This window comes from Halichoerus grypus, chromosome 3 (genome assembly GCF_964656455.1).
Source record: "Halichoerus grypus chromosome 3, mHalGry1.hap1.1, whole genome shotgun sequence".
In the NCBI taxonomy this organism is placed as follows: Eukaryota; Metazoa; Chordata; class Mammalia; order Carnivora; family Phocidae; genus Halichoerus; species Halichoerus grypus.
The window spans coordinates 54,717,132-54,789,220 of NC_135714.1; the positions used below are offsets into that span (position 1 = coordinate 54,717,132).

General features: G+C 36.9%; 1 protein-coding gene across 1 annotated transcript; it reads right to left on the reverse strand.

Annotated features, from left to right (window-relative positions):
- Window positions 1-4,659: 4,659 nt before the first annotated feature.
- LOC118546340 (transmembrane protease serine 11E-like) lies at window positions 4,660-59,003 on the reverse strand. The gene is made up of 10 exons (XM_036109046.2): window positions 58,914-59,003; window positions 44,695-44,819; window positions 40,337-40,458; window positions 37,863-37,930; window positions 28,227-28,390; window positions 24,718-24,756; window positions 21,790-21,967; window positions 20,593-20,852; window positions 19,865-20,007; window positions 4,660-8,326 (listed from the first exon to the last, which is right to left on the reverse strand). Exons 1-10 carry the CDS (start codon window positions 58,919-58,921, stop codon window positions 8,165-8,167), a joined length of 1,269 nt encoding a protein of 422 aa, XP_035964939.1. The 5' UTR covers window positions 58,922-59,003; the 3' UTR covers window positions 4,660-8,164.
- Window positions 59,004-72,089: the final 13,086 nt, after the last annotated feature.

Genomic DNA, 72,089 nt, shown 5'->3' on the forward strand with positions numbered 1-72,089 from the left:
CAGTAAATCTTATTGCAGAAATAATAAAATAAGCCCAGTATTTTGAAGAACTGTGGCTGTATTGTCAATCTTAAAAATGAAATGGCCGGTTATGTTACCAGCAAAAAGAGTTTATTAGGAGTAGTAGAGAAATTGCAATTCAGGATAAGCAAACTATGGCACACGTTAGGCAAGTCTGAAGAAGTAAAGGGAAGGCTTTTCTAGGTTCGTCCCTTCCTACCATACCTAGTTCATAGTATAATGAAGCTATGGTGATAGCGCTCTATCTATCATGGTTGTCAAGGCACCTCAGCTGATCCTTCTAAATTCTTTTTAGGCAGTTGAGGGGGGGAAGTAAAGAGCTCTTCTTGAATCTGCTGGGTTTTGGTTGCTTTTTAATTCAAAATAATCTTCATGCCAAGGTGGCCCATCTTGCGACCACCTGCCCTTGGCCCTTATGAATCCAAATATATATTGATTATTATAAATCACAATAACACACCTGGATTTAGAATACATCATTAAAATTAATTTCACATGTTTCTTTTTATTTTTTTTTAAATGTGTCTACTAGAAAATTAAAATACATGTGTGGCTTACAGTATATTTCTCTTAGATAGCACTGATCTAGAGATGACAGTCACTTTTCTTATTTTGGCTTAATTTTTTTTAATTGAACCTTATAGAATGTAATGAGAACTTTGAAATTTATTCTAAGTTTGGTGGAAAGCCATTATGAGGTTTTAAAACAGAAAATGAGGTGATCAAACTTATATTTCAAAAGGCTCCAAATGGCAGCTGTGTGAAGCAAGAAACTAGATTTCAGGGCTGAGTAGGAGCAAGAGACAGAAAGTTAAAAGGCTGTTGTGGTTGTCCAGGCGAGAAAAATGGCTATTGGGACTGCTCAGAGGTAGTAAGAAATTGTTGAAGTCTGGTATATTTGAAAGTAGAGTTGGTAGGATCCACTGATGGATGGAATGGGGTGGGAAGTTTGGGGTCTGAGCAATTGGGTGCACGGTGATGTCCCTGAGATGGTAACACTCAGAAAAAATGTGGAATGGAAGTTGGAAATCAAGACCTCATTTTTAGACGTGCTCCATTAGAGAGGGCTTTTAGGTCTATGGGGAGCTGTTGAATAGGCAATTGCTTATATGAGACTGGAGTTCACTGAAAAGGTTGTAGCTGGAAATATAAATTTTGGCAGTTGAGAAAACTAGAGACCGATTATTGTCACTAAAAGCCCAGACAAGCTGATTATTCCAATTGCTGTCTAAAGAGAGTAAGCTGCAGATACAGGTTTCCAGCTACCAAACGAGTAGGTCACAGGGATGAAAGGTACAACATAGGAAACATAGTCAATGGTATTGTGATAGTGTTGTGTGGTGACAGATGGTAGCTGCATTCATGGTAGGCATAGCATGATGTATAAACCTGTCCAATCACTATGTCGTACACCTGAAACTAATGTAGCACTGAGTGGCAACTATATTTCAGTAAACAAGCAAAGTAAGCTGCAGACTGAGGTGCCTTGACAACCATGAACAGGAAGCTAATTGTAAATAGCAGAAGCTCAAATGGAATGAAAGATTTTAGGAAGCTACTGTGCTACTATAAATGTTTTCTCATTTATTTTTCCAGAATGAACTCTATTCCACAGTAGTAAGAACAGTTGAAAATGGGGCGCCTGAGTGGCTCAGTCGTTAAGCATCTGCCTTCCGCTCAGGTCATGATCCCAGGGTCCTGGGATCGAGCCCCACATCGGGCTCTCTGCTCTGCGGGAAGCCTACTTCTCCCTCTCCCACTCCCCCTGCTTGTGTTACCTCTCTCGCTGTGTCTCTCTCTGTCAAATAAATAAAAATAAAATCTTTAAAAAAAAAAAAAACAACAGTTGAAAATGATTACTGAACTAATGAAGCTAATGTCTCTGGAATTTTGGAGCTTCAGAGAATGAAATAAGTAGCAAATGAAAGTCTTTTCAAAAGGAAGCAGATGATTAATTTACAAACAATTGACAAGTGAGGTTGAGTTTAGGCAAAATTCTAGAGAATGTTATTATACTAGAAAATTTTTAGATGTGGGATATGAGAGAAAGAGAGGAGTCAAGAGCTTTAGGGCTTGAAGAACTGGAAGAATGGCATTGACTGAGGTGAGGAAGATAGTGGGTATCACATGTTTGGAGACAAGAAACATTGTATTTGAAGTGGTTACTAGATAACTTAATGGAGATACAACAGGCAATTGGACATAGGAATTTGGATTTGAGGAGAGAGGTCTAGGCTAGAGATAAAAATCTGGAAATGTCATCATGTAGATGGTATTTAAAACCATGAAACTGGGGGCGCCTGGGTGGCTCAGTCGGTTAAGCATCTGCCTTCAGCTCATGTCATGATCTCAGAGTCCTGGGATTGAGCCTTATGTCGGTCTCCCTGCTCAGCGGGGAGTCTGCTTCTCTCTCTCCGCCACTTCCCTTGCTTGTGCGCTCTCTCTCTCTCTGTCAAATAAATAAATAAAATCTTAAAAACAAAAAACAAACAAAAAAGCAAAACATGAAACTGAATGAGATCATCAAAGAAGAGTTACAAGGTCTTAGCCTTGGAGTCAGCCAACATTAGGGGTCAAGGATAAGGAGGGCAACCAGAAGATGAGACTAGTCTGTGAGTACAAAGTCTGAGAGTAGTAGGAAATCAGAAATATGCAGTGCCCTGAAAAAAAAAAAAAAAGGTTTAGGAAGGCGGAAGCAGAGATCAACTGTGCCAAATGCTATTGATGAGACATTTAAGATGAGAACTCTACCATTATATTTAGCAACATGGGGACTATTAATGTCCTTGCAAAGAGCAGTTTTGGTGAAATTTTGGAGCCAAAGTTTGATTGAAATGTGCTTAAGGAATAACGGAAGAAGAGGTATAGGAGATAGTAAATATAGACCGATTTCTTCAAAACGTTTTCCTGCAAAGTCTTGGAGCAGCGACTGGTGGAGAAAGTGGAGTCAAGACAATTTTTTGGGTGTATGTGTGCTTGTTGTTTGTTTAAGATCAAGGAAGTAACAAAAAGAAAATGACAAAGTAGGAAAGGGAGGGAAGAGTTGCTGGAACAAATTAAGTAGGTGAGAGAAGATGGGATCTAGTGTATAGGTGGAGGGATTGGCTTTCGATCAGAGCACCTGGGGGAACAGGTAGGAAGGCCAAATGTGCAGGAGCAGCTGCTGACATGAGAATAGAGGTGGTGGAGGGTTTCTTCAGAATGTTTCAATTTTCAGTGAAGGAGGTGAGAAGCGAGATCATCTGTGGAGAATGGGGATGGAGAAGGAGGTGTTAGGGGAATTGAGGAGAAGAAAAGATGTGAAACAGACATCTAAAAGAATGGGAGGGTGAACAGCGAAGGGTCATATGATGCTGGGGAAGCACTGAGTGTACTGGAGGTTTGTGATCCTGAATTTGAAGTTAGACCTGTCAGTGTGGTTTTGTATTTTTCTCCAAACACGTTCAATGGCAGGTGGAGATTTGGGTTTTATCAGGGTTGTGGTAAAAAGCAAGTGTCATAGGTTGGTGAAGCAAGAGAGAAGTACAGAAGTCAAAGGTATGTGCAGGGCAGTAATTATAGTGATTGACTGTGGTATTTAGTCAAAGAGGTATTGATTAATGGAAATGGATCCGTGCTAAGGAACATCTCCTAATTGCATGTCACAGGCCTCTGTCTTCCACTCCACCTTGAGAGTTGTACACTAAAAACTTTATCAGGACAAAAAAATGATAGTCATGGTTATTAAAATTGAGACCAACCAATATTTATGAAGTATATCCTTATACTGAAATCCATTCCACAAGTACAGCATAGAAATTGATACAGCTGTGTCAGGAAACCATAAAGACATTATGTACCAGGAAATAAACAGGCACAAGGATAGGATCATCATATAATCCATGTCTTTTCATCTGTACTTGATTGTGTACCACGTGGGAAAGTGTGGAGAGCAAGATTATTTATCAAGCAATATGAGACACTTGGAGGTACTGTGTTAAAGCCCAGAATTATAAAAATTATGGCAGAATACATTCATGAAGGCAATACTGTTATTTTTTTTAAAGATTTTATTTATTTATTTGAGAGAGTGAGAGCCAGAGAGCAGGAGCAGGGTGAAAGACAGAGGGAGAAGTAGACTCCCCACTGAGCAGGGAGCCCAATGTGGGGTTCGATCCCAGAACTCCGGCACCATGACCTGAGCCGAAGGCAGATGCTCAACTGACTGAGCCACCCAGGTGCCCCAATACTGCTGTTTTTTTTTCTACTCAAAGTAATTCCTTTTTAAAAATGTCTCATGTATTTCTATGTTTGCTTAATTTTATTACTACCTTCATTCTTTATTTAATAAATCTTTATTGAGTATACACCATAAATTATATACTTTCCTATGAACTGTGAAGGTTATAAAAATGGCTTGATTATGGTCCCTACCTCAGGGGACTAGTTGTTGAAATCAGATCTATTCATACATATCTAAAAGCCATGGGGAGAGAGTGTATGTACAGAGAGATTAAAAAAATGTTAAGAAGCCAGTTGCAAAGAATTTGGTAGTTTCTTAAAAAACTAAACATGTGCTTACCAAATGACCATTAATGCACTCTCAGCTATTAATCCCAGAGGAATGAAGGTTCACAAAAAAACCTACACACCAACACACAAATGTCATAGTAGCTTTATTCATGATAGTAAAAATTGTACACAACTCAAATGCCCTTCAGTGAGTGAATGGTTAAACAAATTGTGGTACATCCCTACCATAGAATATTACTCAGCAATAAAAGAATGAACCACTGAGACACATGACTTGGATTGATGTCAATGAAATTATGTTGAGTGAAAAAGCTAACCTCTAAAGGTTTCATACTGTATGATTCCATTTATATACCATTCTTGAATAGACAAAATTATAAAGATACGGAACAGATTAGTGGTACCAGGAGTTAGAGACTGAGGACAGGGATAGGGAGGAAACCAGGTGGCTGTGGGTAGCTTGAGAGATCCTTGAGATCAAACTATGCTGTATCTTGTCTGTGGTGGTAGTTACACAAGTCCACACATGATAAAATTACATAGAATTAAATACACATATACACATATAATTGCATGTTTTTAAAACCAGTGAAATCTGAATAAAATTGATAGAATGAAGGATTATCTCAATGTCAACTTCCTGGTTGTTATATTATACTATAACTAAGTAAGATGTTTACCATTGTGAGAAACTAGGTAAAGGATACACAGGACCTCTCTGTATTATATTTTACAACTGTATGTAAATCTATGATTTTCTGAAAAAAATTTTTTTAAGTTTGTTTTTTTTTTTTTAGATGGTAAGGAATTTCAGAAAAGAGGATGTTATATCCACTTAAGGGAGTCATGGAAGCCTTCCAGGAGGAGTCATCATTAAACAAGAAACCAGCCCATTCTGTTAGTCTAATTATCTCTTCATTTCAAAAATATTTATTCAAACTATTATGATCAAGTACCAATTGTTTAAAACAAGATCATAGTTTAATTACAATAGTTATAATAGCTACCATTTTTTGAGCACCTACTATGTTCTAAGAACTGTGCTAAGCACTTTCAAACAGTATATCATTTTAATCCCTACAATCAATCATTCGAGGTAAATATCATTATCCCTGTCTTGTGAGTATATTGAGGCTTAGAGTGTTTAATTAGCTGGCTTAAGTCACACAGTTAATATAAAATCTGGATTGCTTCTTAAAATCAATGGGTAAACAATAATAAAGCTATGTTTTCTGCAAAATAAAAAATAAAACAATTCTTACTGAAAGCCAATCACACATAAAGCACTTTACTAGATACTCTGGGAAGAGGGATAAAAGATATAGAAGGAACTCCCTATCTCTTGTACAATTAATATTATTCCTGTCATGACTTCTTAGCTTTCTCCAATGAGATAGTTAAAATAGACATGTTCAAGAATGCTGAAACTCTTTACATGTTATCTTTCAAAAGAAATAATTTAAAAGTATGATATACTGTATTATCTATTTCTCTGTGCACGTAAAGTTTGAACTGTTCCCATATTTTCACTGTGACTCAACCTCTGTTTCTCAATTTTTTTGTAAAAGAGAGTATCAAAAATATTTCTCTGAGGACTATGATGCCATTGTCAAATTAAACTTCTAAAATTTCTCCTTAATTTAAATCTCTTCAAGTTTATTTGCAGAAGAAATTACTCACATCACATGTTATAAATATTTAGTTTGGAAAATTACCTCCAGAAATCTGGAAAATATTAATCATGATGTCAATTTATATGTATTCATTTTTAAGTGACTTCAGAAAGAGGAATTGTATTCTGTTGGTTTTATAAGACCCTAATACAGAATTTCTACTACGTTTTTTATTACTTGAAGATCCGGACATCAGTTTCCCTAGATCTTCCTACAGCTTACAGGTGCCACCTAGAGGCCCAACTGCAGAATGTACTGAAACAAGGGAATCCATTTGGAATGGAACACTGAGTGATTTCGTTTGAAATGTACTTAAAACTTTGTTTAAAATTCACCACTTGCTTCAATTTTGTTTTTTTCAAAATATCTATTAAATGAAACAAAAATAATCTATGCAAAATATTTCACACTGTAAATTCATGTCAGTTTCCATTTTATTTTAGCCAAGCACCTAAATCTTACCAGTTCATATGCCAATATTATTTGGGTTAGTAAAAGTCAGATTTTTCCTACTAATGTTGGTTTTCAAAGTGGTTATGGTCCAATAGAGAACTTGGATGAGGAGGCAAGGGTAATGGAAAAATTTAGTGAAATCTCACCACGTTAACATATGTACTGGCATGAGTTATAACTAACTTCATAATGGCCTAAATCACTTGCATGCTGTGTCTCTAACTGCTCAGTAGTTATTCACCAAAACTAAAATTATGAAAGTGATTGATATTTGGCTTTTACTCTTCAGTTTTGTCTGCAAGCAGTTAGCAATTCAGTGCTACACGAGACATAGCAGGGAGGCAGCTTCCAGGATAAATTCCTATGATATCTTCCCATCTAAGCCCAAATAAGTCTAATAGGGCAGGGGTCCAAGCATGGGCCAGAAATGCAGTAGCAGGCAAAGATGTGCCCATATCTCAGAATGGAGGTCTGGCCTCCATTTGCATGACTATAAATACACAACACCTGGACCTTATTCCCTTCAAGGCTTTGTATTTGAAAAAGCTTTAAACACAAATACAGAAGCACTTGGTGATAATCCTATTTCATTCAATAGTTTGGACTAATTCTCTCTTCACTCTCTTCTATCCAACAACAACAAAAAATCTTAACACATAAGGTATCCTGGTTGTTCTCAAATGAATTTTCATGGCCTCAGATTTTAAAAGAATTTGCAATATATTGAGTAATATTATTTTCCCATCGTCCCCTTCTTCATGAACTATCATAATAGCAAGCAAATGGATGATATTTTTATTATTATATATTGATATCTTCAACAGTGCAATATTGAATAAATATTATTTGCTTTAACTTAGAACAAGTACATTATATAGAGTTTGTGTAATTATTGTAGGCCACAGGAAAACAGAATCATCCCCACACTTATCTCTGTAGTTGTTAGCTAGAAATGAAAATAAAACTATATCTTGGTTTCTGTGCATTTCCTTAATTCCCATTCTTTCTCCATCGTTAAGTATTTGGTGTTCTGAGGTCAGTTTGCTTGACCTGTCATAATGAATGTGATCATTTTCCTTATTCCATTAAGGAAAAAAAAACCTCCTAATACTCTGTACATAAAAATGTAGTTCTTTCCTTTTTACATTTCCTTTCACTCTGTCCTGCACCTTGAAAGTGGAGATTTACTAAGAAGAGAGAAACTGGGGAAATGAAAGAAGGAATCACTTCAAATTGTAGATATGCATAAGAAATTTATGTCAACAAGCCAAAATTTTGATGACAAAACTTCTAGAAAACAAATGAATGCAAAGTGGGACAGAATCTATCTGCAGAAGCAGGATGCTCAGTGTGGAGCAGAGTTAGGAAGGAAATATATGCATCAAGCAGACAGTTTAGTTAGATGGGTCAGATCCGAGGGACCTGCAAGACTTCTTCTGTGATTCTGTATCTCTGAGAATGGCCCATACACAAAAATGTGCTCCATTCTACTAGGGTTTTCTCTCTTAGACACCAGTTTTGGAACGGATCCAGTCCCGGAAAGCAGTCACTCTAGTGTAAACACCGGGCTTATTAGGTTGTGCACATTCATCTCCCCAGCTCACTATTCCAGCAAGATACCAGATATCTCTAGCATCTGGACTAACCAGTGGTCCTCCGGAGTCACCCTACAGGAGAAGGGAGAGATTAGTAATTAATAATTCAGTTCATTACAGCAGTATTCTTTATTTTTCTAACGAGTTTAATGAAAGGGGTAGTATTCAAAAGTTTTCAGTGTTCTCAAATGCAGAAGCAATTCCCCATGTCAGGAATTCACATAAGGGAGAAGGTCCACTACGTAGAGTACTGGCTTACATTTATAGGTCAGTACGCTGAAATTAAAGGCACCATGTCTTTGGATAACAATACTCTTATCTGGTATATCTGAGAAGATAATTCCTCATATTCCTTATCAGTGTGACATTGCTCCCAAAAGAATGGTGACAAGTCTATTGCTGATAAAAAGCACAGACACTAGAGTCAGACGGAGTCAGACACCTGGGCTTAAATCTCAAGTCTGGCTCTTCCAGCGGGCTAAGACCTTTAATTTACATATTTAATGCTCTTAATAATACCTACCTCCAGTGATAATTTTGAAGATTATGTAAGACAGTAAGTATAAAGTGCTTAGCATGGAGCCTGCCATAAATCAGAACTTAGTAAATACATATTTAAAATCAGAAATTCCAATTATTTAAGCCTTGTTAACTCTAAAGAGCTGTTTCTTTATACAGGCCATAAAAACAAGGTACAGGCTGATTTTTCCTCAAAATCCTGGGGTCTCTAATATTGACCACCCATTAAGTGTTCAGCACTCTATGGAGCTCTTAATTACATGTTATCTCATTAACTCGTGTAATTCTGGCAACAAAATGTGGAGTGAAGTTTCATTTTCTCCATTTTAGCAATAAGGAAACCAAAACTCACAGAAATTAAGTAATTTGCCTGATGGTACATGCTATTCAGGGGCAGAAATGAATTTGAATCCAGAGCAATCTAACTCAGAAGCCCAGATTTCTTCCCCTGCATTATATTAACTTCCTTGTGCATTTTCTTTTGTTCATGTAAAAATATTAAGTAATACTAATAGTAACTGAATTTGTAATAATGTGTCTGTAATTTTTAAATCAATTAACAATAAGTGTTTACCTATACCCTCAAAGTCGTAGGAGATGTCAGAAGATGTAAATACATGGGCCTTGCCCTCAGGTAGCATACAAATAAATCATTTTGATAATTGAAGCCCAAGGCTATATGAAAGCAGAGCGGATCAGGATGAAGAAATAGACGATTCCAGAGATCACAAAATTTAAATCTAATAGAAAGGTGCAAATGAGTCTGAAAATAACGTAATTAAGGAAAAAAGCAGTGTACTTAACAACCTTACAAGGTGCATCAGGTGATGTCCACCAACAAGTATCAAAAGATAGTCTGTCCTGCTAAAACTAGTTAGCTTACACATGATGGGTGAATGGGGGAGTTATATCAGTATAAGCTAGAAATTGTGGTGGTTTATATGTGTTTTGTCTTCGGCAGGGAAGCCAGAATAATGAGAGTAGAATTATAATCTTCAGAAGAAGAGGAAAAAGCTCTCAACTGAGCTGTTGCACAGGCAGAGGTTTTTGGGGCTCCACTTTTTTTTTTTAAGATTTTATTTACTTATTTGAGAGAGTGAGTGAGAGAGAGCACAAGCTGGGGGAGGGGCAGAGAGAGAGGGAGGAGCAGACTCCCCACTGAATAGGGAGCTTTGGGGTTCTACTTAAAGAAAGTATTTAAAAAGTGCCTGTGCCCTGGACTTCCCCTGCCAGAGAAGCACACCACAGCCTCACTCCATTCATGGATCCTGGCAGGTTGCACTTTCTCCTCTGCTCAGGGTTACCCTTTCATGTTCATTGTCTCAGCCCCAGCAAAATCTCAGCAAGCTGGTACTTCCACTCTGTCGTTCCTGTGCGTTTTTAACAAACCCTAAGCCAGCCACCAGCCACCCGCCACCCTGGGCATTCTGCCTGCCCACACTCTCCAAGTTACTTTTCAAGATACAATTTTGCTGCTGTTGTTAATTCTCTGGGTACAAAGTTGCAGAGCCTTTGAGGGCTCTGTTGGTCTGTCTCTAGCCCTATTTTTCCATAAATCCTGTTCTTTTTAGTGAGTGGTTTAGTGAGAAACAGGAAGTTTAATCAAGAATGTACATATCATAACAGAAACTTTTGAAACTAGAAGCCAAACCAGGAAGCAAATTTAGTGGTTAAGATATGAAGTAATGAAGGAATAGACTAGGGTGTTAAACAGAAAGAATGGGGACAGAGATACATTTGAAAAACATGGTAAAGGGGAAAAATATCTCCTAAGACTTAATTGATTATATGTGAAGAAGATCTAAAAGTAAAAGAAAACTTCAACAATAATGAAATCCAGTAACATAAAGGAGAAACTTGAAAATGGAAAAACAGATATAGGCATACCTCACTTTATTATGCTTTCTTTATTGCACTTTACAGATACTGTATTTTTTACAAATAGAAGGTTGTGGCAATCCTTTGTCGAGCAACTCTATTGGTGCCATTTTTCCATTTTGTGTCCCTGTGTCACAGTTCAGTAATTCTTGCAATATTTCTAACTTTTTCATCATTATTATATTTACTATGGTGATCTGTGATCAATGATCTTTGATATTACTATTGTAATTGTTTTGGGGTGCTATGAACTGTGCCCATATAAGAGGGGAAACTTAATAAATGTGTGTGTTCTGACTGCTCCACCAACCAGACATTCCCCCATCTCTCTTCCTCTCTTCAGGCCTCCCTACTCCCAAAAACACAACAATATTGAAATTAAGCCAATTAATAACTCTACAGTGGCCTCTAAATGTTCAAGTGAAAGGAAAGTTGTGTGTTTCTCACTCTAAACCAAAAGCTAAAAATAATTAAGCTTAATGAGGAAGCATGTCAAAAGCTGAGATAGGCTGAAAGCTAGGCCTCTTGAGTCAAACATCCAAGTTACTAACGCAAAGGAAAAGTTCTTGAAGGAAATTAAAATGGCCACTCCAGTGAATACATGAATGATAAGAAACCAAACAGACTTACTTTTGATATGGAGAGAGTTTTAGTGGTCTGGATAGAAGAAATAAGTCACAACATTTCCTTAAGCCAAAACCTAATCCAGAGCAAGGCTCTAACTCTCTTCAATTCTGTGAAAGCTGCAAGAGCTCGGGAAGCTGCAGAAGGAAAGGTCGAAGCTGACAGAGATTGGTTCATGAGGTTTAAGGAAAGGAGTTGTAACCATAACACCAAAGTGCAAGGTGACAAGGCAGCTGCCGATGTAGAAGTTGCACCAAGTTATCCAGAAGATGTAGCTAAGATAATTCATGAAGATGGCTTCACTAAACAACAGATTTTCTTTTTTTTTTTTTTAAAGATTTTCATTTATTTATTTGACAGAGAAAAACCCTGAGGGAGCACAGGCAGGGGGAGCAGCAGAGGGAGAAGGAAAAGGAGAAGCAGGCTCCCTGCTCCCTGCTGAGCAGAGAGCCCGATGTGGGGCTCTATCTCAGGACTCTTGGATCATGACCTGAGCCAAAGGCAGACCCTTAACCAACTGAGCCACCCAGGTACCCCACAACAGATTTTCAATGTAGATGAAACAGCTTTTTATTGGAAGAAGATCCTATCTAAGACTTTCATAGCGAAAGAGGAGAAGTCAATGCTTGGCTTCAAAGCTTCAAGAACAGGCTGACTCTCTTGTTAGGGACTTATGCAGCTGGTGACTTTAAGTTGAAGCCAATGCTCACATACCATTCTGAAAAATCCTAGGAACCTTAAGAATTATGATAGATCTACTCTTCTTGTGTTCTAGAAATAGAACAACAAGGCCCGGATGACAGCACATCTGTTTACAACATGCTTTACAAAATATTTCTAAGTCTACTGTCAAGAACAACTGCTCAGAAAAAATAATTTCTTTCAAAATATTACTGCTCATTGTCAGTACATCTGGTTCTCCAAGAGCTCTGATAGAGATGTACAGAAAGGTTAATGTTGTTTTCATGCCTGCTAACATATGGGTCAAGGAGTAATTTTGATTTTCAAGTCTTATTATTTAAGAAATACATTTTGTAAGGCTATTGCTGCATGGAGAGTGATTCCTCTGATGAATCTGGGCAAAGTAAATTGAAAATCTTCAGGAAAGAAATCACCATTCTAGATGCCTTTAAGAACATTTATGATTCATGGGAAGAGGTCAAAATCTCAACATTAAATGGAATTTGGAAGAAGTTGATTTCAACCCTTACAGATGACTTTGGTGTTTGAGACTTCAGTGGATGAAGTCACTGCAGATATGGTGCAAATAGCAAAAGTGGAGCCTGAAGATGGGACTGAATTGCTACAATCTCATGATAAAACTTGAATGGACAAGGAATTGCCTCTTATGGATGAACAAAGAAAGTGGTTTCTTGAGATGGGATCTACTCCCAGTGAAGATTTTGTGAAGATTGTTGAAATTACAAAAAAGGTTTTAGAATATTATATAAACTTAGTTGGTAAGGCAGTGGCAGAGTTTGAGATGACTGACTCCAATTTGAAATAAGTTCTATTGTGGATAAAATGCTATCAAACAGCATCGCATGCTATAGAGAAATCATTCCTGAAAGGAAAATCTATCTATGTGGCAAACTTCATTATTGTCTTATTTTGAGAAATTAACTCAGCCACCCCAACCTTGAACATCCACCACCCTGATCAGTCAGCAGCCATCAACACTGAGGCAATGTCCTCCAGAAGCAAAAAGATTACAACTCACTGAAAGTTCAGATGATGATTAGCAACTTTTAGCAATAAAGTACTTTTAAATTATGGTATGTGCATTGGTTATTTTAAACAATGTTATTGCATACTTAATAGACTATAGTCTAGTGTAAACATAACTTTTATATATACTGAGAAACCAAAAAATTCATTTGACTCGATTTATTGTGGTAGTCTGGAATGGAACCCACAATATCTTCAAAGGATGCCTATAACGTGTCATAGTGCCTGTTGAGTTTGAGATGGCACATACACAGATTTTAGTCTTATACTGAACATTAAAACTTATAAATGAAAATGGTTTTGGAGTAGGTGGAAATGTGAGACTGAATTGGGCAAGAGTTTAATTCTGATTATGTAGTTTTGGAAGTCATTAAAGAGACAGCTGAGTTCAGAGAAAAGATAGTTTCTTTCAGTGAGTATATAGAGAAGAGAGAAAAATTTCACCTAAGATCTGAGTCTTGATGGATAATGAGTCTTAGAGAGGGGGGTAGAAAAAGAAACCAAAACAAGGAACCAGAAATGAGTGATGGGAGAAAGAGGGGGGGAAATCAGCATATTTCAGGATCATAGAACCCAAAGAAGAATCATATTTTAAGAAAGAGGAAATAGCCAAATGGCACTGAGGTGAGAAAGAGTAGGAGATCCAAGGAAAGATTTTTGCATATGATGTTACTGGTGATTTTTGAGATCTTTAAAATATATGGAACTGGTCAAGTGTCAAAAATTGTGGACACTAGACATAAAATGGGAAAAAAAACTGGTACCAGAGAGAGGAAAAAAATGGTTTCCAGAGATAGGAAAGCATGGTTTTGTAATCAGAGTTAAATTTAGTTCCTTCTCTTTAATTCCCCAAATGTATAAGGAACATTCACATCTAATGCCATCATAGAAGTGGCATTGGACAGTAAGGGACACATTTGCAGATGAAATTATATGACATCTGGGATTTACTTCAAAAAAGATCTGAAAAAATAGGGTGGGGAAGGAAGAGTTGAGAGGATTGTGTTAAGATATATAAGGATAAAGTGATGAGTTGATAATTGTTGAAGCTAGGTTATGAGTACATCGGGGTTCATTATACAGCTCTCTCTACTTATGCATACAGTTGAAATTTTCTGTAATAAAAAATTTAGAATACTAAAGAGGCATATAGCTGTATGTTTAATGTGCACTCCTCTCAGACTTTTAGGAAGGAAGTTGCCATAAATAGAAGCTGAGATATTTGAATGGAGATCATAAATGATGATCACAAATGCAAAATCACAAGTTTTAGTAAAGTTAGAGGCAAATGTGATGAAGGAGATTAAGACAACAGAAGATCTAGAATATCTAAACTATGATTCTATGACTGTCAAGAAGCCAAATAAAATATAATTGATTCTTTCTATTCACAGCAGTTGTTTTTTATGAAGTTGCCACAAACCCAGAATTAGTGAATACTGAATCATTGCCTCCTGGGGGAAATAAAGGGTTTGATTTCCATGAGTCTCTGGTCATATTTTCATCAACTGATCAACACATAACCATATTTTATGTATGTTTCTGTTTAAAGACACATTATTTAAGATATATTATTAATTCATCAATGTTGAACTCATAGCCAATAGCCCTGTAACTCATGCCTGAATGATGTTTACCTAACACACATATTTTCTCAATAAGGCACATCGCTGCCTTCTTGTACTTTACTTCGGCACTACACTTGGGGACTATTTTAAACAGCAAAGCCACCAACAAAAGCACAAAAATGAGGAAAATGTGGCATTAAATAGACCAAAAAAGGGACACAAGTTTATGGTGTGAAAGCTGAAACAAGAAGGCAGTCCATCTCCTTTTCTGACCTCAGGTGGGAACATGCGCATTGGGTGACTCAAATTTTTTGCCACTCTGCATGTGTTCATGAATGATCACAAAAGTGCCTTGATGATTGATTTGGGGTTCACAAACAAATTTTAGCAAATAGGTGAATTCATAAGTACAGTATCTGCAAATAATGAAGATTATGTGTATATTTTCAAGTGACTCTTGTATTAAATTGGTTTTATTCTAATATTTTATTCACAGGATCAACTTTGAATTTTCTGTAGAATTTTGTAATGGGACCAATCTATATTCTTCCATGTCTTCCTCCAGGAATAATCAAGGCCTCAGAGGAGACAAAGAAACACAATGAGTTAAGTCTAATCTTGAGTGTTTGCCAGGAGTGTGGAGACAGGTCAACTGGGTGAAAGAGTTTAATATAGCAGATTGAACAATGCTGAATTGACTGACCCAGAGGTGAAAGTTGGGAATGGACAATGGTGAAGTTGGTCATGGATTAAGTGAAGAAAACCAATGAAAGCAAAACAACAACAACAAACAAACAAACAAACAAAAACAGGTGCAGTGTGTATGTGAGAGAGAAAAAACATGAAAAACTGAAAAAAAATTCTTAGAAATGAATGATATACCACTGTATGGACCTAGATTGGAAAACATACAGAATAACATGTAATTTCAAAACCAATTTGAAGCTTAGAGGAGTGCACATTAAACATAAGATCTGTCAAATCATGAAATTAAAATTATAGGAGTATTTACAGGTGTACCCAAGGAATCAGTATTGGCTTTGATTCTATCAGCAATGTGGATGAAGACGTAGAGGTTATAGCTGTCATAGCGGGCAAAGTCACGTTGACGGTGCTAGCCTATATACTGGAAAGCAAAAGCAGGGTTCAAAATGATGTCTATGCTCTGGACCAAGATAAAATAGAATTACTTATTTTTTTTACCCAAACTAAATTTAAAAGATAATAATTAATTAATTTTTTAAAAACCGGACTTTAGAAATAAATATAAAAAATTCTGAAAGGTAGATAGAAGAAGCCAGGAAAGCTAGGAACCTTAGGACTCAAGGAATGACACACAGTGAGCTCCCTGAATTTACTTTTTTCCTCCACTTATCCGGAACATAGAGCTTAAAAAAATGTCAATCTAGCAACCTGCCAACAGATACAGATGAAAAAGAAGCCTCAAGAAAAGCTTTCTCTCTCCAGTCAAAGAAACGAAAAGGGGGCAAACTATGGAGAACAAAAAACTTTTAGATAATATCTGCTCTACTCCAGCCAAACACAGAAAAAACTGTGGCCCCATCCCAACCCCCATCAGCAAAGGCAAAGTAGGGAGCCTAGACTTCTATCTCTACCAGGCTATAAGAAGGCCCACTCCCCAACCAGAGAAGGCTGAGTTGGAAACCAGACTTTCATTTCTGCCAGATGATAATGAAACTCTTCTCTCTCTTTCTTATGGGGACCAGCTGGGAAGCATAGATTACAACTCAGGGGAAATGAGGCCTACCTCTCTCATTCAGTTAGGGTGATGTCAGAGGAGACCTAGTGGAAAGTCAGGGCTTTCCCCACTGCCAACAGTAATGAGGCCACTACCCCATGATGTCTGTGGAGGCCACAAAGGGAACAGTAACAAGGTTCTCCCAGCCAGAGTGATATCAGAGGAAGCTTAATACAGAGCCTAAAATTCCACCTCCATCCAGCAGTAACAAAGCTCTTCTCCCCTACCTGGGTGTTAAAGGAGGATGAGTAGGAAATGAGATAGGATCTACCTACTCCATCCAGTGTTATGTCAGAGGAAGCATGCTAAAACAGAAGAATTTAAATAAGATCCAGAGTCTTATAATACTCAAAATGTTCAAGATATACCTGGAAATCACTTATCATACAAAGAACTAGGAAAATCTCAACTTGAATGAGAAAAGACAATCAACAGATACTGACACTGAGATGATACAGATATTGGTATTTTCTGAAAAAATTTTAAAGCAGCCATGACAAAAATGTCTTAATGAGCAATTACCACTATGCTTGAAACAAATTAAAAAACAAGACGTTTCAGCAAAGAAATAGCAGATATACAGAAAGATCAAATGAATATATTAGACTGAAAAATGCAATAATCAAAAAACTGATTGGATGGGCTCAATAGGACAAAGATGACAGAAAAGAGAATCAGTGATCTTGAAGATAGAATGATAGAAATTATCCAGTCTGGGGGCGCCTGAGTGGCTCAGTCGTTAAGCGTCTGTCTTCCGCTCAGGTCATGATCCCAGGGTCCTAAGATCAAGCCCTGCATCAGGCTCCCTGCTCCACGGGAAGCCAGCTTCTCCCTTCCCTACTCCCCCTGCCTGTGTTCCCTCTCTCACTGTCTCTCTCTCTCTGTCAAATAAATAAATAAATAAATCTTAAAAAAAAAAAAAAAAAGAAATTATCCAGTCTGAGCAATAGAATCAGGAAGGGGGAGAAAAATAAACAAAAGCTCAGGGACCTCTGAGTCTGTGACAAAAGAACTAACATTCCTATTATTTGACTCCCAGAAGGATACAAAAAAGAAAGTGGGGCTGGGAAAGCATTCAAAGAAATAATGGCTGAAAATTTCCCAAATTTGTCAATGGACATAAATCTGCACATCCAAAAAGCTGAGTAAAGATATTTTATTTATTGATAAAAATTTTTAAAAATTAAATAAAAAGTAAGTAAAAAAGCTGAGTAAACCCCAAACAGGATAACCCAAAGAAATCCATGCCAAGACACATAATCAAACTTCTGATAACTAAAGACAAAGAAAAATCTTGAACACAACAATACAGAAAGGGCAGCTCATCTATAGGGAAAAAACAATTCTAGTAATAGCACATTTCTCACCAGAAATCACAGAAGCCATGATCTAAATGATGAAAGAAAAGAACTGTCAATCCCAAATTCTACATCTGACAAAATTATGCTTCAGGAATGAGTAAGAAATAAAGAATTTTGCACACAGAAAATCTGAGGGAATTTGTCATCAGCAGATCTACACTAAAAAAAAAAAGGCTAAAGGAAGTTTCTAAAACAGAAAAGGAATGATAAAAAATATCTTAGAAAACCAGGAAGGAATAAAGAACAAAATTATAAATAAATAAATAAATAAATAAATAAATAAATAAATAAATAAATAAAAATTCCCTTCTACTCTTGAGTTTCTAAGTTATGTTTGGAACTTGAAGCAAAAAGGTTATCTAATGTGGTTCTCAATGTGATGTAGAGGAAATATTAAAATTTACATCAATATTATCATTATAAATGGGGGAAGGTAAAGAGGCTTAAGGGGAGGTAAGTTTTCTATTCTATGCTCCATCTGAACTAGTAAAATCTCAACACCAGTAGATTGTGATAAGTTATGTATATACAACTTAGAGGAACCACAAAAATTTTTCCACAGAGATAGCCTAGTCAAAAATACTAATAGATAAATCAAAATGGAATTCTTTAAAAAGCTACATAAGTATGATTCTATTTATATAACACTCAAAATTACAAAATTGTAGAGATGGAAAACAGATTCATGATTGGCAGGTGTTAGTAATGGAAGAGTGATACAGGGTTGACATCAGCCATAGCAACTGCTTTCTAGATATGTCTCTAGAGGCAAGGAAAACAAAAGCAAAAATAAACTATTGGGACTTCATCAATTATTCAACAATAAAAAGCTTCTGCACAACGAAGGAAACAATCAACAAAACCACAAGGCAACCTACAGAATGGAAGAAGTTTTTTGCAAATGACATATCTGATAAGGGATTAGTATCCAAAATATATAAAGAACTTATAAAACTCAAGACCCAAAAAATGAATAATCCAATTTAAAAATGTGCAGAGGACATGAATGGACATTTTCCCAAAGAAGACATACAGGCGGCCAACAGACATATGAAAAGATGCTCAACATCACTCATCATCAGGGAAACGTATGTCAAAACCACAGTGAGATATCACCTCACACCTGTCTGAATGAGTAAAATCAACAATACAAGAAACAACAGGTGCTGGCAAGGATGTGGAGAAAGGAGAACCCTCCTACTCTGTTGGTGGGAATGCAAGCTTGTGCAGCCACTCTGGAAGACGGTAGGGAGGTTCCTCAAAATGTTAAAAAATAGAACTACCCTATGATCCAGCAATTGCACTATGAGGTATTTACCCAAAGAATACAAAAATACTAATTCAAAGGGATACATGAACCCCAATGTTATAGCAGCATTATCTACAATAGCCAAATCATGGAAACAGCCCAAATGTCCACTGACTGGTGAATAGATAAAGAAGATGTAGTATATATATAATAGACTATTACTCAGCCACAAAAGAGAACAAAATCTGCCATTTGCAATGACATCGATGGAGCTAGAGAGTATTATGCTAAGTGAAATAAGTCAGTCAGAGAAAGACAAATACCATATGATTTCCTCATATGCAGAATTGAAGAAACAAAAAAAGCAAAGGGAAAAAAAAAGAAAGGGAGGCAAACCAAGAAACAGACTTTTAACTATAAAGAACAAACTGATGGTTACCAGAGGGGAGTGGGTGGGGGGATGGGTGAAATAGGTGATGGAGATTAAGGAGTACACTTGTTGTGATGAGCACCGGGTGTTGTATGGAATTGTTGAATCACTGTATTGTACACTGGCAACTAATATTACACTGTATGTTAACTAACTGGAATTTAAATAAAAACTTAAGAAAAAAAAGAAAGTGATAGAGAAGTAGGTGTTACTATGAAGGAGATCTTTGTGGTGATGGAATAGTTCTCAATTGCAGTGATGGTTACACAAATCTGCACATGTAACAAAATGCCATTGACTAGAAGCACACATTGCACCAATGTGAATTTCTTAACTTTTATATTGTACTATGGGAATGTGAGATGTAATGTTTGGGGAAAATGAGGTGAAGAATATGTGAGACTCCTCTGTAAACTTTCTATAAATCTATAATGATTTCAAAATAAAAAGTGAGCAAAAAATTCTGCAGCATACTAACAGGTCAAACCACGTACCTGGCACGCATCTCTTTTTCCTTTCAAGGAGCCAGCACATAACATTCTAGGAGTTATGGCACCATTGTAAGATTGGGGTTCGTTACAGGTTTGAGTGTCTATGAGATCCACTTGTACTTGCCAAAGATGATTTTGACTACCACCTAAAGGGAGAGAATAGTCTTTATATTTGTATATATACATATACTCTATAAACCTCAAGAAAATCATAATTATTGGATGAGATGGCAATATAGGATATGTCTTTTTTTCAGGTACAGTCATATTTTGGGGAAAAAAATTTCCTAACTACTTTAAATGAAAAGGTAGGTACCTATTAGAGAATCTCAAGTTGTTTCCGTGATTTCCATCCCACGGCAAAAGTTAGAATGTAATTTCAGTAGGGAGAATGGTGACCTTATGATTCTCGCATCTTCACAATTGAGTATATTAATGATCCCCAATCTCTTCTGTGGTTAATTCCCTAGTAAAAAGTTCAGCCATATTTACTATTTCAGACCCTTACCAAGCACCATTACTACAATAGTAGGGAGGCACTTGATAGTAAACTAAAGCAATGAAGAAATGTATGTGTCTTCTAAATGACCTAGTTCACAAATAGTGTCTGACTTGCCCAGGTCCATATGACCAACCCACCAACATATTTTGGCATAATGACATTCCATTCTTTAAATGCCTTAGAATACCAAATTGGGTTACTATGGTTTGATTTCTCTTCAGATGCTCACCATCATTTTGCAGTGCTCCAAATCCTGTCACAAACATCTCACTGCCTGGGTGGAACTCATGGGATGCATCAGGGAGACAAATCCTATGTACTGCATTTGTGTAGGGAACAGGGCTAGAAAGCTCTGCAACTGAAATATCATAGTCATGTGATGGGTACTTATATTTTTCATGGACAAATATCCTTCGAAGGCCTTGTTTCATCTTTGGAGGCTTTATTGTTACTCCAAAGGAAACGGTCCATCTGTCTGGGTCCTTATACCTGAGGAAAAAGTACGAAGAATAAATTTCACTTTACCATACTACCAATGTAATGACTTATATTAAACGATTTAGGCTGCTGGTGTCAATATAAGTTTTCTTTTTAAAAAGACAATTTCTATATAAAGAAACAAACTCTTTCTAATCTGAGAATCAGGCTCGGGAGTAACATCAGGTAAAAAAACCACAGTGGCATGTTTTTTAGGAGATACATGCCACACTGCATCTAAATTGCTCACCCCAGATCCTAGGGCTTTTTGACATTTCTAGGAATCAGTGATTCCAAGAGACATGTGGAAAGCATATTTTATACAGAATGAAAGGACTAAATGTATTCTATGCACCATGTTCCCTACCCACAAACATACACATTTCTCTGAAAACTGAAAAAGCTACACTTAAATATAACTAAACATTACTATCCTGTATACATAGTCATTTTGCATTGGGTTGAAAGGTCTCTATTCTTTGGAATACAACTAGTCAAGTTACTCAGCTGAATTTGTTACTACCAAATTTCTTCATACTTAATTCTTTCTTGCCATGTGAAATTTCCCCACTGAGATCAAACCTTCCATCCCCTATCCCCATCTCTGATAGATAGACAGCAGAGAGATATGGCTCTTTGACATCAAACTGAAAGTCAAAAAATGACTTTAAAACTTCTTTAAAACTCCTGCTTCCTTTGACAAATTATTATTTATTTATCAATGGATAATTTATCTCCATGTAGTTTGATGCCATTTCCATTTCCAGGCTATTAAACCTCTTATTAAGGTTTATGAGTGTCCCACTCTTTGTGATGTATATTTTATCTTTATATTAAACTCATCTCTTTCCAACTTCATGAGGTATTTCCTTCCTGCCAAGCCCCAATGCACTTTGCTTACAAGTCATTCACAAGCCAGTCATTCACAAGCCAGTCATTCAGGACTTACGTTCTAAAGCAGTGAGCAGCACTCACAAGCCATGTGCTATTAATTAAAGTTGCTCCACAGCGATGGATTCCATCCCACTGCAGACTAGCTTGCCACGGCCATTCACCCTCTTCTACCTGTGTCCCACCGATGATCCTGACACTCTGACTTGTAGTTTTACTCCTTCGTGTCCCACAGCCTGCCAAAGAGAAATGATGCCTTACCTAACAGTTGCTTTTAAGTATCAAATTGTGTCACTATCTCAAAGTTCCTTTGAACTTTGTGCTCCAATAGTATCAAATATTTTCTCTTGTTCTTACTTTTCCTTCAACTATAGCGGTTCACTAATTTAACAACTATTCATCTTGTAAGATTGAAGTCAATCATTACCTCCTCTAGGATGCCTTCTCTAACAATTGCTCTGCCCCCAAACTGGATTAGTTATGGCTCTTTTGATATTTCCATTATCATTGTCATCTTCACCATTATTTTTTAAATTTAATTTAATTTTATTATGTTATGTTAGTCACCATACATTACATCATTAATTTTTGATGTAGTGATCCACAATTCATCGTTTTGGTATAACACCCAGTGCTCCATGCAGTACGTGCCCTCCTTAATACCCATCACCAGGCTAACCCATCGCCCCACCCCCCTCCCCATCTACAACCCTCAGTTTGTTTCTCAGAGTCCATAGTCTTTCATGGTTTGTCTCCCCCTCCGATTCCCCCCCTTCATTTTTCCCTTCCTTCTAATGTCCTCCATGCTATTCCTTATGTTCCACAAATAAGTGAGACCATATGATAATTGACTTTCTCTGCTTGACTTATTTCACTTAGCATAATCTCCTCCAGTCCCATCCACGTTGATGTAAAAGTTGGGATGGCTGAGTAATATTCCATTGTATATATGGACCACATCTTCTTTATCCATTCATCTGTTGAAGGGCATCATGGCTCTTTCTACAGTTTGGCTATTCCGGACATTGCTGCTATGAACACTGGGGTGTATATGGCCCTTCTTTTCACTACATCTGTATCTTTGGGGTAAATACCCAGTAGTGCAATTGCTGGGTCATAGGGTAGCTCTATTTTTAATTTTCTGAGGCACCTCCACACTGTTTTCCAAAGTGGCTGTACCAACTTGCATTCCCAATTCCCACCAACAGTGTAAGAGGGTTCCCCTTTCTCTGCAACTTCTCCAACATTTGTTGTTTCTTGCCTTGTCAATTTTTGCCATTCTAACTGGTGTAAGGTGGTATCTCAATGTGGTTTTGATTTGAATTTCCCTGATGGCTAATGATGATGAACATTTTTTCATGTGTCTGTTAGCCATTTGTATGTTTTCTTTGGAGAAGTGTCTGTTCATGTCTTCTGCCCATTTTTTGACTTGATTATTTGTTTTTTGGGTGTTGAGTTTGAGAAGTTCTTTATAGATCTTGGAAATCAGCACTTTGTAGTGTCATTTGCAAGTATCTTCTCCCATTCTGTGGGTTGCCTCTTCATCTTCATCATTATCATATGTCTCTCTATATATGTGTGTATATATACATACATAGCTATATATGTCTGTCTCTATATGCATGTATATATGCTAATATAGTTACCAGTACTAATTATATATATACTAGTTATATATATTATATATACACTATTTAAATATATTATTTATATAAAAACATTGTAACAGGTTTATATATATATACACTAATATAGTGTATATATACTAATTATAATATAGCATATATATACATATATACCTTGATTTTATATATACGTATATTGCATATTTATATATATTATATATATACATACATATATATATACATATATATATATAGTTTATAACAGGGTTTCTCAACCTTGGCATTATTGACATTTTGAGATCAATAATTCTTTGTTGTAGATGACTGTGCTGTGCATCACAGGATATTTAGAAGAATCCCTGGCCTATACATATTAGATGCCAGTAGCATCCCCCCTGCAATCATGATAAGCAAAATGTCACAGTGGAGCATGACCCTGTGGGGGTCAAAATTGCCCCTGTTTGAGAACTATTGCTTTAGAATTATGTGTTCATGTATTAGTTTCATACATCTAGTCTCATTAGAGTATGAGCTGCTTTAGGCAGGGATTATATCTCAGCCATTTTATATCCCTTTTGCCTAATACACCACTAGCACACAACAGTTTCACAATAAATATTGGTGGCAAGAATATACACCATTGAGGTAACAGGATTATTCTTTGGTCTCATGTTTAATCAAGTTTGTGAATTAACCAATATTCTAAGCTGGTGAGTAGCATAATTCCTTTCATCTTTTTAAGATAAATATATTATGTACTAATTCCATAATTATCAAATGTATCCTCTAAATCATGGTGGGGTACTCTGCTGTAGAGGAAGGGAAATACTAGGCCTAGAGTCAGTACTTTTAAAATATAGGTGAAGATATTATCTGGGCCTTCAGTAATTTTATTGATATACACCCCAGCACCATAATTGCCTGAAATTTCCATAGCATGGGATTAAAAACATCATGAAGATTTTATTTAGTGTAGAGTAACACTAAGTTTCTTCCTGTAGCTGAAAAATACCAACATATAGATTACTTTTATATAATCTTTAGAAAATGTTTGTGAGAATGTATTGTAGATATCTGCAGTCAGAACGTTGAGTCTTTTCTCCCTTCTTTAACAACTATACAACTCACTTCCACTACACATCTTCTATAGGCACCTATATATCCATTCCATAGTTCTCCCAATTTTTTTTGTTATTTAGTAATAAAATGTGCCTCAAAGATAAGATAAAGCATCTTGAGCTGTGCACAGACCAATCCAATTTTATTCTGACCCTATAATATCACACAATGTAAGCCTAAGTGATCTAGTGTTAACTTTTTACACTCAGGTAATGCAATTTTAATAAATATATTACACTTACAATTGTTCAGAAAGTTGTCTGTTTCTGTCCTGTTGATTTCTGAAATACACAGAAATGGTGAATAGAACAGGGGCAGCACATCAGAATTTCATAATGCCTCTGAGTACTTCAAATAGGAAAGGCTGGTTAATTCCATTGTAAGACAGAACCTCTAGGTTGTAAAAAATAAAAAAAAAATTTTAAAAAGCAACACTGTTAGATTATCATAGAACATGTTCATTGCCTTGGAAAAAGGGAGATATGAACAGTGTTTCTTTAACGTTAGCGTGGATAATAGTCACATAAGGTGCATCTTTATACTGTCAATTTCTGTTTCTCTTCCCAGTAATTCTGACTAAGTAGTTTTGTAATGAAACCCAGGAATCTGAGTTTCATACCAGAAAATAAGATGCAGTATTTCCCCCTCTTGGGGAAATAGTATTCTAAATCATAGTATTGATTCCCTAAATGCAATGATATTTTTACTATTATTTCAGGTTTTTTCTTTCACTAAATTCATAGGAATAGTCCCATTTCTATAACAAACCTGAGTGGCAGGTCCATAAATTTGTCCCTCATTTAAAAATATTGTTATCCCTTTCTAATCTTTCCTTCTGCTGAAATTTAGAAAGACAATTTGCCCTCTATTCAACTCTAGCCCATGGCTCCTTAGCTTATTGACTTCTCAGCAGTCAGGCCCTAACCCTGTGCAAACACTAAGCCAACCAACAGATACATAAAACTCTAAGCATTTGGGCACCTGGGTAGCTCAGTCAGTTAAGCATCTGCCTTCAGCTCAGGTCATGATCCCAGGGTCCTGGGATTGAGACTGCATCGGGCTCCCTGGTCAGCGGGGAGCCTGCTTCTCCCTCTCCCTCTGCCTCTCCTCTTGCTTGTGCTCTCTCACTCTTTCTGTCAAATAATTAAACAAAATCTTTGGGGAAAAAAACAAAAAAAATTCTAAGCATTTAATGTCTTGATTCAGTAGATTTCCAAAGACCAAAACTGTTCTCTTTGAATATGGCATAATAGGAGTTCTAAATACAAAAATTTCAATGTTAATTTTTCTTTTAGTATTTAATAGTATTGATATGCTAGAAATATATATTCTGGAAATATTTCTTTTTGACCTTCTCCATTCTGGCTCTTTTTGGGGAAAATGGCTCAAATAAGGAAGTGACCATTTTTCTCAGTAAATATTAAATACCATCACCACTGATCTCTCCATTTCAAATAACCTGTTCTTCCCTATCTCAACCTCTTCCTAGAGAAAGTTCTGGTATTCCATGTTGATGCTACTAACAGGGCCAGCTTAATGGATGTATATCTACATTGGGTCCCGGACTCGGCATGACTTTCCACTTGGTTTAATGCTCACTGTCTTGAAGTTCCTGATATTTTTTTTAATTTCACAACTTGTGCTTTAAAAATGAAGTCTGATAGAATAATGGGGCATGGCATGAGCAGAGGAGATACACACAACATATGTGTCCATGGATTCTTGGCACCCCATTTGCATACATCATTTGTGATACCCTATAGGTATCTTGGAACTCAAGAATTCCAGGGGATCCACAATGTTCAGCAAACTCAAATTACAAGATAAGTGTGTGATGTCTACCACTAAGGAACTAGGGAGCACTGACAGTCCCAGGAGGCCATGCTTTCTGTTTGAAGCAGAGCCTGCTTAGAACACAGAAAGAAGGCAATAGCATTCTACCAGACATAATTATTGGATGACCTTATTATATCCTTTCTTTCTCCCATTTCTTCTTTATAGTAGCCAATAGCTTCTGCTGAAAATAATGGCACAGAAGTACTTTTCAGTTCTTCCTCGCTTAAACTGAAGGTAGAGAGCAATGGTAAAATGTGCACATATCAACAAAGGAAATAAATATTGTCAAGCTAGCTTTGTATAGTGTTTCCATTGATCTGGGAAGAGTCAAATTCATGCATATGTGAGCTATGAAATACAGTTGTATAATTTTCATAATTCCATATACTTAAATACTTTTACATTTACTTTTGAAATTAGTATTTTACAATAAGAAGATGAATAATACAACTCTTTGTAGTAATTTAAAATTTTAATTTTTTCACTTAGAATGGCATTAAGTAGCAAACAAAAATACCATGACAAGTCAAGAGAGACTATAGAAGAAAGAAAAGTCATATTTTAATACTCTTAGCAGTACATTTTTGTTGCTTTTTAAAAAGAGTCCAACATTTTGCACTAGGCGACATAAATTATGTAGCTGGTTCTAATTACTCAAGCCTCCCTTCCTAAGCAAGCAGGGTAGGTGATCAACAGGTCAGGCCTCTGGTTAGGTCTATCAGCTTTTATGTTAGTACCCTATGTTACACTTTCTACTTGTTCCATATCCAATACTGTGTCCACTAGCCACATGTGCCTAGTGAGCTCTTGAAATGTGGCTAGTCTAAAGTGAAATGTGCTATAAATATAAAATATACACTAGATTTCAAAGCCTTAGTACAAAAAAGAAAGAATATAAAATATCAGGAATAATTTTTCTATTGACTACTTGTTGAAATAATAATATTTTGATATATTGGGCTAAATACCAAATTATTTAAATGAATTTCACATGTTTACTTTTACTTTTTTAATGTGGCTACTAGAAAATTTAAGATTATATGATTGGCCTACATGATATTTCTATAGCATTGTTCTATAGCACACAACTTGACTCTTAACCAAACTTTTACTTCCACTGAGGATCTCCTACATTTCTTTTTTTTTTTCTTTTATCTCCTATGTTTCTTACTTTCTAGTAATGAGGACCTATCCCTGCTTATTTCGTTCCCCTACACCCAACAACAAAAAAAACTCAAGACTTTTTAAATTAGTTGTAAAATAAGTATAAATAAAACAAGTCTAAATAAATTATAAATTTTTCATTGGCAAATGGGCTAAGGGAAGAAGTTATAACAAGGTATATCAATGAAACTTGAAAGCAAATATGTGGATGGCATGAATCTTTTCACACGTCATACTATCTGAACATAAAATGGAAGCAAAAAGAAGAATATACAAAGCCACTTTCTCCATTTATAATTGGCTCCTATAGCTGAAGTGTAAAGCCCAATAAAGGAAAAGAAACCAGGCCTGGAGGTAATGACAGACTTGCATAGGAGGCCTAAGTTCAGGGTAGTATTAAAAATAAAATACTTCATTACAACCAATTTATCCCAAAGAAATCCTCCGTTGGTGGCAAGATTCCATAATTAAAGGACATCCAAAACAATTTTTAAAAATCAGTGCCTGGGGGCACCTGGGTGGCTCAGTCATTTGAGCTTCTGACTCTTGATTTCAGCTCAGGTCATGATCTCGGGTCATGAGATCAAGCCCCGCATATGGCTCCATGCTGGGTGTGGAACCTGCTTGAGATTCTCTCTCTCGCTCTGTCCCTCCCCACCTTGCCCCACAAAAAAATCAGTGCCTAAGACCAAAATTAACATGGAGCTGTTCTATGTAAGAGAATTAAACTAAATAAGAGAAATAAACTTACTTTTAATTTCAACTGATTCAGGATCTAATTTAGGGGGTCCTACAGCATCTTGCAGCTTTTCAGGTAGAACATGTTGAATAATTTTGTCACTGGTTTCAGGATCCTCAGTAGAGCGAAATCTAAAAATCAGCAGCATATGAGCCAACACTCCATGTTCCTCTTGACTGTGGACCAAAAAGATAAAAAGAAAAATATGGCTTTAAAAGATATAGTTTGGAATTAGATTTATGGTAATACCACAATCTATTTTTTCTTGATCATCCATTTGAAACTCATACATAAAACAAATCCATAATGTAATTTAAAAGATCCAGAGGGGTTGAAAGATGGCGGAGGAGTAGGGGACCCTATTTCAACTGGTCCCCAGAATTGAGCTGGATACCTACCAGACCACTCCGAGCACCCACGAAACCAGCCTGAGATGTAAGAAGATCTGGATCTCTACAAACAGAATATCGCAGGTGGTTGGTTTTGAGGTATGAAGCAGGGAGCCCTGATTCCGCAGGCAGATATTGGAGGATAAACGGCAGCAGGAGGGAGCCTGGCCGTGGAGATCCTATACCGCCAGTGAGCGATAGCCTTGCTCGCTGGGGACAGGGCAGAGACTCGCAGACCAGTAGGGGTGGGGAAAGGACTTTAGGGCAGCCCCTGGGGTGGAAACCCGGAGCAGCGGGGTCGCGCAAGCAAACTGGAAGCAGCTGGCAGTTTTAGAAGCACAAGGGGCAGAGACGTGCCCCGACATGGAGGCAGGACTGGGAGCTCTGCGGAGGGGCGCACAACCCAGGATGCTGCAGTTTATAGCAGCACGGACAGAAACGGAGCCGGTGTGGCCTGGAGAGCTCACTGAAAAACAGACTGCAGTCTCTCTGCTCTGAGGCAGAGGGTTGGAAATGGTCTCTTCTGCTTTGACTCGCGGAAAGCTGCCAGGGAAAGCCACCAGAGAACAAAACCCCCAAAACTGATTCCCCCTGAGCCTATCCCCCGCCACAGAGGGGAGGGCAACTCCGCCCAAACAGGGTTGCCTGAGTAGCAGCATGGCAGGCCCCTCCTCCAGAAGACAGGCTGGGAAAACAAGAGGCCAGCAACCCCAAGGTCCCTGGAAAACAGGTGCATCTTGCTTGGGTTCTGGTCAATAATTTGGACTCTATACATTCCCTCAAACACCCATCAACAGAATGACTAGGAGGAGGAACCCCTAAAATAGAAAAGACTCAGAGATTATGACTTATGTTGCAGATTTACAAATGGATGAAGTTATAACCAAGATGTTGGAGATGGAATTCAGGCTAGCAAAGGTGAAGACAATGGCTAGAATGGAGAAATCAATTAATGGCAACATAGAGTCTCTAAGGGCAGAAATGAGAGGAATTGGCAGAACTTAAAAATGCTATCAATGAGATCCAATCCAATCTAGATAATCTAACAGCTAGGGTAAGTGAGGCAGAAGAACGAATAAGCGACCTGGAAGACAATATAATAGATAAAAAGGGAAAAGAGGAGCCCAGGGAAAAACAACTCAGAATCCATGAAAATAGAATCAGAGAAATAAGTGACACCATGAAGCGTTCTAATGTCAGAATAATTGGAATCCTGGAGGGAGTGGAGAGAGAGAGAGGACTAGAAGATGTATTTGAGCAAATCGTAGCTGAGAACTTCCCTAATCTGGGGAATGAAACAAACATTCGCGTCCTAGAGGCAGAGAGGACCCCTCCCAAGATCAAGGAAAACAGGCCAACACCCCAGCATGTAATAGTAAAACTTGCAAATCTTAGAACCAAGGAAACCATCTTAAGGGCAGTTAAGGGGAAGAGATTCCTTATGTACAGAGGGAGGAACATCAGAATAACGTCAGACCTATCCACAGAGACCTGGCAAGCCAGAAAGGCCTGGCAAGACATATTCAGGGTACTAAATGAGAAGAACATGCAGCCAAGAATACTTTATCTGGCAAGGCTTTCGTTTAGAATGGATGGAGAAATGCAGAGCTTCCATGACCCGCAGAAACTGAAAGAATATGTGACCACTAAGCCGGCCCTGCAAGAAATATTAAGGGGGGTTCTATAAAAGGAGAAAGACCCCAAGAGTGATATACAACAGAAATCTACAGGGACAATCTATAAAAACAACGTCTTCACAGGCAACATGATGACAATTAATTCATATCTTTCAATAATCACTCTCAACGTGAATGGCCTAAATGCTCCCATAAAATGGCACAGGGTTGCAGATTGGATAAAAAGACAGGACCCATCCATATGCTGCCTACAAGAGACTCATTTTGAACCTAAAGATACATCCAGACTGAAAGTGAAGGGATGGAGATTCATCTTCCATGCCAGCAGACCTCAAAAGAAAGCTGGGGTAGCAACTCTTATATCAGACAAATTAGATTTTAAACTAAAGTCTGTAATAAGAGACACAGAAGGACACTATATCATTCTTAAAGGGTCTATCCAACAAGAAGATCTAACAATTGTAAATATCTATGCCCCCAACATGGGAGCAGCCATCTACATAAGGCAACTGTTAACCAAAATAAAGAGTCACATTGATAACAATACGTTAATTGTAGGAGACCTCAATACTCCACTCTCAGCAATGGACAGATCATCTAAGCAGAAAATCAATAAGGAAACAAGAGCTTTGAATGATACACCAGACCAGATGGACCTCATAGATATTTATAGAACATTCCACCCTAAAACAACACAATACTCATTCTTCTCGAGCACACATGGAACTTTCTCCAGAATAGACAACATACTGGGTCACAAATCAGGTCTCAAACAATACCAAAAGATTGAGATTATTCCTTGCATATTCTCAGACTACAATGCTTTAAAACTAGAACTCAAGGGCACCTGGGTGGCTCAGATGGTTGGGCATCTGCCTTCGGCTCAGGTCATGATCCCAGGGTCCTGGGATCGAGTCCCACATTGGGCTCCCTGTTCAGCGGGGATCCTGTTTCCCCCTCTGCCTGCTGCTCTCCCTGCTTGTGCTTTCTCACTCTAATGAATAAATAAAATCTTTAAAAAATAAAAATAAAAAAAATAAAACTAGAACTCAATCACAAGAAAAAATTTGGAAGAAATTCAAACACTTGGAAGCTAAAGACCACTCTGCTCAAGAATGTTTGGGTCAACCAGGAAATCAAAGAAGAACTTAAACAATTCATGGAAACCAGTGAGAATGAAAACACATCGGTCCAAAACCTATGGGATACTGCAAAGGCGGTCCTAAGGGGGAAATACATAGCCATCCAAGCCTCACTCAAAAAAATAGAAAAATCCCGAATTCACCAACTAACTCTACACCTTAAAGAACTAGAGAAAAAGCAACAAACGATACCTAAGCCACGTATTAGAAGAGAAATAATTAAAATTAGATCAGAAATCAATGAATTAGAAACCAGAAACACAGTAGATCAGATCAACAAAACTAGAAGTTGGTTCTTCGAAAGAATTAATAAGATCGGTAAACCACTGGCCAGACTTAACCAAAAGAAAAGAGAAAGGACCCAAATTAATAAAATTATGAATGAAAGGGGAGAGATCACGACTAACACCAAGGAAATAGAAACAATTATTAGAAATTATTATCAACAACTATATGCCAAGAAGCTGAGCAACCTGGATGAAATGGAGGCCTTCCTGGAAACCTATAAGCTGCCAAGACTGAAACAGGAAGAAATTGACAACCTGAATAGGCCAATAACCAGTAACGAGATTGAAGCAGTGATCAAAAACCTCCCAAAAAACAAGAGTCCAGGGCCTGATGGATTCCCTGGGGAATTCTACCAAACATTCAAAGAAGAAATAATACCTATTCTACTGAAGCTGTTTCAAAAAATAGAAACAGAAGGAAAACTTCCAAACTCATTCTATGAGGCCAGCATTATCTTAATCCCCAAACCAGGCAAAGACCCCATCAAAAAGGAGAATTTCAGACTGATATCCCTGATGAATATGGATTCCAAAATCCTCAACAAAATCCTGGCTAATAGGATCCAACAATACATTAAAAGGATCATCCACCACGACCAAGTGGGATTTATCCCCGGGATGCAAGGGTGGTTCAACATTCACAAATCAATCAATGTGATAGAACACATTAATAAGAGGAGGGAGAAGAACCATATTGTCCTCTCAATGGATGCAGAAAAGGCATTTGACAAAATACAACATCCTTTCCTGATTAAAACTCTTCAGAGTATAGGGATAGAGGAAACATTCCTCAAGTTCATAAAATCCATCTATGAGAAACCCACAGCGAATATCATCCTCAATGGGGAAAAGCTGAGAGCCTTTCCCTTAAGATCAGGAACACGTCAAGGGTGCCCACTCTCACCACTGTTGTTCAACATAGTACTAGAAGTCCTAGCAACAGCAATCAGACAACAAAAAGAAATAAAACATATTCAAATTGGCAAAGAAGAAGTCAAACTCTCTCTTTTAGCAGATGACATGACACTTTATGTGGAAAACCCAAAAGACTCCACCCCCAAATTACTAGAACTCATACAGCAATTCAGTAATGTGGCAGGATACAAAATCAATGCACAGAAATCAGTTGTTTTCTTATACACTAACAACGCAACTGTAGAAAGAGAAATTAGAGAAACGATTCCATTTACAATAGCACCAAAAACCATAAGATACCTCGGAATAAACCTAACCAAAGAGGTAAAGGATCTATACTCTAGGAACTACAGAACACTCATGAAAGAAATTGAAGAAGACACAAAAAGATGGAAAAATATTCCATGCTCATGGATCGGAAGAATAAACATTGTTAAAATGTCTATGCTACCCAGAGCAATCTATACCTTCAACGCCATCCCGATCAAAATTCCAATGACATTTTTCAAAGTGCTGGAACAAACAGTCCTAAAATTTGTATGGAATCAGAAAAGACCCCGAATCGCCAAGGAAATGTTGAAAAAGAAAAACAAAGCTGGGGGCATCACGTTGCCCGATTTCAAGCTTTATTACAAAGCTGTGATCACCAATACAGCATGGTACTGGCACAAAAACAGACATACAGACCAATGGAACAGAGTAGAGAAGCCAGATATGGACCCTCAATTCTATGGTCAAATAATCTTGGACAAAGCAGGAAAAAACATGCAATGGAAAAAAGACAGTCTCTTCAATAAATGGTGCTGGGAAAATTGGACAGCTACATGCAGAAGAATGAAACTTGACCATTCTCTAACACCATTCACAAAGATAAACTCAAAGTGGATGAAAGGCCTCAATGTGAGACAGGAATCCATCAAAATCCTAGAGGAGAACATAGGCAGTAACCTCTTTGACATCAGCCACAGCAACTTCTTTCAAGATACATCTCCAAAAGCTAGTGAAACAAAAGCAAAAATGAACTTTTGGGACTTCATCAAGATAAAAAGCTTCTGCACAGCAAAGGAAACAGTCAACAAAACAAAGAAGCAACCCAAGAATGGGAGAAGATATTTGCAAATGACACTAGTTAAAGGGCTGGTATCCAAGATCTATAAAGAACTTCTCAAACTCAAGACCCAAAAAACAAATAATCAAGTCAAAAAGTGGGCAGAAGATATGAAAAGACACTTCTCTGAAGAAGACATACAAATGGCTAACAGACACATGAAAAAATGTTCATTATTATTAGCCATCAGGGAAATCCAAATCAAAACCACATTGAGATACCACCTTACACCAGTTAGAATGGCAAAAATGGACAGGGAAAGAAACAACAAATGTTGGAGAGGTTGTGGAGAAAGGGGAATCCTCCTACACTGTTGGTGGGAATGCAAGTTGGTATACCCACTTTAGAAAACAGTGTGGAGGTGCCTCAAAAATTTAAAAATAGAGCTACCCTATGACCCAGAAATTGCACTACTGGGTATTTACCCCAAAGACACAGATGTAGTGAAAAGAAGGGCCATATGCACCCCAATGTTCATAGCAGCAATGTCTGCAATAGCCAAACTGTGGAAAGAGCCGAGATGCCTTCAACAGATGAATGGATAAAGAAGATGTGGTCCATATATACAATGGAATATTACTCAGCCATCAGAAAGGATGAATACCCAACTTTTACATCAACATGGATGGGACTGGAGGAGATTATGCTACGTGAAATAAGCAGAGAAAGTCAATTATCATATGGTTTCACTTATTTGTGGAACATAAGGAATAGCATGGAGGACATTAGGAGAAGGAAGGTAAAAATGCAGGGAGGGAATTGGAGGGAAAGATGAACCATGAGACACTATGGATTTCAGAAACAAACAGGGTTTTAGAGGGGAGGGGGGAGGGGGGATTGGTTAGCCCGGTGATGGGTATTAAGGAGGGCACGTACTGCATGGAGCACTGGGTGTTATACGAAAACAATGGATCGTGGATCACCACATCAAAAACTAATGATATATTGTATGGTGACTAACATAACATAATAAAACTAAATAAATAAATAAATAAATAAAGTCAGAATTTTAGAATTGCCAAAAAATAAAAAATAAAATAAAATAAAATAAGATCTAATTTGGGGCACCTGTGTGGCTCAGTCGGTTAAGCATCTGCAGTCGGCTCAGGTCATGATCCCAGAGTCCTGGGATTGAGCCCCGCATGGGGCTTCCTGCTCAGTGGGAAGCCTGCTTCTCCCTCTCCCTCTGCCTGGTGCTCTGCCTGCTTGTTCTCTCTCTCTCTCTCTCTCAAATAAATAATAAATAAATATTTTTTAAAAGATGTAAAATTATTTTAAAAAATCAAAATAAAAGATCCAGTTTATTTTCTTCTATATTTCTATTGTTTACCACATATAAAACTTCCAACTCAGCCTCCCTGCTAGTAAGCTAGTACAATCATGGTCTCCTTTAACATCAAAATATCTAGTTATTAATATAAAAAGACACTCTATTGTCAACCATTTAATACTATCAAATATAACGTGTGGTCAATATGAAGTCAACTCTGGCTTTGGTTTTTCAGGCTAAATTCCCAGTGACTTAAATCCAGTGATATCTCTTAAGCAACGTCATGCTCTCCTAAACAACTTCGAATCCTAAGGATATTAGAAAGCTTGACCAAATCGTCTTGACTTCATGTGATTATATTTTCAAGATAGAGCATTAATCAGCCTTAATGTTGTTAGAATGAATTACTTCTTGGCATCATCCTTGACTTCTCTTTCTCATTCTCGGTCAGCTACTCTATCCCCTTTTCTTCTCATACAATCAGTTCTCAGAGAATCTTACTCCTCACTATACAATGTATTGACTCCTTATATAAACTGTAAAAGGGAATATAAATTAGAACCTTATTTTTAGAGGTCAGTTTTGTTTATCAGTTATACATTTGATGATCCATTCTCTCTGATACAGCACTCTCTTCAAATATACTCTTGTGTGTGCAAAGAGATTTATACATATGTTTATCATAATCTTGTTTTTAAATCAGAAAAAATATGTAACAACACAAGTGTCCATCAAAAGGGCATTGGCTAAAACAACCCTGACACATACTTGTAGTGAAATACTATACAAAGAATTGTTGAGAAGATGTGTTATTTGTGGGAGTGGAATTACTGGAGAGGGAGTTTTGTTTTCTATTTTATGGAATAGTATGTTATTTGAATTTTATATAATTTTGTATTACTTTTGTAATCTGAAAAAACAAACAGACTTTAATGAGATTATTGTTATATATCTCACCCCCTTTCACTCACTCAGCAACCCTGTAGAACAATTATTTATTCTGTCTTCTTTCTCTTAAACTATTCCTAGGCTGGCTGACTAATAGAAACAAAAACAAACAAAACCCTCTCTCTACCCCAGCTATTCAGTTTATCTCTCACCTTCTTATCACAGCAAACCTTCTTGAAAGATAAATTACATTGCCTCATATTTACTTTCTTTTTTTTTTTTTTAAGATTTTATTTATTTATTTGACAGAGAGAGACACAGTGAGAGAGGGAACACAAGCAGGGGGAGTGGGAGAGGGAGAAGCAGGCTTCCTGCGGAGCAGGGAGCCCGACGCGGGGCTCGATCCCAGGACCCTGGGATCATGACCTGAGCCGAAGGCAGACGCTTAACGACTGAGCCACCCAGGCGCCCCTCATATTTACTTTCTTGCAGTCTGCTTCCTCCCCTTCCATTCCACTGAGTCTTTTCTCTACACTAAGTGACTTCCTTATTGACATAGCCAATGAATTCCTTCCAGTCATGTTCTTTGGTCTCCCGGGAGTATTTTTTCAATGCTAAAACTTTTTGTCTTTCATGTGAATGGTGCCTTTCTCATGATTTCTTTTTTCCTTCTCCTTCCCTGTCTATTTCCTAGGCTCCTATTTTTTCCCCATCTCCTTAAGTATCATTTTCTTCAGGCTTTCTTCATCATTTTTTTTTTCTTTGCATTATCCTTTTTCTGAGAAATTCCATTTACATCCACCTGTTCCAGTACTTTGAGTTGATAATGAACAAAGGCACATCTTCAACTCAGTTCCTTTTTCCTCCCCTGAGTAAGACCCATATTTCAGGCTCATGTGGTCCCCTAGTATCTCAGCTCAACATCTTTAAGACTGACTTCATCTTTCCTACAAACTTGCATTTCTTCCTATTGATTTCAGAAGAAATACTGGTGAGTAGGAAGATTACTAGGATGAAGACATAAACAAATTGGAAAGTGATTTGGAAGGTAAAACTGGTAGAACTTAGTTATTCATAAAATGTGAGGGGCCCAGGAAATGAGGAGTGTAGAATGATGTCAAAGTTTCCCATTAGTGTGATTGGGTTTTACATAAGTTAGAGAATTTTCTGTGGAATTTCCATGTGGATACGTGCATAGGCAGCTATATAGTTCTAGGAATCAGAAAAACAGTTTAGACTGGAAATAGAAGTTTGGATTTCAATAACATGAAGTCATGTGGGTGCATGAAGTCCCCTTGAGAGATTGAAAATTTAAGGGTTGGAGAAGTAGATACAGATTCAAGAGAGAATAGTATTTCAAATGCCAGAGAATAAATGTCAGCTAAGTGATAGACTAAGAAGGAACTCTTGGGGTTTTTGTCATTGAAATAATACTGGAAACAGCTCTCATTCTATTTTTGAAAAATACAAATAATGTGTATTAATAAGACAATATATTATTTAAGATCTTCACATAGCTTAAAATGTTATGTTCTGAACTTCTATTTATTGATGGTTGATTATTAGATCTGGAATTTTCTTAGGTAAATATTTGGAGCAGAAAGGTGTAGAGAAGAAAAAAGTAAAGAAAATTGATAAAGAGAAAAACCAAGAGGTTAAGACAAACCTCATCTACTACACTATTTTACATAGGGGACAATTGGCTATTAAACTAAGGGATATGACTTAGGTCCCTATTTATGCTAATTAGTTTCCAAAAACATGATTCGATAATATAGCCATCAATAATACCTCTGTTTCTTGAAATCAATCACCATGCAAATGCTTTCTTATAGATTTAGAGAATGAGTAAAGCAAATTATAACCCGTCACTTAGAACAGTTGTCAAATGAATGTTGGTTTAATTGAATTATATCATCCTCATTAACATTTCAAACAGTATTTATTACTGACCAAGTTCACAAATTTAGTTTTAAATTATATTCAGAAGTCAGCATTTTAGATCTACATACCTGAACCTGATAATGTGAGACTTGACAAATTCTTCCCTCAATGGAGATTTATGAAAAGCATCTTTCACCTGTTCCAAAAATATTCAAAATATGTCAGCAAGAATAATTTTCTGAAACTCAATTTAAAGCTCTATGGAAAATTTAAAAACAAAACAAAGCAAAACAGAAAGCATTAACCAACATTTCACAATGCACTCAACTTGAAGAATCTAGAAGAATCTTTTCTGGTATTCTACTCCGTGATTTTAACTGAACTCTGCCTTAGGAGTTATAGTATCTGGGAGCCATAGTAGTGGAGCCAAGAGTGACATCTGCTGTGCTACACTCAGAAAGATACTAAAAAGAATAAACACACTGTTTTTTTTTAAAGGAAGAGTAAATATTCATACCCTGAGATACAGACTTCTACTGTAGGTAAACAAAGGAAATGAAATAATTCTGCCAACTGATGGTTGGGTCATAGATATGAGTGTGTGACAGTGTCACATGGTTCTTAAAACTGGTGAAAAGGTTGCCAAATATCCTGGCATAATCTGCACCCAGTTCAGAATTCAAAATGCTCTTAGAAAGGCCCATGTGAACTAGGATATTTAGCCTACCTAATATGTTCTGTTAGGTTTACTTCAATAAGGTAGAAGAATGTATCTTGTGGAGATATTTCTTGCTACTATAATTAAGAATTCTAACCCACTTAAATTTTTAAGTTAGGAGTCAAGGTAAACATGTCAAGTATTTCTTGGTTTCAGTGTGTGAATATTGACCAACCACAGTTATGGCAAGCTAGTGATTGGCTTACAGAACAATGAGCCTTTTTATTCTTTCACATCTTTTGTTGACTCCTCTGTCTTTGTGACCAAGGTCGGTTACTTCAATTATGAGATAGATCAGCACAGTACAAGTGAGTCCTCTAATGACCACATTCACTTGGATTTTTTTATTTACGGGCTTATATTTATTTTTTTTAAAGATTTTATTTATTTATTTGACAGAGAGAGAGACACAGCAAGAGAGGGAACACAAGCAGGGGGGGTGGGAGAGGGAGAGGCAGGCTTCATGCTGAGCAGGGAGCCCGATGTGGGGTTCAATCCCAGGACCCTGGGATGATGACCTGAGCTGAAGGCAGACGCTTAATGACTGAGCCACCCAGGTGTCCCTAAGAGCTTATATTTAATCAAATAATTTCAAAATTTTTATTAATTTTGAAGAGTGTTAAAAGTCCCATCTATATTTCTTTTTTTTTTTTTTAAGATTTTATTTATTTATTTGACAGGGAGAGACAGCCCGAGAGAGAACACAACCAGGGTAAGTGGGAGAGAGAGAAGCAGGCTTTCCGCCAAGCAGGGAGCCCGATGCAGGGCTCAATCCCAGGACCCTGGGATCATGACCTGAGCTGAAGGCAGACGCTTAATGACTGAGTCACCCAGGCGCCCCTATATTTCTTCATATGTAAATCATTCTGGATGTTATAAAATTTATTTTAGTGAATGGCATAAAAAACAAGGAGAATTTTTGCATCTTTTCTTGACCCTTTTAGTTCCATTTTCTTTATTTTATTTATAGCTTTAGAAAAGAGCTTATTCAGATATTTCCCTGATTCAGTGTTTACAAGTACAAATTCAACCAGAATTTGACCTCCTCCTTACCAAGGTATTAAAACCCTCAGGCTTCTAGTGTATCAGGTAGTTTCTAGGTTGGTAACTGCCATTATGTTCTTACTTAGGATATAAGAAATGGAAGACAATTTTGAAATTATCTAGTCTAACGCCTTAATTTTCACATAAGGAAATTTATCCAGAATGAAAATTGGTAGTAGATGGTTCTAAAACTAGGCATCTCAACTTCTAGGTTAGGGTATTTTCCATCACATCATACCACTAACTACCTCACAGACTGTCGGAAAAGTCCAAAAAGAAGTCCAGGCTCTTGCTCTCTTGGCCTATACTGAAAATTTTTCCACTTTTTAAAAACATTTGATTCATCTCTGAGGATGAATGTTGAGGCCTTAAAAATAGAGATGAGTATCCATGTGTCTCCTATAGGCTTATGTACCCAAAACTAGTCCAAGGTCAGATATTTGTGAATATGAAAATACTATTCAAGTATGTGTCTGAATAGTTTTAATCTTGTGGTCTTTTGATCATGGTGTCTTCTATAGGATACAGCAGTCATATTTTGGGTCATTCTCACATTCCCAGAATTTCTGGACTCTGCTGATCAAGATTGTAGCACTAACTATGGAAGAGTGAGTGGGAGGGACATGAAGGAAGGGCTAAAGCTCACTTGCTTCAGCCCTGCAAGGCATACCCTCCCAAGTCATGTATTGTCAATTTTGTTTTACATCTTTCTGACAGGACTGCTTCCCATTTTTCAAAGATATGCAAGATCAGTTGAATGGTTGTTATGGAAGCTAGGTACCAATAAATGGATATAAAGTGATGGCAAATGTCCTAGAAATGGAGGGGAAAAGTGCTTACCATTGATTCAATTTTCTGGCTCATTTCTGTGAAATTTTTAGAACCCTCTCTTCCAAAGTCACCATACAGTTTGTTACTTGTAAATGACAATGTGCTATAGTAATTGTAGGTCTTCCTTTGATCTGTGAAGAGAGAGGGAAAAAAAAAAACCATTATCTTTTTGTCAGATGTACGTAAAACATCATTGTTTCCATGTTTGGTGGTTGCTAGAAAGACTGAGACCAGAGAGAATGTCCCTACCCCAGGTCATCATCTCTATCATCTTGCCCTGAGCTTCATGGTTATCTTAGAATAAAAGACAACAACATTTATCATCATAAGATTTAGAGTGTGAAAACCATAAGAAATGCTTGGTGTTCCTGTGGGCTAATTAGTTATCTGTTATCCATTCCTGAATTAGCCACGAGAGGCAGCACGTCATGCCATCTGATCATACAAACAAGAATGGACTTGGAAGCTTCCCAAGAGTAAATGCACTTTTATATTCCAAAAGTAGATTTCTCCCAATTCAGTAAACTACATATCAATTTTGGCCACAAGCACTGTAGTGTAAGAAAAATTTATTTGGGGTAAAGAAGATGAGGATAGGGATGAAAATGCTTGTGGTTTAGTTAGGGAGCTAGAGCTGCTATCTGGCATAACCTTCCAGGGACACTTATTTTCACCTGGCTCCCTTGTCACTCCATTTATTTTCTCCCACCAACCACAGGGTTTGTCTTGTCCTGCCATTGTGTACACTTTCTGCATCCAGTTTAAGCAACCCATGTTTTTGGCCCACTGAAAATTAATACAGCATTCATCTACCCTTCTATATATGAAGCAAGCACGAACCCTAAGAAGATTCATTCATTCAACAAATATTAATGCCGACTACCTTTTCTATGAAAGACTCCGTGTTGAGTGTTAGGAATATTATGGTGATCAAGACAGTTGTGGGTGGTTATTGTAGGATAATGGAGTATGCTTCACCCAATCTCAATTTCTCTCCTCTTCTTTCTTGCTTCTCATTCTTTCCTTCTTTACTTGAACCCCAGAGGAAAAGGAAACTAACATTGGGCACCTGTGTCCCAAGCATATTCACGTATCTCATTTCATTTACCATAACTCCCATGGGAAGGCAGTACTGTCCACATTTAACAGATAAAGACTACAGTCTCAGAAATGTAAATAAATTGCCCAGCCTCAACATGGCATAACCAGAAAAGACAGAACTGGATTTCAAGTCAAGGTCTGACTCTCAAAGCACAAACTTTCTTTACATACCACTTCTTGAGGTGGGAAAAACCAAACCCACTCACTGAAGCTGTATAAGACGTCTCTCATACATAAGAGTTATGGAAAAAACTACCGGTAAATTTCGGGGCACCTGCGTGGCTCAGGTCATGATCCCAGGGTCCTGGGATCGAGCCCCGAATCAGGCTCCCTCCTCCACAGAAGGCCTGCTTCTCCCTCTCCGACTCCCCCTGCTTGTGTTCCCTCTCTCACTGTGTCTCTCTCTGTCAAATAAATAAATAAAATCTTAAAAAAAAAAAACAAACTACTGGTAAATTTCAAAAGAACATCCCGGCTGTCCCGAGGATTTGGTTGGATTGACAAGGCTAAGGAAGAGCCAGTGATGCAAAAAGAGATGGAGGGCAGCCTGAAAGTTTAGGACCTCCTGGGAATTAGCACCAAAGTAAGGGGCTAGGGAGGTTTTGCCTTTCTCCCTCTTTCCTTACCTCCCTTTCACTGAATGGCCTTGACCTGAATGGCCAGAGTGACCTGAAATGAAGGCAAGTCCCTGGAAATATACATAATCTCAAGTAAGGTTTTTAATTTATTGAAATATTAGACATCAGGTCTAAAATGGGCCTAAGAATCTGCATTTCTAACAAACTCCCATATGTGATACTGCAGGCGGTGGGACCTAACCCCTCATTGAAAAGTTAGTGTCTAGAGAGGAGAACTGACTCTTCTACGTATTAGTCCTATTCTTTTTTAAATTATTAGATTGAGGGTGCTTCGGTGGCTCAGTCGGTTAAGCATCTGCTTTCTGCTCAGGTCATGATCCCAGGGTCCTGGAATCGAGCCCCTCATTGGGCTCCCTGCTTAGCAGGGAGTCTACTTCTGACTCTGCCCCTCCCTTCTGCCCATGCTCTCTCTCTCTCAAACAATTAAAATCTTTAAACAATTATTAAATTAATAAATTTGAAACTGGCATTTGTAGAAGCCAAAAATGGTCAAATACCAACAATTTCATATGCTTCAACCAAATGAACAACTTGTCTGTAGTCAATATTTTACTTTGCTCAATAGACTCAAACAGGTCACTAAGTGTCAAAACATATTTCCCAGTTGCCAGAATTATATGGCATGTGTACTTGTGGGAAAATATTATTGGGGAATATTAACAGAAAAGTAAGAAAAATAAGGATGAACATTAGTTTGCTGATAATTTTCTAAAAAGTTTGTGAATCTGTAACCTACAAGGATGTTGCTTATAATAGAGTCACCTTCTGTCATTCAATTCACAGAGGGACAGAAATGAGCCCCAACGGCCCCTGAACACCAGCTGCACACGCAATGCTACGCCGCCCTGGGCTTTATGCCAAAGATGTTTTTTCAAGGTGAGTTGCCTCCATCTTAATCTTTCTGTTTCTGTAACTATTTAATTTAGTTTGGTTATTTAAGTATGCCAACTCCTAAAAGCTCATGTGCTATATCCACTCTGTTCTTCGTTTCTATATCCAAACAGAGGGCGGGTCACACATGTGAGACAGTAACCCATATCACAACAGTCACTGTTTATGCAGGTGTGTTGTGTGGGCGGTAGAAGTTGGGAGTTCCATATTACTACACTGATCATTCAAACAATAGGACCCAGGAGCAGGGTACTGGAAAAATCTTGCCAGGTTTTCATTGTATGCATGGGAGCAAGATGGCCTGGGAAGAGGCAAAGGGAGAAGCAGTAAGAAACATTTTCTCTCACTGAGGTAATGAGACCTCTAGCTGTAGTAGGAATTCTTTATGATGTCAGACAAACCGAAGTATGCCCCCATGAAAATATCATAGGTATGATTCACTAATCTTTATCATTCAGTATCCAATAAATATTAATTATTTAATATGTGCCAAGATCCTGCTAAGTTCTGGGAATACAAAAATTAACAAAACAAAGTGCTAGGCATCTGTGGAGAAGAATAATGATGCTTACAATACAATGAACTCAATATATTCATAACAGAACTGTAGAATTATAAAGTTATTTTAGCCATTCTTTTTTTTCTTTTTAATTAAAAACATGCTCCAGACAAATAACCAAAATGTAGATACTCCAAAACTTAAAGACTTGTGTGTGGGTAAACTCTACCAAAAAAAGTCTTTACTTTATATATTTTTTTTCTCTAAACTACCCAGAAATGATCTACCTTGCTTTAGAAATTGAGATGGGATTTGAGATTGGAATTGAGATTATGTCTGTCAGTGGAGGAAGACCACCAATTTACAGATCACCATGTCTCTTTATAGGAAAGCAACTTGTGCGAATTCCCAATTAAATTAGAATCAAGTAATTAGCTTCTTTGGTTACAGTGTCTTGAACATCAAAGCATTAGCTAGTCACTAAGGGAGATATTAAGCCAATAGGTCATAGTGGAGTCGACTAATTATAACTTGAGGCAGAGTAGAGGGAAACTTCAGAAGGGTTGTTATACCCTGGAAGAACAGTCCTAAAGTACCCTGGGGATCTTTCTAATAACAGAGCAGACCCATGGTTCATCTAACTGCGAGATACCTGATTACCACAGAGTGAACCTCTTTATAATTAATCTTCTCTGCATATCCTATCCTCTTTAATCACATGTACTACATCCCAAGATGAGATTTAAAATAACAGAAATAGGCACTTATTAAACAATATATAACTATGAGCATTTTCCATTTTCCATTTACTAGTACAGAATAGAGCCAACTTCTCTATGATCCTTGATCATGTAATTAATTTTTGGGCTCTCAGGATGTCAATAAGTTGGAATAATTTTAAATCAAGGTGATTGCTCTATGTCCTCAAACAACACGTTCGACTTTAGCTCTGCTATGATCTTTCCCTATTTAATATTTGATTATCACTTATTAATGAATATAAAAACTAGCATGCTATTCCCAGCAGGAAGCATTGCTACATCAAAGATAAAAGAAAGACTCGTCCTTGGCTTGTGAGGATTAAGTGAGAGAGACAAGGCAGGTAAAGATTTCTTTGTACCAGCTATGCAAATGAGTTGCAGTCATGAATGAATAAGCCTGAGGCAAATCCAAACCAGAGTGCACATGAGGAAATATGTGGGGCTAAGTCACCTGATGCCAGGGCAGCCCATACTTACTGTATCTCACATAATGAACAGTAAGTCCAATGCACACTGCCAGGACAATCAGGGTGATAAAGGTGATGAGGCCAATAACCCAGGGCTGCAAACAAGCTCTCTTCCTGTTCTTCACCACAGCTGGCCTGAGAAAGAAAGCAAATAAATGGGTTATATCACAGGGTGCACCACACCCACTCCTTAGGTAAAGCAGATATTTGTGGGGAATTCAGGACCCTCAGGTGGTAGAGTACTGTTCTGGTTTACAACACATGCTGGCTCTGGTTGCCTGACCTTAGGCAAGTCATTGGACATCTCTCAGCCTGTTTCCTCATCCATAAAGTGAAGATGATAAGGATAGTACCTATCTCATAGGATTGTCGTAAGGATTAAATGAATTACTATATATATAAAGTGCCTACAACAGTGCCTGGCATGTAGAAGGTACTTAGGAAGTGTTAGCTATGATTTACTGAGCTGGCTACGTCCGAAATACTGACTTAGGCACAGCTGGAGCTATGACAATGTTTAAAGCCTGGTTTGACCACTCTAAAATCTTAAATGCCTATGAACTATGTTACAGCTTGATCCATACTGTTCCAGAGAGAATTTCTATTTCTACTCAATTTTTCTGATTTATTTCCAAACAAATTTTGAGGGTACACGTAAGAGATAACCAGAATTCCCTTCTAGACAACCTGAGTGCTTGCACTCTAAACTTCCCTAATGCTACAGGAAATCCCTTCTGCATAAGATTCTCTCAACCTCTCCCATTTATTCTGCCTTCAAAAACATGTTACTGAAAAATGTTGGTCAGTCGGGTTTTTGTTTAATTAGTACAGTTGCTGTTTCCTTGTGTTATAATAGTTGTTAAGCAAACTCAACAGCTAGAGAAAATAAAATAGTAAGTCAGAGTTGGCTAAGGAGTTTGAATATGAAGCTGTTATTTTAAATTTCTTGAGGTATTTATCATGCTGGTAGAATCGCTGGCAAGTGTGCTGATCTCCAGAGCGCTGTCTGGTATGTGAGGACTGCAAGTGTGGCACTATGCTGGAGGAGGACAGGGAGTTCAATCACAATAAGGAGGATTCTGAATCCAGCTCTTCCCTTAGCAACTTGAACAAATCATTTAAACTCTGGGCTAAGTTCTTCATCTGTCAATAAGGGGCAGGATAGCCATTTGGTCTAAAGCACGTGGTTGATTGTGGGATCCTGAATAAGATCATGAATGCGAAAACTATTGCGAATCCTGAATGAGATCATGAATGCAAAAATGCAAAGCTATTTTTGCAACAAATAATTTGTGCTTACAGGAATCAAGGGGACTTTGTTTCCAGTTATGCAGGACCAAGATGTGATATCATCTTGGGACCTATCACATCATAGCCTGGCTCTGCCTCGGTGTTTTGTTCTGTTAGAACATTGTCACAGAAGTCAATACTGTCATCATTGCTACATGACTCTGCCCGTCCTGAAGGCACTGAGATATAGTGAAAGGCTCTAGAGACTCTACTCGGTCTTCTCCCTTGTTCCTGTGATTTTCCTATGGGACTATAGCCAAGGACACTTCATCTTCCTCTCCCCAGTCTCTTCAGTGTCCCTTGAGTGATATGCCAAACACCTGATCCTACAATGGCAATTACTGCAAGATAAAAAGATTGTTCCATGAGGAGGTTGTTAATTTTTTATGTGCAAATGTGCCTAAGAAACCTAAAAATTGATCCCTGTTCCTTCATCTCTGACTGTGTGCTATTCACCTGTTGCAGAAGAAAGGAGATGTGTATAGCAGACGTAAGCAAAACTTTGGGGGAAATACGGGGAGGGAAGGGCTTTCAGCTAATGTCAAAACATGCCAGATGAAGAATATGAATTTTTAATTGTAGCAAATGTGCTATAATTATCAAAAATATATGATCACTATGTAGAGTTGTGAAATATGGCAGAAGTTCTAATTGTTCTGTAACTCCTAATCAAGACAGAAAAGTAAAACAATGCAGCCATTAAACTGATGGGGTAAATCTAGAAGTATTAACATGGAAATAGTCAATGATATATTTTAGGGAAAAATGTTGCAGAAAAATATGCACTTTATGTCCCAGCTTTTTTAAAAATAACTTTTAAAGATTTTATTTATTTATTTGAAAAAGAAGGAGCGAGCACGAGTGACGGTAGGGGCAGCGGGAGAAGCAGACTCCCCACTGAGCAGGGAGCCCAACACGGGGCTTGATCTCAGAACCCTGAGACCATGACCTGAGCTGAAGGCTGATGTTTAACTGACTGAGCTACCCAGGTGCCCCCATCAAAAACACTTTGAATAAATAATTAGGAGAGTCTGATTCTGAGTCCTGCCACCAACTTATTTATTGTATAATCTTGTACCAGTAGATTCAATTCTCTCTCTTTTTTTCTCCATGTCAAAACCAGAGATAATAATTTCAGACCGCACCTAACATGATGAGCTATGTAGAGATAAAAAGAGTAAAGTTTTTTTGTTACTTTGAGTTCACAAGCAGAAAATCATCAGCAAGGACTATTATTATTATCATCATTATTTTAATTATTAATAATAATGGTAATGACCACATTACTGAGATGTTTGTCATTTGAAACATTATTTCTTCCCTTTCTAGTCTGTATGGCATTGCTTTGCAAACTGATTCACCCTGCTTCTTAATTACTTTTTTTATTGCTCTCTCAGCAAGAAATTAAATACTGAATTACTCCAAATTACGTGTGGTAGAAGTGTGCTCAAAAAATAGGTAAAATGGAGGAATAAATCCGTTTTACATATCAATAGACAATTATGTAATTAACCCCTCCTGTACATAAATCCTTGTCATTATTGTGGCCTTTTGAACCTTATCTGAACCTTTTCAGGTAAAATCACCTTCAGACAGACTAGATAAATTCTAATAGCTTCAGTGCTGTCAAATTTCTTTCTTTCTATGATTTTTCCTTTCAATTTGAGGAGATGTCTGATTAGATGATGAATATAGCAGGTGAATATAGCAGTTAAAATATGGGTACATTTTTATAAGCCTAAAATTGCCAGAAGACAAGTAATATGTCCAGAGTTGTATTATCATTATCACTTCTTAATGTGTCATTTTAAGAACAGTACTAAAAAGGAAAAGCAGCATCAGCAACAAAAAGGCAAGGGCAAGAAAAAGGTACTAATGCAAATAAACCTCATGGCAAGCACTGGAGAGTAAGTCAGGGCTCACAGTACTTCAGAGGAAAGTTTATCAGAACAAACCCCCACAGAACACCACCATCGTAGACTGATTAACAGTGGATCTCAAACTCTTTGCTCATTCTCTGTAATGGTAAGCAGCAATGATATTCTTAGTCTACATGTTTCACCAGCTCAGTCCAGCTGAGACGTTTTAAATAAATATGTGCACAATATCTATAAGGCTGGTGGTTCCAAAGCATTATTATCAACTACTTAAACCAGAAGTCAGCAAACTCTTCTGTAAAGTTCCAGATAGAAACTATTTTAGGCTTTCTGGGTCACATATTCTCTGTTGCAACTATTTAGCTGGGCCCTTGTAGCCATAAAGCAGCCATAGAAAATACACAAATGCTCACAGCTGTGTTCCAATAAAACTTTATTTCTGTGCACTGAAATTTGAATTTCATATAATTTTCACATGAATAGTTTTCTTCTTTTGATTTGTTTCCAACCACAAAAGTATAAAATCATTCTTAGCTGAAGCACTGTACAAAAACAGGTGGTGGGCCATAGTTTACTGATGGTTGACTTAAGCAATAGCCTACAAGTCAATGCTAATTGTGTTGGGAACTATAATAATCTTTTCACTTTCTAGTCTCATCTGCATGGCAAATTTAATGTAGTCTGTCTCCAATCCCATTGCCACTGACTTTATTCTGGAATTCTCACTAAAATGCGTCCTGTAGCTTAATAACAGGTTTCTCTTCTGTCCTCCCAATCTCTGAATTATTCTCCATTCCAGTAAGCTGTCTTTCTAGAAGTGATGTAGCCAATGGCTGAGACTAGTAGAAACCCAAGTTCGCCTTAGTTAGTCTGGCATTCCTCTTTTCCCCATGAACTTTCAGGCTCTTTGCCTTTGATATGCTTGCCTCCTATGTGGAGTAACAGAGTTTATGCTTTGCTTGCATCTTAAAAGCTCATCTGTATTTAAGAGCCTGTTCAAAAAGTCCTCTCCACTTCAGTTAGTTCTACCCTGAGCATCACGTTGAAGTACATATTTTGAGCTCCTTAAGGATAGGGACTGGGCCTTATCTCTATATTCTCCGACCACATGCTCAAGATAGGTTCACAGAAGGAATTGAATTGAAGTTGACTAAACCAGATAAAACTGACCATTTGTCAATACTACAGTATGGGTTTCTGTCTCTCTCAAAGCACTTCTGGTTTGCCTTAGTCTTAGAAAAGAACTTGGCATATTACATACAAAGAAAAATAGGTCAGACATTGTGGAGAATAATTACTATTTAAGTAAAACCTGATTTCCATAAAACACTTTATATAATGATCAAGATTTGTGGTTAATATTTCTACATCACCTGTGTTTAAAATACATGATTTTCCAACTGTGATTTGATCTATCCACTGTAAAGTCTTATTATAGTATAGAAAGCGACAAATGCAAATGAGGGGACATTAACTTCAGGAAACACATTATTTGGGGCTATTACGTGTCTATATGTTACAATATCAAAGCAAAAGCATAAAGAAAGATACCACAATGAAATAACAACCTAGTATCTTATGACATTGCTAAGCCCCTAAATCAGCGCTTAGGATTTCAAGTATCATTTAATAAGTATTTATTCAACTTTTATTATGTTTTTGGCACCGGCTTATTTCTTTAGCTTATTGAGTTGTGCCTGCTTGTCCTATCCACACAAATACTTCCGGTGCTTTCTTCTCTGTGGAAGACTTATACCAGCAGGCATTGGAGAGATCTGTAATCTTTCTTATACCTTGTCGAGTAAGACTATAAAAATATACAAGGTGGAACTAAAGTTTGTATATGTGTGCATGGATCATATATTTTCATTGCTTTTTTTAAAAAAAAAAGAAATATAAACTACTTCTTCTAAAATTGCAAAGAACTTATTTCTGTTTTGTTAACTGTTGCACAAACATATCTCTAAAGTATCTAATAATATCAGCCAGGCCCTTGGACTGAATTATGTGTGCATTCTCAAGAATGATAACTATGAATAGTTCTCATAGAGAAGTTACAATTACAACAAGGTGGGATTCTAATTACCAGAAAAGTGTTTCCATTTTCTCTTTACAGCACTAAGATAAATGGTAAGAAGTTCATTGTTTTTATTATAAATGTTTTAGTTTATATTCCACCTTGTTCTAAATTAGCTTAAGGTAACTTATAAGGATATATATAGAGAGATGTAGATATATAGAGTAATATACATATATAAATATATATGAATAATACTAAGACTACGTTAATTCCCATCTAGACATTTCCTTAAGTCAGGCCACAAAATTTGTAGCTTTCCAGCAGCCAACTCAAAAACAAAAATAAAAAAACAAAGCAAACAAGCAAACCCTGTTCAGATACCTTTTTCATGGCAACCATAGGATAAACACTGAGCAATTATTCAGTAACAATACAATTCTTCTCCTCATAAAAAATTACTATGTAATGTAATGACTTATATTCTCCACAATATTCCTAGCATTGAAACAAAAATTAGTTTTATAATACTCTTAGTGTTTCCTTCAATATTGGCAAATGTTATAAATTACTATTTAATAAAAGCAGTTTGATGGTGTGGGGGAAGGGAGCAGTATGAATCATTCATACCAAGCTCTTTGACAATTTTTAAAAATGTCTGACAACACTTCCTTAACTGTTATTGAAATGGCTCTGTAATGGGATTCTCACATTATAAAGGATCTAAAGATTACTGAAATTGTAGGCATAAAAACATATTATTATTTAGTACAGTAGTAAGTACTGTACTTAATACAGTAGTAAGTTTTTAATAAACATTGTGAATAAGCATTGTGACAGAAAACCCTACCACTCATTAACTGTTAACTTAAGCAAAACCATAGCTTAACCATTCCTATATTTAACCAACCATAACATTCGTGATAATATCTTTCCTCCCACCTAGTTTAAAAGGAAGCTGTGAAGATCACATATGCGATCATCAGACTTTGTTAAATACATGTATTATATTACTGGCAAGTATTAGTGGCAACTCAGCAGTAAGGAATGTCTCTGATCTCCACTGTCTGATGACCAAGGTATTTATTAAGTTCCCAGCCAGATTTGGTGCAGCACAGGAAACTACAAACCGAGATTCAGGTTGACACTTTGCCTGACCTCTAGAAATGTGTAATCACAGATAGATGTGGTGCAACAAAATTTAAAGATATTATAAGTAATTAGGTATGGGTTTATAGACGTACAAATTGAGCTATTTTCATCTTTAATCTACTAATATATTTGCTTTCTTTTCCTCAAACTCTTTCTACTTCAAGATAATAAATTGCCCTGATCTGAGTAAAGAACTTTAAAAGCAACAGTTTCCCACAGAAATGTTGGCAAGGGATGCCATTGCAGCTAGTCATAGGGAATTGTACACACTTAAAAATGTGTAAGAAAAGTAAGAATTAACAGGGAGTATGTAAGTACGTGGTGGCAGGTGTTATCAGAAGAAAAGTAGTTGAGAGACCTAAGCTTAGAGACACTTTCGAGGCTGCTAATACATAGCATAGACTCTCAGAAACTTTTTGTAATGTTAGATGTCTTCCTACCAAATCTCTCTCATGCCTTTGTTTAGATACCTCTTATGAGAGTTGACATGATAGAGTAGAAATAGCTCTGAACAGTAAGACCAGTGACCTGCATCTTAGTCCTAAAGTTTTGGCTTAAGGATTAAGTCCTTTCATCTATGTCTGAAGTTTCTGAGATGAGAAATCTGAAAGCATATTCAACATCACATAAGTTCCAGCATCCCTTAACCCCAAACTTGTGTGATGTTGAGTGTGCTCTCATTTTCTTCATCTGTTAAAAAACAATGAGGACTTTAACTGATCTAGATGCTCTTTAATTTCCACCAAAGTTAGTGTTCCATGCCTCACATTACTTAAAAATGTTTAATACATTATAATTAAAATTCAGCATTTACTAAACAATTAGCTTTAACATAATTTTTCAAATGTGTCATTTTTCTGGTTGCCACATATCAGATAACTGGAACAAAGTAAGAAAGAACAAGTGATTTTAAATAATCCAAGTTTCAGATGAGGAAGTCATAAACTTTATTACTTGCCTCTTAAGCCAGTTTTAAAATCCCTAGACCCATGAAATTTCATTTTATGTAAAACAATGATGGCCCTTAAAATTGGAATGTGTCAGTTGAAGGACACCCTAAGACACTACGGTGTTCTCTAGATTGCTGTTTTCCTGGCAAACACTGTAAGCCATGCACAAAGAATCCCTCCAATAGTCTAGAAATTCCTTTCTATAATAAAACCCTATCTGGATTAATTTATCAATGAAGGGCAGTTGGAAAATGCATGGATTCTGTTAATGTTTAAATTACTCTTCCAGAAGTTAGATTTCTTGATTAATGAATTTCCTGCCCCAGTTGCTGATCTTTTTTTTTTTTTTTAAAGATTTTATTTATTTTTTAACAGAGAGAGAGACAGTGAGAGAGGGAACACAAGCAGGGGGAGTGGGAGAGGGAGAAGCAGGCTTCCCACGGAGCAAGGAGCCAGACATGGGGCTCGATTCCAGGACCCTGGGATCATGACCTGAGCTGAAGGCAGATGCTTAACGACTGAGCCATCCAGGCGCCCCGCTGACCTTTAATATATGGAAGTATTGAGTCTTAACTTTTGAATGGAACACCGAATCAATACCATAAAATCGTAAGAAAGGTATCATTTTATCCAAAAGAATAAAATTTTTTCAGTTACCAATGCCCATGGCCTTAATTCACATCTATATGCTGATGGCTACCCGATCCACAACTGCAGCTCAGTTCACTTGGCTAATCTTCAGACCCGTATATCGACTGCCTACTGTTCATCACAATAGGATATACCTCTCATCATTCAAACTTAACGTGTCTGTAGTAGATAGTTGTAGGTGCCTACCCCAAATATTTTTTTCCTTAATAATACAATCTCCAATATTTGGTTGAGCACATGGCCATCTTGGAAAATAGAATAGTGTCCTTGTCCATAGGAGTCACCATGTGAATCAGTTCCCACTAATGTAGTCTCTATTCCAGGGGTTAGAATCCTGATGGATTTCATAGCTGGAATGCATATGTGGTAGTTGGAGTTCAGACAATCATTTTAGACGATGACTTGGAGGACATATATTCATTGCTGGTGGGACAGCACAATAGCAGAAGCCTAGATTTACTTCTTGAGTCTCCCTACAGGCCTATCTGCCTGCCTCCAGACTTGTTTATATTAATTCCATTTTTTATAAGCCTCTGTTATCCTAACTTTCTTGGTCCTCATATATACCTAAATCTGATGCTATTACAATATGTGAAACAGATTAGTTGCAATCAAGGTAAATTGCCACTTTTTTGTAATTATCTTTGGGAAAAAATTATCTTTGGGAAACTAATTTTTTATAGTTTCTGTATATGGAAAAGATGATAAAATATTTTTACTTAATATTCTCTAACAGCTGGTTTTAAGATACTCTTGACTATTCTCTATGACTTTAAGCAAATGATTTCCATTTCTTACTTAGTGGATCAAGGTCTGGGCTTTGACATCAAACAGTTTGGATTTAGTTCTGGCTCTGCCTCTCATTCACTAGGTAGCTCTGAAATTACTCTCTCTGATTCTACATTTCCCCACCTATAAATGGGGCTAATGATAGGACCTAAGTATAGGGTTCTTCTGAAGGTTAAGTGAAATAACACCTATAAAGCAATTGGCATCGGGCCAGGCACACAGTCAATGTTCAGCAAATGTTGCCTGTTGTCACTGTTTCCTCCTTCATAATGAGAAATTAATTTGTTCTCAAAGTGGGTTGAAAAATCCCTCAAATTGCCTCCTGTGTGCCTAAGGGGATAAGGAGAAGATGGAACAATGAGGCTCCCAAGCTTAGTGCCACTTCACCCATAGCAACTCTTCTCCATGTGTCAAGGGATTACATTAGGCCTTATGTGCAAAACGGAATTCAACTGAGAAAGATGTTATGTTCCAACTCCAGCTCTACCGATCACTTACTCAGAAATTTAGAAATCTCTGTCTTCCTAATCTTTGGTTTCCCTACCTGTAAATTCATGATAATGTTAAAATTATCTACCTTACAGTGTTGTTGGTAAGTACCAAATAAGAAAATAAATGGTGGAATCACCTCTACAGGATATATACTTGTTTTTTCCTGCTATATGTACCCTCTCTGGATTTTGCTAAATGCAACCTGACATGTCAGCTTTTAAAATGAACAATTAATTTTTAAAAGGTCATATATTGCTATATATATTCAAATGTAATAGTGATAATAATAACAATAGTATTTCCTGAGTCATGCAGACACCTGTGTTAATTTAACTCTTCTCCTTGACCGTATTGGATTAGGTTTACCAGTGAACAGGAAGAACAGATTCTATCTAGTGTTGACTGACTCACCCATTCCTGTAACCTCATGCAAATTACCTAATCTTTGAAGGTTGTATCCCCTATATAAAGACAGATAGCAATCCTTCCTGTCTACCAGCCTTGGAGGTCTATTGCGAAGACTATCCATTGAATAATAGCATTGTTCCTTGTAAATATAACTTTTATATCTTTTGACACAATGAGATAGTTAAATCATCCTAGCAGTAGAATCACCAAAGTGGATACAGGAGACATGAGGATGGTACACCACTGTAGTTAAGAGCATAGGTTTGGAGTCAGATGGACCTAGATTAATTCTCAGTTTTGCCATGTATTACCTCTGAGCAAATAATATTATCAACTGAACCTCAATTTCCTCATCTATAAAATGGGTATAATAATATAACCATAGGTTGTTTTAAAAACCAAACACTCATGATGTTTTAGAACAGTGGTTGGCACATAGAACATGTAAAACAAATGACGGCAATTATTATTTTGTTCTACACTGACTCACAGTTTGACTTTAAACAAAGTGCTAAATTCTATATCTGCTTTTGCAGCTTTGAAAAAGAGATATCATCTGACATCTTCAGATGAAAGATTTCAGGATAGAATTGTCATGATATATGGTACTTTGGATTCCCCTAAGCTTAGTTCTATTATCTCAGAATTACTATTCTAAAAATCTCAAATTGCCCAACCATGCAGACCATGTATGTAAGTAGAAGTTTTGGCTTGCAGATTCTGGCATGACTTGGTGTCTCTACACCCATTTTATTTTCTCAACCTCTTAAAACTTTCCTATTCTCTAATCCACTCATTTCAAATGTATTAAATTATGCTTGAAACTGTGAGAGCATTCTTCCTAATTCTCACCCACCATCTTCGATGAAAATATGTCTGAAGGAGTGTGTTTTGAGAAGTTCTTTGTGCAGTTCCTGTAAAACCTAATGCTGACCAAGCCATGAAAGGCAGCCAGAGTACCCATTTCACCACCTTCCATCTTAGAAGACCTGCTCCACGGCTGCCCAACTCACCTCATTCTCAAGTACTAAAGCCACCAGGCATACTTATGAATCTGATATTGAAGCACATGATGTTGCCTCTTTTCTAGAATGTTTCTATTTATTCCCTCCTTGTATTGAAGCAATGACGTATTTTTGGAGGAAAGCAGACAACAATGAAAAAATACCAATAAGGTCCATCGAGACAGTTACAGTTACTACAGACTGATGAATCCTTCCATGACATGCTGCACTAAGTGAACTCAATTTTCACGCAACAGCAAATGATGTAATCTTTTTTAGAAAACAGTGATGATGCAAATGAGGTGATATACTCTCAGTCACTGATCACCTTTGAGATAGTGTAGAGAAGTTAGGTCACATTTTCACCTTGTTAAAATATAAAGACAGTTTTAAGACAATTAAAAAAAGGCAGTCCATGTATTCTTTAAAATGTTTCTAAAAACCTATCAATGAAAGTAAAATTATACCACCACCCTTCCTCCTTCAGCATGTACGTACATTATTTCACATCAATCTGTATATGATCTGTTTCTTCGCCGAGACACTGTATAGCCATCCATGCCTACACATACAGACGCAATTTCTCCAGGTCTGTATCTGTGTGTGTGTGTGTGTGTGTTTTCCTTTTCTCTGTAGAATGTAAACTTTCCAAAGACTCTTCCTTTAGCTTCCCACCCATGATAGACAATGTGTTCCAGTAGCAAGACCATAGACGTTAGAGCCAGAAAGGCCAAGATCAGATTCTAGATTCAACACTTACTAACGCTGGACAGCCTGAGCTGCACTGATTTCATCTTTTAAAGGAGCAATCACAATAAGTGTTTCTCAAGGTATTTCCAAAATTAAATGAGATAGCATTTTACAAAATGTACAATACATAATAGGTGCTCAACAAGTAGTTTTCTTCCACACAGAATTTAATACACAATGAGAACTCACTAAAAGTTGTTACATGGACCAGGACAGATCGTAGCTGATGAAGCGAGGCCTTGTCAAAACCCGGAGCAGGATCCCATAGCAGCTCTGGTCCTAAAGCTCAATATGAGGACCCTTCAGTATCACTACTGACTGACTTCAAGTGGGGGCGGATAGGGGGGATATGCTTGATTGGTTTTATGTTAAGATTTCCCTGTAAACAGAATTTTAATCTAAATCAAGACCCTCCGTGTTAGACATAAACTCCCCAAATCATGTTTTATCCTCCCTTTTGTTTCCCATACCTCCTGAAATTATCTTCTCTTCCTTAATCATCACTACATTGCATAAATGAATGCTCTTCTCCCTTGGAGGGAAAGGTGACTAGGGAGAGATCACCACCCTTTAAGATATAATTATACCAATTTAAATAAAACAAAGGGCTTCTCTTTTAAAAGCTGACCTATTTCATTTCTGCTTTAATTCCTTTCTGTCTTACATGTTCCTTTCTTTTTTATGGCTTTACACTGTATCAGTTCTTCTCAAACTTTAGTGTGACTAAGAATTACCTGTGTAACTTTTAAAAATATGATTCCCATGCCTCAACCAAAAATTCATGAGAATTTCTGGGATGAGAACTAAACTTTTCTATTTTTAATAAGCACCCAGTGAATCTAATGGAGGGGGTCCATGGGCCACACACAGACTGAGATGTAGCTCTGACCCTACTGAGTAAAAATTAAAGTTTTTAAAATTTGAATTTTACTCATTTGATCTTTGTGTATCTAAATTTGTGTAGATATTGTCTACAAATTCAGTCTGCTTATCCTTAATTCTTATCAGTGGTTGCTGGTGACTACAGTTAGCATATATACCCATCACCAATAAATATTTATTTAATAAATATATTCTGCTCTTCCCAAATCTCTTCCCTATAAACTTATTCTTGATAAAGTTTTCTTTAACCTTCTGCTCTGTGTGTGTGTTTTTATAAAATCCATGTGTTACTCTCTTCGTGCTGAAAGAATAGTAAAATATAAGAGTTTGGGGGGAATGGTAGCATATGAAGAATAATATTTACCTGGTCCAAATTTCTTCTCACCTTTAAATTCTAAAATGGTGGATTTTCATTTAGAACAGGTGAAGTGAGGGAGACGGCTCTTAGAAATTTGGCTAAAGAGGAAGGAATGTGCCATTTGATAAAACCCCCCAGTGTTTCTTATATATCTTCCCAGTTATGAGCAATGTCCTTAAAAAGAAATTGTCTACGTATTTCAATTATACCTCTTTCTTCAAAGCATTCCAGTTGGTGCACTTGGTCCTGCAAATGTGCATAGTAAATTTAATCCCTTTCCCCTCTAGCCCATTCTCTTAACATCTCCTAGGTTGACAAACATAGATATGCTCCACTTTTTATACAGTTTTAGATCAGGAAGGAGTTTTTTGTTTATTATTTTTTTCCTTGAGAGAGATCTTCCTTCTACTCTGAAGTAGAACCAAAAAATAGGTACATCTTTTGCTTCAAATTAGAGAGTACACTCAGAAAAATGGATTCCAATACCCCCACATAATAACTACTCTACACAATTTCTAGACTCACTCATATCTAGCATAGACATAATCTGAAATCCATTTAGTATCTTGAGGTTGATAGAGATTAAATGTTTAAATAAAACCATTCTTGTCTATAGTACTATTCTTAAAAGATAATGTAGTAAAAAAGGATAGGACAGAAAAAACATCATGGATTATGGAGAAGTACTCACAAAAGACAGAGACCTTTGAGAAGTTTGACTAAATTTGTTACGTTGGTAGCTCTTAGTTGCTTCATTAACATGTACAGAAGAGTATTAAACTTTTCATAACAAGTATATGGAACTTTCTATCAATGACAGAGCCTGAGTGTTTTTCCCTATTAAGATTCCACTGGAATTTTTACATTTTCCAAACTATTTTCTTCTCAAACTAGAAGTTTTAAAAAAATGTTATGCCAGAATATGAATTAGAGAAAATAGAATTTTAATCTGAATATAAAATCATTTTTCAGAGCCCGAACTAGTACATGGAAACCTTATTACTGTTTAGTTTCTAACTTTGAATGAAAACAACCTCAAAATAATTATGACTTGTCTGTTAGAGAAGTGATTGTGGCCAGGTACATCATTGGATTTATTTTTTAAATCAACTATAATAATTTAATCATACTATCTTCTTAAATTATTTCTTACTCTTTCAAAACATCTATAGTTTTAAAATTTTAACTATTTAAACAGAAATGAATGTAATTTTGATCTGCATGACCTCAGATTTATTTTTTCTCATGTATACCTCTGAAAATAAGAGTATTTTCCCAACAAAACAAAGTCCAAGCTAAAAACACATTCTATTCTTGAAACTAACTAATTAGCTAACCAAAGGACAGCTGTCAAACCTGATGTACCTTTATCTTTTGTTGAACGCATCTGAAAGTACATAAAAAAATATTTGGGGATGAAACCTAAGATGACAGGGAACACTAAAATAGAAAGAAGAGAACTGTATTTCTTAACACAATTTCATGTTAAATATCAAAAGTATGTTTCTATATTAAACAAATAGTAAATTAGAGATCTACACATGCCCTGATGTGGTTCATGCCATTTTTAACTACAAGTAAACTTAAGACAAAAGAAAAGGGAACTCACCGATACATTGCTGACCAGCAGGGAAGAGTCCTGTGGAGACCAACGTCTGGAGTCAAGTGTGTGCATCCAGGCTATATCAGCAATTTCGTGGGCTGGATTAAGGTGAAGAAAGAAGTCTTTAATGATCTAAATAGAACCAGTCTGACAAGTCTTGACTAGTGTAGTGGGAACTGTGTGTGTGACTATTAGGACAAAGTCAAATTTTATACAGAGCAGGAGAACATAATTTATAAGCACTTTTTAGGAGTGGGAACTTAAAAGCTATTGCCTTAAGATTATGCTAGCTCAAAAGTGTTCATGTAAACCAGAAATTTTATAAAAGTCAGATGTTTAAATCTAGAAAGAAATCTTAAAATCATATTGCTTAGCTTCTTCATGTTTTCAGTGAAGAAACAAATTTAAGTTAAATGACGGTCAGAATCTTATAGTTTATAATCCACCAAACCAAGAGTAGTACCTATATTTTTTAAATTTATCTAACATGCTTTCTACTCTACCCTGCATATAATGAAAGTTTTCCTTTGGTATTGACTATAAGTCAGCAGCTGAAAATACAATAAAGACTAGAAAAGTATTAATATCTTAAAATTATGTGATATCATTCTTCTAGAAAAGTCAAGTAGTTTATAAATATTAACCCCCAATTGAGACAGTATATTTCTTTCATTATACTGGAGACAAGTATATCAGCCAACACTGAGTCATTACTGTCTTACTTCTGAAGAGTAAGTAATGTATTTAAAAAATGTGTGTTCATACATGTATATGCAGATATCTGTGTATTTGTGTCAGGCATAATCCTCAAATCACCATCCTTAATCCCCATAAACGATATTAGGTGTTTCTCCTCTGGGATCTCATGGTATCATAACCCTTACTGCATTGGAGTAGAATTTTTTGTTTACTTGTATCTCAACTCTACTAGACTGAATTCTTAACAGACAGTAACCCTATTCTTAGTATATATGGGACCACAAAAATATGCATGGAAAGAGAACAAGAAGGAAGGAGGAAGGGGATACATGTGACCAGTTCTAAAAATCACCATAAAGAAGACAGATTGGTACTCCTACTTATTTATTTATTCATTCAATCATTCATTCATTCATTTTTGGAACTGTTGAATATTACCATACTGTTGAATATCCATTTAGCCAATGGCTCATCTAAACAGATGCAGAAGTTGGGACCCATGGTAAGTGTGCGATTAGGCTACCAAGAATTAGAATCACTCTCTGGCAGTAACTAAGAAGCCTGTATGTTGGGACACACTGTTCTTGGGACTAGAGAGAGCATCAAATGTACCCTTTTTATTTTGGCCAATAGATCACTTAAGACTGAAGAATAAATAGCATGTACATTTACTTGAAGTTATTAAACATATAGTATCAGGTTTCTGTCTACTAACGAAAGTACAATTTAGCCAAATATAAAGAGGCAACAATAGTGAAGTAAAAACTTCCAGGTTATGAGATTAAATTGTTCCTATTATACAGCCTTTAAAAAGTGAAAGCCTCACTAATAAAATGTTAATATTGGCTTAATAATGCTATATTCTATTTTATCTCATATTTGATGAAAATATTGATTGTACTCTTGCTTTCAAGGAAAAACAGATCCTTCTTCAGTGTAACTTTGGGCCAAAACCTGGTCAGACTCATTTTAACATAATCTCGTGACTTTTTTCTTTACTAAAATCCAGATTCCAAACTCAAATAAATTCCTTATAGAGTCCGATGGTTGTGTATACTTAAAGTTATGTACACCTAAAGTTGTAGATGCAGAAAATGAGAGGGCTTTCATGATTTTTTAAAATCCTTGTGGGTATATGCTAGAATTATAGAAAACCAGAGATTAAGGATATGCTAATAGAGGATGAGTGAATGTCAACCAAAAGATAATCAATCCTAAGTACATCCTTCCTATGTTAATGGCCTTCATTCAGGCTACTCAAAGAGCATTTGTGTGTGTTATCAAATTTAATGATATTACTTATACTTTAGCAGACATTTGAAGAATAGAGAAAGAAGGAAGAATCAAACATTAGACTAAATTATCCACCAAATGGAGCATTTCATGCATTTAGGTATTTCTTTAACAGTTATTCTTAGAGTTGTAGGATACAAAAACAAAGTCAATCATTTTTAAGTTTATTGATCTCTAAGAGGGAAAAGAAAGGATTTTAGAGCAAAAGTTTGTCTTTCATTCAAATATTTATTTTCTTGATTGCTGTTTTTTCTAAAATCATATATTTTATTTTGTGATCCTTTTGCCCTAAAATGGTGTAAAGAAAATGTATTCAAAAAGTTATCTTCCTCTTCGTGACTGAGATCAGGGCAGTCTGTCTTCCCTGTGTCCTTCTGTGCAATGTGGAAGCAGAGTCAGGAGGAATATATTTGTGGACTTGAGTCTCTTGGAAACCCATGGTAGATACGTTACGTTGCATAACTAGTAAAATAACAAGTTGACCACAGGTATTTTTACTAGCCAACAAACTATTCCACAGTCCTTCCTATACCTAGCAATGTCATAGCAATGAGGCATCTGATGGCCATAAGTATGAGTGTGCTAAAGAAGGAGAGTGCCAGCGTGGCTAGTCATGGATGATTTTTATCATTGTTTAAATATCCCCTAGTTTGAATCAAGTTCTTTTATGCCTGATAATATATGGATGCCTATGCATAATCATATAATTAATTTATGGAAGCCCTCAAAGTTATACCTAGGTTATATAATGCTAAAACAATCCTTTTATTGGTCAGTTTATTGGGTTGTACATTACAGACTGACCAAAGTTAAGCCAGTGAATGAGCAAGTTATCAGAGTAGACATAGCTATTGTCATTTGTGGCTCCATTTCCTCCTATCATGTATTGTTTTGAAGGTACTTGTGCACCTTAATTGGTTCAAGCTGAGAAAACAAAGAGCAGCCATATAATTAACCTTTGGACTCTATCCAGTAGGACGAGATCATATAAGAATGTTGCTGCAGAACCAACAGTCATCACTGACTCTCCTTTCCTCTGTCTTATTTTCTTAGCCAAAATGTGATTTATTTTTCACTAACCTATTGGCACCTGTCTCTGAAACCCTTCCTTTTGCCCCTGGCAGCCTTTTCTATTGAGTGTCATCATGCTGTAGTTGTTTCTCAGCCCATCTCATCCACTACTTTTTCACTGGAGAAGACTACATCAGCTAGCCCAGCCTTGTCTTTTAACCCAGTATTGCACTCAGTAGGTTTCCTGGTATTGCTGCTAGACTGCAGCCACAGGTGGAGGAAGAGGCAAATGAGAATAGATGACTTCTTGCACTTTCAACCGGTTTGGAGAGTTCCATTCCCACTCGGAACATCTGGCCTTTCTCTGCAAAGAGTGCACTCTACTTGAAGCAAAGCAGTTAAACACAAATGCTATAGATGGAACTGTTCACCAAAGAAATTTCTGGTCCTTCCCTTTCCCTTAACTTCATCAGGGAAGAATCCTTATCTCTAACTTGGCTTCCACATGTTTTTTTGAAGTGTTTTTGAGTAAGGGGACTGGGACAAGAAATCTGTCAGGTAGTTAAGTAGGCAAGAAATCTTATTAATCCAATTTTGTTCAAGAGTTGCTTATCCAGATGATTTTTTTAAAGTCACATTAGTTTCACAAAATCCTTTTTTTTTCTTAAATTACTTAAATAGGAGAGAACTTTATATAACTATTTTTATAATAAATTCAAAGAAGCCTGAGAGCATAACTTTGAAGCTAAGGTTGGTGATGGATTTTTTAGGAGATACATTTATGTGATCAAGAATGTATACTTCCACTGGTCTAGCTTGATCCACAGTAGAACTCAAAGTACCAACAGTGTAAGAGGGTTCCCCTTTCTCCACAACCTTTCCAACATTTGTTGTTTCTTGCCTTGTCAATTTTTGCCATTCTAACTGGTGTAAGGTGGTATCCAAACCCTCTTACACTGTTGGTGGGAATGCGAGTTGGTACAGCCACTTTGGAAAACAGTGTGGAGGTACCTCAGAAAATTAAAAATAGAGCTACCCTATGACCCAGCAATTGCACTACTGGGTATTTACCCCAAAGATACAGATGTAGTGAAAAGAAAGGGCCATATGCACCCCAATGTTCATAGCAGCAATGTCTGGAATAGCCAAACTGTAGAAAGAGCCATGATGCCCTTCAACAGATGAATGGATAAAGAAGATGTGGTCCATAGATACAATGGAATATTACTCAGCCATCCCAACTTTTACATCAACGTGGATGGGACTAGAGGAGATTATGCTAAGTGAAATAAGTCAAGTAGAGAAAGTCAATTATCATATGGTTTCACTTATTTGTGGAACATAAGGAATAGCATGGAGGACATTAGGAGAAGGAAGGGAAAAATGAAGGGGGGATCGGAGGGAGAAATGAACCATGAGAGACTATGGACTTTGAGAAACAAACTGAGGGTTTTAGAGGGGAGGGGGGTTGGGGGGATGGGCTAGCCTAGTGATGGGTATTAAGGAGGGCACGTACTGCATGGAGCACTGGGTGTTATACGAAAACAATGAAGCGTGGATCACTACATCAAAAATTGATGTATTGTATGGTGACTAACATAACATAATAAAATTAAATTAAAAAAAAAAAGAACGAAAAGTACCTAGTTAGAGGTACCCATGTTCCCTAGATGAACTTTCTGAAATACCACTTCTCTCAGAAGACTTTTAAATGAACAGAATAGGAAATAGTCTGAGTTCATAGCCTTGACGAAGGCCTGGGGAGTTAGTATTATATGTTGCTGATTGAGGGAAGATCACATTTACTTTGTTAAACCAAAAAGGCCGTTGACAGAATAAATGCTTTATCAAAACTGAGGAGCTGGGGGGCACATGGGTGGCTCAATTGGTTAGGCAATCAACTCTTGATTTCAGCTCAGGTTATGATCTTGGGGTTGTGAGATCAAGCCCTACGTCAGGCTTCACACTGGGCAAGGAGCGTGCTTGAGATTCTCTCTCCCCACCTGCCTGCCCCACCCCCACCCCGCTCTCTTGCTCTCTCTCTCCCTAAAATAAATAAATAAATAAATAAAGCTTTTAAAAAACTGAGGAGCTGGATGAAATTTTACATTTAAATTTGTTTTTTAATTCCATGAGATTATGCTTTTAGATTAGTGCATTTGACTCCTTAGTAGATCCAGTGTGGTTTGTATTATGTTTTTTTGCTTGGCTACTTGTGTTATGTATCTCAACAGGAGCATAAATGCAAAATAGTTTTTATTTTTACTTCAATCGAAGCTTCCAACCATAATGTGTTGAATCTCCTGTTCGTAAGCCTTCATAAAATCTTGGCACATTGCATAGTTTTCTACTAATTTCAGTTATTAGAATTTTTGTCTAGTTTGTAACTTCAATTGTGAATCTGATGTAAATAAGATCACCTTCTTTTTCCCCCTCAACATAAGGTTAAACTGTGATTCTGGCTGCTTGGAGTAGAGAAGTTGGAGGGTCTGGCTCCTCTCTCCTCACTACTTAATTCTAGTTTTGGGGTCAGAGAGGGCAGATAGGGGTAAGAAATCTTACATAGTCAGCCATGTTTTGGTGTGCAACAGTGTCCCAGGTCTTTCTCTGGTTCAATCCAGTTTTGTCTATGGCTAATAGATTCTACTACAGAGAGCTCTGTGCTGGTGATGTGCTTGGTTTTCTTTGGATGGTGTTCAGCTTTACCCTAGCTCTCTCAGTCATTGAGGAATTCATCAGGGAGAATCAACCATGTCCACTTTGGGCTCTGACACCAGTTCTGACCCTAACTCCTTCTCTAGCTGGAGTTTTCCTTAACTTAGAAGCTATCTTGCCTCTTTCCTTTCCTTCCTGTTGCTCTGCATATAGCTATGGTAACCACTGAGATCACTTTCTGAACCTTCAAGAACCACAGAATACCAGGGTTGGGTAGAGTAGGCTATTTATTCCGTCAGTAACAAATTCTAGACTGCAGTCCCTTCCTACTCCGTTAGTGTTAGTTACTCTAGTGAGCTCCTCTTCAAAAATCTATGACTAAAAGTGAACAGCCATGTTTGGTTCACAAGTGGCTTCCCAACTTCAGGTGGCAAGTGCTTAACTTCTCCAAGAAGACTCTTACCACATGACTGCCATAGCAGCTCCAGGTACACTTGTGTGTTCAGTAGCTTATCATCCATCCAGCTGAGGAAGGAGAGGCCAATCTTTCCTCTTATACACACACACACACACACACACACACACACACACACACACACACGTGATCTTTACACATGATTTTCCCAATGGACTTCCATCATTTGGCTTCAGGAAGAGAAAAAATAATCTCTCGTTTTCCCTAGGGAAGAGGAATATCCTTTTCCTATGAACACTGTGCTCTCTGGGAATTTGCTGTCTTTCACACTCTTTTCCCTAGTTTTCTCTCTCTACATATTGACAGCTAGGCACTGGGTGTTATTAGGAGGACAGGTTATTTCACCTCATTGTGTGCCTACCCTTAGTGGGAGACAGTGTCTGGCCCCAATTTTTGGCATCTCTTCAGAGTTTCTCATAGGGAGGGTGTTACTTAGCTTTTCTTTTCTGTTATGAACAGAAAAAGTCCTTCTATTCAATATCCTAAAGACTTTCTTACAAATATATGTAATTATGGTCCCTAATTTCCATAAGATTTTATACTTCCTGGAGTATTTTTTATTTATTTATTTTACTTTTTATAGGCACTATATATATATATATATATAATATATATATATATATTAATTTAAATTTTAGGTAGTTAACATACAGTGCAATATTGGTTTCTGGAGTAGAATTCAGTGATTCATCACTTACATACAACACCCAGTGCTCATCACAAGTGCCCTCCTTAATACCCATCACCCATCTAGCCCATCCCCTGCCCACCTCCCTCTATCAACCCTGTTTGTTCTCTATCATTAAGAGTCTCTATGGCTTTTCCCTCTCCTTTTTTTCTCTCCCCCTTCCCATATGCTCATCTGCTTTCTTTCTTAAATTCCACATATAAGTGAGATCATATGGTATTTTTCTTTCTCTGACTGCCTTATTTCACTTAGCGTAATACACTCTGGCTCCATCCATGTCATTGCAAATGGCAAGATTTCATTCTTTTCCATGGCTGAGTAATATTCTTATATATATATAGAGGTATGTATATATTCCATACACACACACACAAACACCACCTCTTCTTTACCCATTCATCAGTCCATGAACATTTGGGCTCTCCCTAGTTTGGCTATTGTTGATAATGCTGCTGTAAACATCAGGGTGCATGTATCCCTTTGAATCTGTGTTTTTGTATCCTTTGGGTAAATAACTAGTAGTGCAATTGCTGGATCATAAGGTAGTTCAGTTTTTAACATTTTGAGGAACCTTCATACTGTTCTCCAGAGTGGTTGCACCAGTTTGCATTCCCACCAACAGTGCAAGAAGATTCCCCTTTCTCTACATCCTTACCAATACCTGTTGTTTCTTGTGTTAATTTTAGCCATCCTGACAGGTGTGAGATGGTATCTCACTGTGGTTTTGATGTGTATTTCTCTGATGATGAGTGCTGTTGAGCATCTTTTCATGTGTCTGTTAGTTATCTGGATGTCTTTTTTGGAAATGTGTCTATTGATGTCTTCTGCCCATTTCTTAACTGGGTTATTTGTTTTTTGGGTGTTGAGTTTGATAAGTTCTTTGTCGATTTTGGATACCAACCCTTTATCAGGTATGTCATTTGCAAATATCTTCTCCCATTCCATAGTCTGCCTTTTAGTTTTGTTGATTGTTTCCTTTGCTATGCAGAAGATTTTTATCTTGATGAAGTCCTAACAGTTCATTTTTGCTTTTGTTTCCCTTGCCTGTGGTAATGTTTCTAGTAAGAAGTTGCTATGGCCACGGTCAAAGAGGTTTCTGTCTGTGTTCTCTTCTAGAATTTTGATCGTTTCTTCTCTCACATTTAAGTTTTCATTCATTTTTTTTTTTAGTTTTCATTCATTTTGAATTTATTTTTGTATATGGTGTGAGAAAGTGGTCCAGTTTCATTCTTCTGCATGTGGCTGTCCAGTTTTCCCAACACCATTTGTTGGAGACTGTCTTCTTTCCATCAGATATTCTTTCCTACTTTGTCAGAGATTAGTTGACCATATAGTTGTGAGTCCATTTCTGGGCTCTCTATTCTGTTCCATTGATCCACGTATCTTTTTGTGCCAGTACCATACTGTCTTGATCACTACAGCTTGGTAATATAGCTTGAAATCCAGAATCGTGATGCTTCCAGTTTTGTTTTTCTTTTTCAAAATTGCTTTGGCTATCCAGGATCTTTTGTGGTTCTGTACAAATTTTAGGATTATTTGTTCTAGCTCTGTGCAAAATGCTGGTGGTATTTTGATAGGGATTGCATTAAATGTGCAGATTTCTTTGGGTAGCATAGACATTTTAACAATGTTTTTTCTTTTTTTAAATAATAGCCATCCTGACATGTGTGAGGTGATATCTCATTCCGGTTTTGATTTGTATTTCCCTGATAGTGATATAGAGTTTTGTTTTGTGTTTTTTTTTTTTTTTTTTTTTGGTCATCTGTATATCTTCTTTGGAGAAATGTCTATTCAAATTCTTAGCCCATTTAAAAAATCAGGTTATTAGTGTTTTTGCTTGAGTTATAGGAGTTCTTTATATATTTTGAAGATTAACCCTATATCAGATAAGTGGTTTACAAATATTGTCTCCTATTTCATAAGTTGCCATTTGACTCTATTGATCATTTCCTTTGCTTTGTAGAAGCTTTTTAGTTTGATATAGTTCCATTTTTTTGTTATTGTTGTTGCTGTTGTTGTTTTGTTTTGTTTTTTGTTTTGTTTTTTTTGCCAAGAATTATGTAACTCAACCTAGGTGACATACTGGAAAGTGTCTAAGCTAGAATTTGAGCCCAATCTGTCTAGTACTAGGTTATAGCCTGGGTTGTTAACTACCATAATTTAGTAGTGCATTTTTAACTTCTAGGTTGGTGGTTTTCCAGCATTAAAGTTTTCTTTTTTTTAAATATTTTATTTATTTATTTGTCAGAAAGAGAGAGAGAGAACACAAGCAGGGGTAGTGGCAGGCAGAGGGAGAAGCAGGCTCCCGCTGAGCAAGGAGCCCATGTGGGACTCGATCCCAGGTCATGACCTGAGCTGAAGGCAGATGCTTAACGACTGAGCCACCCAGGCATCCCAACATTAAAGTATTCTTGATAAATCATTAAACTAAAGACCTGAAAGACTGCCCTTTTTGAATCTATAAGGCTAACCAGAAGGAGAATATATGTAAATTATCTCAATTGTCTGAGAAGAGGCACTCACTACTCAACATCCGGTCAAAAATACAATGTCATAGTTGGTTTCTTTTTAAAACTTACCTACCTGTATTTTTATGAAATGCCTCATTCTAAAAAAAAAGAGATAGGACTGAATATTTAACAATATTAATGATTTGATGGGTGATAATGTAAAAGACATCTTTTTTTAACCTTTTAAATTTAAATTCAATTAATTAATATATAATGTATTATTTGTTTCAGGGGTAGAAGTCTGTGATTTGTCAGTCTTATATAACACCCAGTGCTCATTACAACACATACCCTCCCCTAAAAGACATCTTCTAATACCAGAAATTACCAAGTTAAATGAGCTTAAGTGGTGCTAAATTAATTGAAATTGAACTGCAGAGGGACATCTGGGTGGCTCAGTTGGTTAAGTGTCTGCCTCCAGCTCAGGTCATGATCCCAGGGTCCTGGGATCCAGTTCTGCATTAGGGCTCCTTGCTCAGTGGGGAACCAGCTTCTCCTTCTGCCACTCCTTCTGTTTATGTGCTTTCTCTCTCTCTCTGACAAATAAATAAATAAAATCTTTAAAAAAAAAAAAGAAATTGAACTGCAGAACCTAACAATGATGATTTAAATAAGTTCTACCAAGTTGTGTTTGGCACATATGTCTCTGTTTGGAAGTTACAAAATTATTTTAATTATAATGATGGAAAAGGCTAACTTCTCTTTTAAGGAAATAACTTTGTTTTTATTCATCTTTTATTCCTCAAAACATCTAGCATAACACCTAGAACAGCAGACTCACCCAAAAGCATTTATAGAATGACCAGAAATATTATTGTAAAATATGTTGTTCTGTTTGTTTAAAACTGGACTTAAGTGAACAACTCTTTTGGTTTCCTTCTAACATCACAAACAAGGCTATTATGATCTCTGGAGCCACAATTTCCTGTTACCAACCCAAATCCAATATACTATAGTAATATGTTTTTCTACCTATTGGTGAATCTTTGTTTGGGCCTAATAAAGTTAAAACAAAATACACAAGTGATAATGAGATCCTGCCCTATGTGTGGAATATCTGGAAGTGTGGGATATAAATTATTAAAAATGGAACCCCCAAACAGGCTGTCAGAATGGATGTGCCATTTCTTCATGGTCTGAAAATATTTAAGGGAGAATATCCAATATCAAGAGTCACCTTATAACATTTTTGTGCCTGATATATACCTGAAATGAAAGAGAAAGGAGGGCTAAAGTTGGAAAAGAAAAAGTCTAGACATCAAACAGTCTTTTGTTTAAGTAACTTGAGGTACAGGACTATATATCCATAGAAGGGCATGGAAAGGGTAGGCACAGGCCTTTCTTCATCACTTTCCTTACTCAGTTCCATTACTCAGCCCTGATCAACTGTGTGCAGATGAGGCCTCTCTCTCTCCACCTCAAAGGAGTTCACCAATGATTGGGTGTGTTGGTTACTGAATTATTCAATAGGAAATGAGTCTCATATCATATTCACCTAATCAAGACAATTTCAGAACAAATGCCAATATCACCACCATTACCTCATTCTTTTATTGAGAAAAAAGAAAGGGAAAATAAACCTAAATTTTCTGAATACTGAGATAGTATAGACTTTTAACGATAAGGTAATCAAAATAATTAGCTGATTATGAAAATAAAATTAAATTTGAATACATTTAATTCATATATTTGTTAAAATATCTACTGTATTTAAGTGTTATACTTAGTTCTGAGGTTAGAAGATGGAATGATTAATTGCTTTCCACTAGCAGGAAGTCATAGCAGGAGAGGCAGATGTAGATGCTCCTCAAGTGGTATGGAAACAAAGAGCTAAGGGAAGAGAGACAATGGAGTAATTGATTCTGCTTGGCAGAGATTTTACAGAAGGCCAAGAACTCACGAATAATTAAGATTTCACCAGGATAACAAAGAAATTTCATTCCAGGAAGAAGCAGCAGCATAAGCAAAAATACTGAGACTTGAATGTAATACACAATACATTTGTAAGATGTTCACCAAAAAACCTCAGTCTGAAAGAAATACAATTTTTTTTCTAATCCACACCCCTAAGTAATCAAACTCTTTGTGCTAGTCCCTTCTTGATGGATCAATGTAATAAGCAACCCAGAAATAAATCCCCATACTGAGTGCTTTTGGGACAATCCCTTTACTTCTAAGAAACCATTCTGTGTGGTTGAACAGGACTAAGTTTTCATTCAAATATAGAAAATTACCACCAGGCCACTCCTTCCTTGTCTTTCCTGTCATTATACTGTATCACATTCTTGGAAGGCATTCCTGAGCCACTTAAAGGACCCTGCTCTGTGCTTTGTAAGACACAGTACTTCACATAATGTTGCATTTCTTAGCCCATTTTTATAATTGTCTGTACATTTGTGTCCCTCATGACAGTGTAGGCTCCTTAAAGACAGGATTGTGTCCTTCTTTTTAACCATAGTATTCTCAAGGCCTGCCCAACTGCCAGGCCCATAGTTGGCACTCAATAAAAATCTATTAAATAAATGAATGTCTGCATGCTTGTTGTTTTAGGGGTCTGAGATCCTCTTGTGGGGTACTGCATCAGGCCTGGCCAAGACAAGGATCAGTAGGGCTGGCAACTGAGGATTAGTTCCAGGGTAGGACACGCTAACTGAGGAGGTCTGTGGTAGAAAAACAAGAGGACTGAATTTAAGCCAAAGTCCTTAAAGAGAATGGAGTTTCAAAGTCTAGAAAACAAAATCAAATGGCAGAATCAGAGTCTTAAATGAGAAGAAAGCCTAGGCTCTGCTTCTCAAGCAGGGGACCTTGTGTTCACAGGAGTATTTGTCAGGGTGCCTTGGAGGACAGGAAGCCATAAAACCAACGTGGACCAACTTCCTACAATGTCAGATTTATTCAATGGTGAGTAATTTAAAACATTCTATTTCTACTAAACATGGAGTGAAATGAAAATTTTCACATATTTTAAAAATAAAAATGAGTTTCAAAATAACTAGCTTTCAGTGAACCACTTCATTTGTATGCCCAAGTTCCTAGAGGCATGTGCTTTTCCCCCTGATATTAGGGACTCTGCAGTACAAATTTCTGAGAAGCATAGGTAGGGTAAGAAGCTGAACAAAACCAAACTTTCAAAGAAATACACTGAGCACAATTCAAGAGGAATTTTTTTAAAAGATTTTATTTACTTATCCATTTTAGAGAGAGTATGTGTGAGTGGGGGTAGAAGCAGAGGGAGAGGGAAAAAGAATCCAATGCAGACTCCAGGCTGAGCAGGGAACCTGATGTAGGGCTCCTCTGGGGGCTCAACGTGGGGCTCAATCCCATGACCGCAAGACCATGACCTGAGTCAAAACCAGGAGTCAGACTCAACTGACTGAGCCCACCCAGGCACCTCTCAAGAAGGATCTTAAACAACTTACAAGAACAATACTGGGCCATCCTTAGCTTAATTTTACTGATTTGCATAAAGGTGAATTCTATGGATTAGAGAAAATGTTAAGTAGGTGAGTAGGTCTTAACTTTTTTTTAACTAAAATCAACTTTTTTTTTTTACAATTACAAAAAAATGTATAAAACAAGATTTGGCACAAATTGATCATTGTTGAAGCTAGGCAATGGATACTTGAGGCTTCATTATACTATTCCCTTTATTTTTTTTTATTTATGTGAAAGTTTTCATACTAAAAGTTTAAAGAGACAAAAACAATGTGTGCTTTGTTATAAAATAATGTTACATGCAGGTAAGCAAAAGGAAGAAAATGTACAAGAAACGTAATTCCATCACCCAGATACCACCATTTTGTGGTATTACTTTCCAAGACTACTTGTAGATAGCAATAGATAATTTTTTT

Coding starts and splice junctions, on each gene's coding strand:
- LOC118546340 (XM_036109046.2), bottom strand. Junction 21,968..24,717: donor AGACAACTTTCTGAACAATT/GTAAGTGTAATA, acceptor TCTCTTTGGCAG/GCTGTGGGACACGAAGGAGT. Junction 20,008..20,592: donor TGGAGCACTGCAAAATGATG/GTGAGCATCTGA, acceptor CTCTCCCTTTAG/GTGGTAGTCAAAATCATCTT.